This window comes from Vigna umbellata, chromosome 1, assembly GCF_029865625.1.
Source record: "Vigna umbellata cultivar VRB3 chromosome 1, Vumbellata_1.0, whole genome shotgun sequence".
NCBI classification, from domain to species: Eukaryota; Viridiplantae; Streptophyta; class Magnoliopsida; order Fabales; family Fabaceae; genus Vigna; species Vigna umbellata.
In genome coordinates, this window is record NC_142165.1 from 66,894,812 (window position 1) to 66,966,244 (window position 71,433).

Consider the following 71,433-nt stretch of genomic DNA (forward strand, 5'->3'; position numbering starts at 1 on the left):
TTACGGAAGTTCTGTAGTTTAGTGAAGGAGGAGTAGCGTTTTGAAAGGATACGAAATCCAAATCTATCAACCTTTTCCTTTGGTTTTCTATACTCCTTCAAGCTTTTTTGTGTCCTTGAAGGAGATAACAGAAAACACAAAGAAAAAAATACTAACAGATGGAGTTCATAGCAGAAATTTTATAAATGGATGTGTACAGGTTATCTAAGGCTCTGAAACTGTATTTTATAAACTAACAGCTTGTCTTACAAAATAAACAAACAAAAAAACCAACTTATCAATTTAAGTCAAGTTAACTAAAATCAACAAGTCAACTAAAATCAAATCAACACAAGTCAATTTAGGAAAAGTCAGCATAATAAAATGAAAAATAAAAATAAAGAAAAAGAGTTAGAATTCCTTCTAATCATACTTGTAGTAGCTCTCCTTAGAAGATCATATTGTAGTAGCTCTCCTTAGAAGATCATATGTTGTTGTTGCCTTCATGGTGAGTCATGGACTCGCCACTTACATTCAACTTTTCCACCACCTAGCCCATATCATTATTTTGTAAAGAAAATCTTGATAATTGCAAGTGGTTGAGTTACTGTATTTGTTATTGTTCGTCGACATTGTATAAAAAGACCGACTATTTCGTCCTGTGTGAGAATGATGATTATAGTTTACGGATAGAAAAAGATGAGAGAACTGCATCGATAGCAAAATGCAACTATAATCTACTGATCAATATACTACTGCAGAAGGAACACAACATCTGAATTGAGGAAACGCACTTCGTTAAGAGGATATCATTTCAATCATATTCTTTATCTTATCCTCTGCGTAAATGGCTTTTATCTTTTTAACAAACTTGGCATTATCGCGATTGACTTTCATATATACTTTTTTAAGGTGCACTTTCATAAACTTTTTACTAATCACAAAGTATTTTCCACTAAAGAAATGTATTAGCAAGTTATTATTTTTTTCTTCCAACTGAGATAACCAATTGTATGGCCATTGCAGTTCTCGCATATACCATTGATTCAGATTCAAAATCTAAATCTATAATATAACTGCTTTGAGCATCAAAGTGGGAAAACTAATATTTCTCCCACACACCTTTACGATTGTGAGATAATGAGAGATATATAGAAGAAAAAAAAGTAATAAATGAGAATTTATAAACGAAAATCGACATAGAAAGAGACAAATATGTACGAGGGAAGAACAAAGAAAAAGTAGATTAAGGAAACAAAAAATGGAAAAAGGCCCAAGCATATCCAAATGAACATCAGAATGAATCTTCCAGTTGCTTAAAAAATTATTGTTCACCTAACTTGGATCCTCCTTTTAAATTATAGCACATGTTCCGATAATGTAAAATTTGTGTGGGTGTAATCATTTTTAAATATAAATGTTATCTAAATAAAAGATGACACGGACTATTTGTAGGTATGAAATGAATAATACCTTAGTTTTTAAATAATACCTTAATTTTAAATAGATAGTATATATTGTTTTTTCAATAAATATTAATAAAAGTTTCTTTTATATTGAAGTTTATCGTTATTTTTTGTCATCTTTACCATAAACAAGTTAATATTATTGTTAATGTTATTCAAATTTTTTCGATTAGTTTTAATAATATTAGTCTATCACATAATTTTATTGGGTTGATGTGAACTAGATTCATGTTTTATTAATATCAAATAAGATTATTTTTCACTGAATGTCGACTAAAACGTAAACTGAAACTATTTATTGATTAATGCTAATATAAGTTCTCTTTACCAAAAATTGGTAAAGCTATTTTTCAACAATTATTAATCACGATTTTTTTTTATTCGCATCAGTAAGATTATCATTCAACTTATGTAAGCGAAAATGTTTAGTAGTAGATATTGATAGTAGTTATGTTTTAATTAGGGAAAGGGTCTGAAAATAAAGGAGAAAATATGTAATTTATTGGGATGAGAGATACTTGATTGAACTTACAGAGTGCAGTAAAATATTCCTACGACATTTTTAGAGTAAATGCATGGAAACTTTCAGGTGGCTTTATTCTGATAATGCACGCCACCTTTGAAAAATTAATTTAGCATATTAGTCCCTGTTTTGAAGTGATGATGTGGATCTGGGCCTCCAGGACTGGCTCGGTTGGGTCGGTAGTAGAGGCTCCTTGCTGCATTGCTATTTCTGAACCCATTAACACTTTCCATGGCTAGGCTTCTGCCTTCTGATCCTGGATAAAGATAGTGCTTGATAGTGCTAAGGAAATGGGAGTTAGGAGAAAAGTAAGAAGAAAATGGATCATCATTCCTCAAGGGGCGACTCTCCGACATGGACAATGAGACTAACAGGAGTAAAGTGCAGAAACAAATACTCACTCTCGCCATATTCCCTTCAAGATTCTGAAAAATGCTACACAAATTTGCTCTATATTCTTGCTAAGAGGTACCATGTATATATATAGGTATATGTGCATCAGGTGTTTACTTTTTTTTTTATTTTATTTTATAGTGATTCAAGTGGAAGTCCTTATTGCATTTCCTAATTCCTTTTGTATTTATGTGAGCACTTCCTAATTGTCATAAACTTTTATAAATGGTGTGTTTGGACATTTGTACTTAAAGATACATTTTGGAGGCATGCAACTCCCCGATCTGTTGCCAAGTGAGTGTATAGCTGTGTCGTATACGAAAAAGAAAAGGGCTAGTCACATTTTTCACCATGTTGCCTTTCGACCTTTGAAAGATCCCATTGTGAATGGTGACTAATTTCTCAAATTTATTTTGGAGCTAATTAGAAGGCCTGCTTAGCTGTTTCAATTATGTCTTTTTGTGATTTTTTTTTCAATATAATGAAAACTATATATAAGATTAATCTTTGTGTTAAGTTTATACATAAGATCTTCTGTTTATAATAGAAAAAATATGAACTAAACCTAAAATATAACTAAAAAATAATCCTAAAATATAAGTAAAAAGTTATAACAAACACTACAAAAAAGAAGGACATTACCGAAGGCCAGGAGCCATCGGAAATAGCCCAAAACCGTTGGTAAAAGATAATTACATACGGCTTATCGACGGCCAAAGAGCCCTCAGTAAATCCCTTGTCGCTAACATTTACCGAGGGCTTCCGTCCTTCGGTAATTACCGAGGGCCAAAGGCCTTCGGTAATTACCGAAGGACAAAGACCTTCGATAATCCCACTATTTCTATGAAGGGCAGAGGCCCTAGTTTCATTCCATTAATTTAAATTATGAAATTTTTCATGACATAAGTCAAACTAACCACTAATATTTCTACTGGATAAGAACAGTTGAAAAGGAAATATTAAATGATATTGCATAATATGTTTGTAGTCTTTTACATAAGATACATGCTGCCACAACACTACAAATTCTTACACCTCAGTACATAGGAAAAACATCTAAATTCTACTTCTAAATAAGATAACAGCTCAAACAATGGAAGAGAAAATGTAAACAAGAACACTAATACTAAAACTATAAATATAAAGACTATCCAAGTTCAGGCGGCATCATGAAGCAGACTTCGATAAAAGTGGTACACACCAGCCTCCTTCCAAAAACAAGTTGCTGCACCAGACTCCAAAATTTGCCAATTCCTAACACCTAAAGTTGGTCCAACAACTTCTAATCAAGCTGATGAATTCAGGTGAACCTCAATCTAGCTAAAAAATGCATGAATTAATGCTACTGCAGTAGTTGACCAAGAACCAACATCCAAGTATTAAACACCAAGCCTTCCTCCAAATTTCATCATTTGCAAAGAACCTGAAATAGTGATGCTTTTTAAATATTGGCTTTTCAGTATAACAGTAGAATCCATTTTCTATACTATAGTTGAGTATTTTCAATCAAATATAATACAATTAATAAGTAAACTAAATTATAATGCAAATGGAAAGTAAAACTAAATGGAATTGCTTGAAATGACAGAAAACCAAAAATCCTAGTAATTACTAAAACTGGAATTTAACGAAAAATGGAAAACTAAAGTGCAATTGAAACTAGGGATAATATACACGTCATCTAAAAGTAATATGAAAATTAATAGAACTAGAGGATTGGGGAAAAGATTTCAGAAAATGGAAATTGAAATATAAAAGTATGAAATATTGAATTGGAAAACAATGAAGGAAGCAATATCTAAAATTTAGAAACATTCAAGATTCGATGCATTCAATTTGTATTATGTACACCCAGATCATCTTGATCCCCTGACTAAAATAATCTTGGTTTACATATACACAGACAACATTATCTTATTACAGTCAAGACATATTCACACTTGGTAAATGGTGATTAATTAAGGTAATTACTAAAACATGTTAATAAGATATTATGCAAACAAAAAACTCAGGAAGTTGAGAAAGGAAAGATAGTACAGCACAAGACAGTAAGCATTGTTGAGTTTTTCATTGGCATCTTAACATGACAATGGTAAAAGAAAATTTTAACTGAAAATTAGATGCATAATAACAGAGGTTAAATCCCAATTGCTTCCTAGGATTTTTTATATTGAACAATTAAAGTTTGTTATATTTTTGTTCGTGAATATATATGTAAGGATTTTTATTTTGTATTCAAATAGATAGGAAAGCTGATGTATCATATTTGTCATGCAGGGATTCTCAAATAGTAAATTGAGCGTATTTTTCCCAAACTTCTTTCCCCACAGAAAAAGAATAACAATGCCACTGAATATTTCATACAAAAAACAAAACACAACAACTGATATTTGGCCGCCATGAAGGAAGGAAATAAAGGCAATGTTTATGAAAAATAAAATCATTAGAGAGAAGTAATGCTTACAAGAGCCTACCAAGAGCTTCAATTTTGTCCTTTCTTGAGCCATTCCCACCACCACGCCCTCTTGTTTTTTCTCTATCATTTTTCATATCAAAAGCCTTTCCACGACCACTGCTAGAATTGAACATAAATATCAAAAAGCATAAAATAATGTAAAGCAATCTATGACAGAAACTTATTCTTTTCACATGAGCACAACAGACAGTTCATACAGGGTATTGACAATAATAAGAAAAAAAATTGTATTTTTCAATCCATGTGCTAAAGTTTCAATACAAGACCAAAACAGATCAAGACAATTAATCAAAGACAACATGGAAAGGCAAAGAAAATACTTAGCTCCGTGTAGACGCGCCTAACCTAGGCTCTAAGTACCACTTGATAGCTCCAGGTCGAGGTGGATCGACGAGGAACCATGGAAATTGGCACAGATCGAGCTAATCGAAGAAGAAGAATAGCGGATGACGGAAAACGGAGGCAAACCCTAGATTGAATGGTTTGATCGGTGTACATTCTAGGGTTGGGGATTTGGGACATTTTGATCGGTGAAGAGAAAGGATTCAACGATTGAATTGATGGAATGGAACGAACATAGGTTTTAATCGGGCAAAAGTGAAGATAGAACGGTGAGGATAGGTTTAATCGGTGAAAAATGGATTCTTAGGTGGATTAGGCTGAGGTAAGGGAGAAATGTACAGGAGAATGAAGATCTAGAGACTAACCATGGCTGGCGGATTAAGATCTGAGGCGGAGGAGCTCGAAATATGGATCGGAGACAAGCGTAGGTTCGAGAGAAAAAGAAATGTGTGTGGGTGGATCTCTCCAGAGAATGGCTAAATGAAGATGTGGTTCGGATATGAAGAGGCATCGGAGGCATTACCGAAGGGCAAAAGGCCCTCGGTAATAAGCCTTCGGTAATACGCGATTTTATTGTAGTGAAACTAACTAAAGATAAAAGATAAATATAAGATAAAGATAATATATCTAACACTCCCTGTAAAATTAGTGCATACAAATCGAATGTACTAAGCTTGTTAGTAATATAATTCATAAAGACTTAGTGGAAATATCTACTTCTGCACTCGAGTGACAACAAATTGTTAATAATTTGTGAAGACGACATAAAAGACAAAATATCAACTCAGAAGACTCCCTTGAGCAATAAATCTGGGAGGTTGCTTGATACCAACGTTCATGACTAGGTTGGGCCAAAACTAGAAGATGTGCATGGAGGGGTGTTTTCTTGGATGAATGGTGCGAAAATGTGGCGGTAAATGGTCCAAGGATGATGAGCTAAGGTATAGATGGGATAAAAGCTCATGGCTTTTAGGAGATATGGTGGCGGTGGTAATGTAGTGTTCGGTGGCTCCAAGACAGGTTAAGCCAACTCAAGAAGGAATGTGACTAGAGGGGCCTCATGAGTTGTTTTAGTCTTGATCTAAGATGAGTAGTATGGCAAAAAATCGACAGCATAACAGTACCCAACATCAAAGATTAAATACAAAGGTAGAGACACCTTTATTTATAAGTCAAGGGTGTCTCCTTCTAACTCTAAAAGCATGATCTCCCACTTTTGCTTTCATTGGCAAAAAATGAGGCCTTATAAAGAGTGGACAAGTACCCACAAATCATCTCCAATGATGGGATGACATGTGGCCACTCACAAAACACAATTATCTCCATTTCTAGAGTATCATGTGGCCAATACTAAAAACAAATCATCTCCAATGGTGGAGGAACATGTGGTCACTACCAAAAAGAAATCATCTCCACTCCCAAGGTGTCATGTGGCCTATTCTAAAAAGTAAATCTTCTCCAATTGAAGCATGACACATGACACACTTTCCATTTGGTTTGGATATCTAACTTAAGGAAAATCCTATGCTACTTAGGCCTTAATACAAGCCTTAAACAAACATACACTACATGGTCGAATACAATGGCTTAGATATCCTACACTACTATTCAATTCATGCTCCATGATGGCTCTAAAGGTGGTTCAAAGGGTAGAGTTTAGACCATTTTCATGGATGACTTCAACTCTTATTGTAGATGCATGACCATGGCTAGCTAGGGGTATGCCATCATTGATCCATATAAATTTCTTCTTACAAATCGCCATTAAGAAATGCAATGTTGACATCTAGTGGATAAATAGGTGATTGCTGAAAATTCACCACGGCTATAAATAAAGTAACAAAAGCCATCTTTGCCATGGGAGAAAAATCATATATGGACGACTCAAATGCAATGGTGACAAAAAGGAGGTTAGAAGAGACAACAGCGAAAAAAGTGATGGATGAACATGAGAGAAACCTTAAAAATCAAAGATTCTCCAATCAAGGCACCTGAAAGAGGAAAAAAGTAACATCGATGCTCTGAATAGTTGTCTGAGAGGAGACGGGACGTGTGACCACGCACGACGAACCTAAAAGAGAATAAAGAGCGACCTCGACACTCTGAATCATTGCCTAAGGGGAGACGAGACATGTCACCACGCACGACGAAACAAATCCACAACTAGCACGTAGAAGCTCTAATGAAGGCGTCATTGATGACACAGTGGTTGCCTGGCCGAGACGATCAAAATTATGTGATCGTCGGTCAAAACTAAAACTCCAGTAGTTTCAGTAGTAAACGACAATAGACAATTATGTTGACGACAACGATAGATGGCGTCGCCGCTGGCAACAAGAGGTGTAGTGACAAAAACACCAGAATTTTTTTTCCTCAAAATAACCCGACTCTAGATACCATGTTGAATATAATGAAAACTATTCGATATATTATCTTTATGTTATATTTATCTTTTATCTTTAGTTAATTTGTTATTATTTCTTATTTGTATTTTGGGTTTACCCCATATTTCTTCTATTATAAATAGAGGACCCTATGTGTATATTTAACACGAGGGAGATTAATCTCATACATAATTTTCAATATCTTTAACATGGTATTAGAGCCAAGTTAGAGTCTATCCTAGCGCTATTTGTTATTTGTTGGGCATGTTGTTTCACCCGTTATCGGGCCATTATCGGACCACCTATTAAATATCTAGTCTCACGCTTGAGATGATGTCTATACCTCAGCGTGATGGGGTGTGTTGGAAGTTTCACATCGACTAGAGAAAAGACCAATTTATAATATATAAGTGAGTGCAAACCTCACCTTACAAGCTGATTTTGTGGGTTGGGTTAGATTTAAAGTTCATTTCTTAACAAAAAAAACTATGTATGAAATTAATATCTTGTGTTAAATATACATCGACTAGAGAAAAGACCAATTTATAATATATAAGTGAGTGCAAACCTTACCTTACAAGCCGGTTTTGTGGGTTGAGTTAGAACTAAAGTCTATTTCTTAACAAAAAAAACTGTGTATAAAATTAATATCTTGTGTTAAATATACATCTAAAATCCTTTATTTATAATAAAAATATATGATCTAATAAATACAAATAAAAAATAATAACAAACTAATTAAAAATAAAAGATAAGATAATATATACAAATTATTTTTCTAAATCTAACTAATATCATGCCTCATCATTTAATGCTTAGTTAATATATGTAAATTGTATCTTAATCTAATTAATATTATGCTCATCATTTAATGATTAGTTATTGGTTTCCTTGCGGGCATTAGTGAATATTTGTAACCGTTTCTATCTAAAACTAATTCATATCATGCCTCGTCATTTAATGCTTAGTTAATATATGTAACAATTTTATAAAGCTAATTAATATCATGCTCATCATTTAATGCTTAGTTATTCGTTTCCTTCCTGGCATTTAATGTTTAGTGAATATTTATAACTATTTTTATCTAAAGCTAGTTAATATCATGCCTCATCATTTAATGCTTAGTTATTCGTTTCCTTCCGGGCATGAGTGAGTTGATGGAAAGAATTAAATGCCCAAAGAAGTTACTTTTGTGAATTAAATTTATAACTTACAGCTCGATGGTTTAGAAACTGTTTATATTCAATATAAATAATGGCTAACATTCTATTTTTATCTGAAGAATTGAGAGATTCCTTCTCCCTTTTCAGCAAGACAGAGGAGGAAAATAATAGATGATTCTTCATTATCATGTATAGTATAACTTATAATTACTATGATACACACTTTGATTAACGGGAAAACACTTATTGGCAATCGAGTTCTATGAAGATTTGATATCCTCTTCAATTACGGTCTTCATGTCCAACACATCCAATCCAATAGCAATACATGTACGACATTTATCTCGTTATCCTGAAGTGTCAATTTTAGAAAGTCATAAATTTTATCGTGTAAATTTTTATTATAATTAAAGAAGTAAGAACAGATAATCTATTTCTAGATGGACTTTTTCAATATTAATGATCAAACAGGGATGAAATATCCACTTTTTTAACTTTAGATGCATAAATTAGGCTCATTTTTATATTAAACTACAACATATTCATATTATTATATTAAACTAATTTTTTAAAAATAATTTTGAATATATAAATTTTGATGATCAATTTAAATCATTTAAAGTATAGGACTTCTTAGTTGGTGTATAGCTTTATAGTTGGCCTGTTTTTTTTTTTCGTGTTAAGGTTGGGTTTCCATTCTTTTTAATGATATTTTCACGTGATGATAAATAATAGATGTTTTTAAAATGTCAGTCTAATTGAGATGAGAAGGATCATAATGATATCCATGAGTTTTATAAAAAATTAAATAATTTATAATAATGTTTAATATATATATATATATACACACACGTGTGCGCATGTGCGTGTGTACTCGTGTAGTACATTTTCAATATTGTAAATGATTTATCGATGGACGCTTTGCAAATATACTCATCGTTTTGTCCTATAGGTCAAAAGTCTTTGACAAAAGAAATTTCAAAGAAATGCAAAAGGTTTCAGTTGAAAAAGCTAGTTTGTTTTATTTTTAATCTTTTTTCCTTTTCTAGTACGTAGTTAAAAAGATACTCGAGTTAATGAATGCCTTAGGTAAGACGATAATTAAGGGTCAAATGACTTGAGACATGCATCACAATTGACTGCATACAAATTCAAAACCACAGTAGATCAAACAAGTGAAATTTTTTTCATAATTTCTTATTGTAAGGAAAACAAATGTTAGTTAAGTTCAGATAACGCTGAAGGAATACACGTATTCAGTCCTTAAATTCAGATGATTACTGATACCTGACAATTTTTGTTTAGAATAGCCAACACGTAGCAAAGATCTTTCTACATACATACCTCCGAATGCAATAATTTGTAGCCGATCAAGTTTGGATCTCCTTAGACATCAACTGGGAAGCAAATTTCTGAACCTTCCGAATGTTCACAAAATGTAAGGAAATAACGAGCATTAATCTCTAAAATTAAATGACAAGAGGAAATGAACAAAAAAAATAATGGGAGGATATTTCTTCTTCATAAATGGGGTGATTAAGCATCAGCAAGTTATTGTCGTTGACTATGGCTCGAATTAACAAGTCTTTTGCTTCCTCGTGCTTCTTTTTCAGCATGTTACAAATCTGCAAGAAATCACACTCAGAAGGAAATCCACCATTAAAAATGATGTAATATAGGTGAAAACAATTTGCATCTTGAAAGTGTACACAGTTATGACTTAAGCAAGCTAAGATACAATTTGGTTTTCTTGCATAAACGAACACACACACACACATATATGTATATATATATAGTCCTAATACCCACAAATTCTAAAATGTAAGAAATTATATGCTGTTTTACTTCGGGGAAACAAGCCATATTTTATTTTTACACAGACCTATCCGAATTTGGTCCACAAAGATCTGGTATTCAAAATAGGAGCTTATCTAGTGAGTGTATGAGAGAAGTTAATCCCAGTCATTCAACCATGTATAAATGAATAAGAATGTCATAAATTATAATTAGTTTTAATATTAACTGTTTAAATTAATTATACAAGTTCAAATTTGTTGCTCTTATACTGTCATCTCTCATATGATAACTTCCTTCAAAAATAAATGTCTTAACACGGTGCTTAAAATAAAACAAATAGTGTCATAGTAACTAATTTGAGAAATAGGGTTATTTTGGTGGAACTTGCATTGAGAGTATAAGAGACGTTCATTATATATATATATATATATATATATATATATATATATATATATATATATATATATGTGTGTGTGTGTGTGTGTGTTTGGACACATGTCAATATTGTGTAAATTTTTCCCGCCCTTTTCTAACAGAAGTTAAGCTGCTTTTTCATTTGTCCACTAACCGTGAAAGCACAATAAACAGAATAAATACAAAGTAGCATATTAGCGTGTTTGTTCAGCAACCAGGTCAACTTCTTGAATTCTATGAAACCGTTTTCATATGCAGATGGCAGAAGGTAACCATTTCCAGCAGACTATCTTTTTTCAATATCCCCCCTATATTGTTAAAATATACTTAGATATTGATAACCTGGTTAATTGAATAATTTTAACATAACAATAAGATAGATGATAAAATGTTCAGATCACTCACATCTTCAAGTTCTTTCATGTAAGCTTCAGCCTTTTCAACATTGCTGTTATCTTCCATCAGCATAGAATTAGGTATTTCCACTTCCATCACTTTAATCTCTGATGGACTTTTAAGTCCAGGGGTTGAATGATTGTAAAGTAAATTGTTGGGCATACTCTCCACCTGACTTCATAGAAGGATATTTGAGTGATATATAGAGAAATAAAAATTTAGTATCTACAATGATCACACTTAAATATTGTCAATAGGGAGTTTGTGCTTAACGTTCCCTGTTATATGTGGCATAAAGTCTGTCTATTTATATTAGAAATCTAGGTATTGATTATTTATAATTAGATTGCCCGATTTTAGCAATTAAAATAATTGTGCCATTAGTGCTATTTATGGTTGTAGATATCTATGCAATATGTATAGATGAATGATATCACGATCAATGAAAGACATTAAAACGGAGTTCTTGAAAAATATCCTTAACTCGTGTATTTATCAGTACTACGCAGTAATCAGTAAAATATATGACAACACATTAGATATACCAATCCCTAAGCTTTGGTTGTGTACCTCTCCAATAACTTCTTCTGAAGATTCTTTAGAATCTCTGCAGTTAAGAATAGTTAAATGTCCAGAAGTGCCAGCTTAAGAAATTACATAATTTTTCATAAATAGAAGTTAAGGCAACCAACTATTTCTAAGAACCTGCTTTTACTAAGAGACTGAGAGATGCGCTTTAGGGACCTCAACGATGTAAAATCAGCTTCTGAAACCTGTGAAATTGAGCTTTAGGGTAACAAACGTAGCATATCTGTAACAATCAGCTTCTAAGCATTTCTTATGAAGTTCTTTTTACGTTCTACACTTTGTTTTCTTATTTGATGGGAAAAAAAATCATTCCAGCCATGTGAATGGGAGTCAACCAGTGAGTCGGTAATGACGACATTTGTAGATATAATGTGGCTTGTGAGTGTCAAATAATTTATGAGATGAATTTTCCCTTCAATCGTTCAAACGTTAAAATCTTTAAAAATGTCAAACCTCAATAGTTTTTCTCTTCAAGAATGGGGTTGAAGGCTTCTGATTGTTACCGATGTAAATAGGATTGTCATTCTTCGGTGCTGTAATACCCTGTATCTGAATGCTCTGGCCTGAGCTTACTATGGAGTTTGTTCCTTGTTGGTTTAAAGTTGTTAGAATCCTGTTAGCTCCAAAGTTCCCGACATAAAGAAAATTATTTAAACGTTCTCCGCAAGAAATTAAAGAGAACAGAAGAAAGAAGTACAACAACTTAGCTCTCAACCTTGAAGTTTTTAAGCTTGAAAGAGCAGGAGTGACCTTGCAATTTTTCGAAGTAAGTTTATTTCCTTCAACGGAAGTTATCCTTGATTTGTGAGAAGACTCCTTGCCTGAAGTTTCTGGTTGAGAATTTACAGATACTGCCTGGTTAGTAATTATAGCTGTCTTCTCTGTTAAGCAGGACAGATTAACTTGAGAACTGCAAAATTCCATAGAGAATATTATGCTCCAACTTATGATAATCCCAAACAACTTCAAAGCATAAATTATAACTAGAAACACGCTACACCCAAGCATTAATTTCCAGAAATCAACTAAAACGATGTAAAATATTAGAGTCTAAATACATTAAATGAAATGGTTAGCATTATTAACTAAAAAGAAAAAGAATCTATAGTAAGTAATCTCTAAGAAGTTTACCATAAATGAAACATCCAAGCATCAAAGGAAAGGAAACAAGTTTGATGAAGAATTAGGGACTAATTTTAATGAGAAAATTGGGGTCTATGATCACGGTAAGGACCAAAGCTCATATGAATAAAGATCTTTAGATTGTTTTTTTATCAAAGTGAAATAACATGTCTAGAAATAAAAAAGTTAAGAACCACGTAAACAAGCGATTATAGGGAACGAGACACAAATACTTGTAGAAAGATGCATCTACTTCATAGTCTTCCATCAACAAACTCTTGAACGTCATTCATCTCATTCTTCAATTAATTACTTTCACTCAATCAGGACATCTAATATTACTTGTCAACAATCATATTTTACTATTCCATATTTATCATATTACAATTAAAGTGTATAATGTAAATATCCTGAACCATAGGGATTTAATTATGTCCAGAATAATAAGGACTTGATATGTTATTATATTTCTAAAATTAGTTTTCCAATCTTGTATATATATCTGATGTACTTTTAGCAATTAATTTATTCTATTCTACCCTAATATTTAAAATGGTATCAAAACATTCAAATCTTGCGAGCCACATCTGATTGTACATCCAAACATCCTAGATGACAGCCTTCATTGCTGTCAGTAATCCAAAAATCGTAGACGACAACCTTCATTGTTGTCAAACATCTATTTGAAAGCCTCCTTAATTGTTGCCGTAATTTATTTTGTTGTTTATTGCCTTTGTCTTGCTGCAACCATGGCGGATTCAGTTGATACAATAACTGAAATACGGAAAATAAATCCCAAACTCATGGAAAGCCACCCAGAAGAGATTGGGCTCCCCAAAACTGTGACAAAGAGAGGGGAAAAAAGGGAGACAACATAAGAATGGGAGGAAAGACACACATAGCTGCTGAAAGTGAGGAAAACATAGGAGAATTGATTCAACCCAATCAAGATGAAATAGAGATAATAAGATTGTTTTGCAAAAATATTTGATAAACCAACAGGTACTTGTTCTCTAGCATGTTCATATTCAGTTACGTCTGGAAATTTTCCTTTTGCTGTTGGACTCAATGTTTCAGATAGATTCCATAATGAATGTGAGACATTGGATTCAGATGCCACTGATCACATGACTCCCCTACTGAATATTTGTCTTCCTACACCCCTCGTCCTAACAATAAGAAAATATTCACAGCAGATGTCACTTCCATCACAGCAGCAGGACAAGGAGAAGTTATAATAAACCAATCCATAACCCTAAAATTTGTCCTTCATATTCCCAAATTATCCGTCATTTTAATTCCCGTTAAAAAATTTGTGAAAGACCTATCATGTAATGTTATTTATGATGATGTTTATATGTTGCAGGACAAGCATTCAGAGAGAATGATTGGACATACTAGAAAACGGAATGACCTCTATCATTTGGACAACTCAAATATTTTCGCAAAACTAGACAACAATAGTAGTAGTTTTTCCTCTTCCTCAGATTTTAATAAACCCGAACAAAGAGAAGTTCCTTGGTCATCCTTCCTTTAGAGTCATAAAATTGTTATTTCCTTCCCGTTTTAATAGACTGGATGTGGAGAGTCTTCATTGTGAAATATGTGAAGTTCAAGCACAAGCGTGTACCTTTTGCAGTCAGTAATAAAATGAACTTCTCCCTTTTCTTTAATATATTGAAGTATGGAGTCCTCAATTATCTCGAATATATCTAGTACTCGTTGGTTCATTACCTGTTATAGATGATTGTACTATGGTTACATGGCTCTTCCTTCTAAAACAAAAATTTGAAGTCAGCTTTGTTGTTCAACCTTAGCGTTAAAAGGATTAGATCTGATAATGCCAAATATTAATTTAGTCATGAACTTAATTCCTTTCGTAGTAAGGAGAGTATCATTCATGAATTATCTTATAACAAAACACCACAACAAAAAGAGATTGCTGAAAGGAAAAATGGGCACTTGACCAAACTCAGGCTCTTCTTTTTCATCACAAGGTTCCTAAATCTTTTTGCGGGAGGCTGTTCTTACTACATGTTATCTAATTAATAGACTGCCTTTGTGTTCTAGCCTTAAAAGTCCTCTGTAAGTCCTGTCTTCTTTCTATCCTAATGTGACTACGTCAAATAAACTTATTCCAAGAATATTTGGGTGAGTATTGTTTATTCATGTCCATAGTGGTGCTAAAGGAAAACTTGAGCCTAGAGCCTTGAAATTTGGCTTTTGCAGGATACTCTCCCACACAAAAGGGATATAAATGTTATCATCCACCTTCCAATAAATTCTTTATGTTAAGAGATGTCACTTTTTCAGCAACAAAGTTACTTTCACCTTGAGCATTTTCAAGGGCAGACTATAAGAAAGGAAGATGATTTTCTACTACTGCCTCTTGATTTTATATTTGAACCAGAAACACCAGACATAGGAACTGAAAAAAGAAACAATTTCTGAGAAAGAAACAAAAGCTAAAAAAGAAACAAATTTTGAAAAAGAAGTTCAACCCACTGAACATATTAAATCCACTCAAGATGTGGATAATGTAAATTCTGGGAAAAATCTTGTTGATACAAGAAAGACAGGCCATTACAAAATCTGCCCATGTTCTTGAATCCAATCCAACATTGCATGAGGTAACTGTTTTTCCTAATCCTGTAATCTCTAGTGAATCAATCTCTGATTTCTCAACTGCTCAAAAACCTGAATCCAATTTGAAACGAACCTATAAGGACCTAGACATTCCAATTGCCTTAGGAAAGAGACTAGAAAATGTACCACCAAGCCAATAGTACCCTTTAGTCAATTATCTATCCTTTAAACACTTCTCCCCTACTTATAAAGTCTTTCTTACAAGCCTAGACACTACCTCTCTATTTGAGGCGTTGACTAACAGAAAATAGAAACAGGCCATGGACCTGGAAATGGAGGCACTAATAGTACTTAGGAACTGGTTACCCTTCCAAAAGGAAAAAAATCAGTAGGATGAAAATGGTTATATATATTATAAAATACAAGGTTGACAGATCCCACTGAAAAGTACAAGGCAAGGATAGTAGCCAAGCGATTCTCTCAAACTTGTGGACCAAATTACTTGGAAACATTTTCTCCCGTTGCAAAAATGAATACAACTAGGGTGATATCATTTCTAGCGATTAGTTATGGTTGGAACTTGCAACAATTTGATGTAAAAACTGTCTTCCTTCGTGGGAAACTTGAAGAAGAGATTTACAAGGAATTGTCCCCTGGATATGGTGAGAAAATTGTTGCCAACATCTAGCCAAGGAGTTAGAAATGAAGACCTTAGGAATTGAAATAGCCCTTTCTAAAAGGGCTATTTAATATCCCAATAGATAGTATGTAAGCCTGGTAAGATACATTATTGGTGAGATAGCATGTAAGCCTGCAAGTACACCAATTGATCCAAATATGAAGTTAGGAAATGCAAAAGAAGATACCATTTCGACAAGGAAATGTACCAGAGATTAGTTGGAAGACTAATACATTTGTCTTACACTAGACTTGATGTTGCATATGCAATGAGTCTAGTCAGTCAGTTTATGTATCACCCAAACGAGATTCACTTACGGGCTGTGCACTAAGAATTGTCCCAAAATTGGAGGAAAATCATTTTCCTCTTATTCAGTTTCATTTCACACATCTAATACATATATGTATACATACATTGATTGGATAATTTAGGAAACAAACACAGCCTATTCTAGGAATCAGATCCCTGAGATTGTGGGATTTATATGCTAGAAATAAGACCAAGATACAGCCAATATACAAAATTAAAACTAATAAGAATAAAATCTGAAACTTCCTAGAAATGTTGATAGAATAAAATCTAAAACTTCTAAAAATATCTACAAAAATTGTTCAATATTTGAAAGGAACTCCAAGCAAAGGAGTTTTGTTCAAACAAAATGGGAATGTAAATCTTGAAGTACATACAAATGCTGACTATGCTAGATCAGCTGTAGATAGGAAATCAACTACTGGAAATTGTGCATTTTTTGTATCCAAATCCTGGAACTTAGAAGAGCAAAAGCAAAATGTGGAAACAAGACCCAATTCTGAAGCAAAGTTCAAGACAATGGCATAAGGGATTTGTCAACAATGGCTGAAAATCATCTTGCAAGACTTAAGAATAAAGTGGGATGAATTAGTCAGACTTTAGTGTGAATAAATTTGCGATTAGCATAGCTCATAGCCCATAATTTGATGCAACATGATAGAACCAAACACATGGAAAGTGATTGGCATTTTATCAAAGAAAATTAGATAGTGGTAGAACCATGTCTCCTCTCAAAACAACCTTGTAGAACTTCTCACAAATGGGCTAAATAGCAACAACTTTGAAAGGATTGTTTCCAATATGGGAATGGAAAATGTATATTTACCAACTTAAAGGGGAGTGATAGGATATAATGGGTAATAGGTGCAGGAGAGAGAAAATAGTTTAGGAATTAATTGTTGTTGGGTAGTTAGAAGTGGGTTGCCTTTATAAGAAGGCAAGGGGGTCTGGTAGAGGGGGGACAACTTTTGAGTATTTTTTGTGTAAAGACAGGACTTTGGCATGTGGAGGGGGATTAGGCTCCCGTTAGTGCAATATGTGTACATTGTTTGAATAGCAATACAGAAACTGTTAGGTTCCTTTATTCAGGACACCAAACAAAACACACTATTCTCATAATAATAATTGAAACAGCAAAAGATGAAAGTATGTGTATGTATATTATTGAATCTGTAATGTATATCAAGAAGAAAATACAAGTAAATGTTCCCCAAGGAAACCTCCCTTCCTCCACTGGCCTAGAGGTCCAATCTAAACCAAAACAAAATATCTGATACCCTCCTCAGCCAACTCAGCCTTTATTTATACTCTCTCTCTCCCCCTAACAAACTTTCCCGCTATTTAGTTCCCTAACATTAACTCTCTACCGTTCGGTATTATCACTTTATACCGTTCGGCACTTCGCTCCTTCCTCCTTGCAGCCACCATTCGGTATTAATATATATACCGTTCGGCCCTTACTTCCCTCCTCTTTTATTCCTCCTCTCATATACCTTTAGCTTCCTAACATTACCCTCCCCTTCAACATCAACCTTGTTCTCAAGGTTGAAGTCAGGGAACTGTTGTCTGATGTAATACTCCTCTTCCCAAGTGGCGCCCTCCAATCCACCTTGTTGCCATTGTATTTGAACTTGGGGTATCTCCTCCCCGTGTTGCATTTTGTTTCGCCTCTGTAACACTTTCTTTGGAGCATATATGGGTCGGTCATTCTGTAAGTCAACTGGTAAGGCACCTTCAACTGTATGTGCACCAATGGCTAACTTTAGCTGGGAGACGTGGAAAACTGGGTGGATTCGCGTTGTTTCCAGTAGCCGCAACTGGAAAGCTACCGGCCCCACTTGTTTCTCCACTAGGAATGGTCCATAATACCGCGCGGTTAGCTTAGGATGTAGTCGGCCAGGCATAGACGTTTGTCTATGAGGTCTGATTTTAAGGAAAACCCGATCCCCTTCCTTGATCGAGGCTTCTTTTCTTTTCTTATTAACATAATGAGTCATCTTATCTGGGCCCTTGCGAGATGATACCGCAACTGTTTTAGTGCTTCATCGCGGGTTTGCAAATCTTGAGCGAGTGATTCTACTATTGTCTCGCCTGGTATGTAGCCTATTATGGTTGGTGCTGATCTCCCGTAAAATGACTCAAAAGGTGTGCATTTAGAAGCTCCCTGGTAGCTGGTATTATACCAGTATTTTGCCCATGGTAGCACCAAACTCTAGACCTTGGGCTGCTCTAAACTGAAACAACGTAAATATGTCTCCAACACACGGTTTAGAACTTCTATTTGCCTATCCGTTTTTGGATGGTAGGCAATGCTCATGCGGAGCTGTGTTCCTTGCAACCTGAAAATCTCCTTCCAAAAATAAGTTGATGAAAGCGGGGTCCCTGTCACTCACAATAGATAGCAGAATCCCATGAAGTCTGATCACTTCCTTCACAAAAATTTCTACTATGGATTTGGCAGTGTAGGGGTGTTTAATGGGAATAAAATGCCCATATTTACTTAACCTATCCACAACTACCAGTATTGGGTCATATCCTTGGGATTTTGGTAGTTTCACCACAAAATCCATGGTAATTTCCTCCCATATCGCCTGAGGAATGGGTAGTGGTTGAAGAAGCCCTTAAGGTGAAGATGCTATATACTTATGTTGTTGACAAACTAAGCAAGCAGCCACATATTCTGTTACAGTCTTCTTCATGCCCACCCAATGGAGCGACTATGCGATCCTCTTATAAGTTCTATAAACTCCCAAGTGCCCTCCCGTCAACATGTTGTGAAATTCTCCTAGCAGTTTCGGTATCCACTCAGACTGAGCAGAGAGAACTAGCTTCCCTTTATAATGTAATCTCCCGTTCTCCATTGATAAGCCGAACGAGAGTCTGGGTCAGCCTTTAACTCTACCATAATTTTTTTCTTTCAAACTAGCATCCCTTTCTACCTCTTCCATTAATTCTTGAAACTCTGGCCAGATCGGTCTGGATATCAATTTCAGCACCTTTTCTCCCAACTCTAAAGCAAGCACTCTCTCTCCACAGGAACAACCTCCGATCAACACAATGAATATAGTTGAATATAGTGAAAACTTCCTTGTGTTCAATATACACATAGGGTCCTCTATTTATAATAGAACAAATATGAATTATAATAGAACAAATATGAACTAAGTCGAAAATACAAATAAGAAATAATAACAAACTAGTAAATAAAGATAAAAGATAAAGATAATATATCTAACAAATATCAAAAGCTCTCCTGACCCAAGGCCTCTCTGCCTTCTTGTAAAGCCCCCAAACCAACTAACCAACTAACAACTAAATCCTAATTTGTTTCCTTCTCTCCTGCACCCATTATATCCTATCACATTATATCCTATCAGTTTAATTACTTCTGACAAAGATGTTCTAACACTTCCAAGGGACAAACCTCCCTTCACAGGATGTATACTCCTGTCTTACAAAGAATACAACTCCAAAAAATTCCCTCTCAAAGACCCTTCTCCCCTCCTATATACACAACCCTACCCCCAACTACCAAACAGACCCACAACTAAGTCAGACAACTAGTTATCTGTTTTTCTGTTTCTCCTAACATAAACTCTTTAAGGGTATCGAAGGTTGTGATGGGTCTACCCAAACCGAAGGTCGAGACGATCCGGTTGGATTAAAGATCGAGACAATTCAAGATCGAAATTTGGCCAAATTCTGCCACCACTGAAATTAACAATAAATATAAAAAAATTAAACGATACAAACTCAATTGAAAAATATAAAAATTGAGGACTTAATAGATAGAAAAAAATTAATATGAACTCAATTAAAAATACTCAAATTTATAAAGAACTTAAAACTTAATTAGGCTTATTTTATATGCAAGATATTCTTTTAATTTAATTTTTTTAAAAGAAAATCGGTTTGAATTAGTATATCATTTTTATCGTATTCTATATTTTTTTTTACTATAAAATTAGTTATTATTTAAATATTTTGTTCATTTTATCTCATAGGATTCATAAGTTTATTTATCATCATTGTATTCAAAATAAATAAACAATAATTTATGACTCAATAATCATGGTTGTAAATATTTCTCTATTTACTTAGATCAAATCATATCTCTTCCAGAAGTTACCTTACCTCAACATATGAACATCTTTGTTTGGCACGGCCCTTTCTAGACATGTGATCTTGCTGTTATTTACTTCTTCACAAAATGATTGTTTATTTCCTGCCAACGTTCCTGAACATGGTGTAACATCACAAACAATGCCCTCCCTGATCATGATCAGAAGTAACAGTCGCATTCATTACAAGGAAGTAACAAATCTAATTTCTACCAAAATATCATCTATGAAGACAGTGGAAAAGAGTCACTATAAAGTAAGAAACTTATAGCTTTACAGATTTCCAGGAACATACATATTACCTGGTATTGCTACTACTTATAAGATCATCTTTACTACCAAGCAATGCTCCTGCATCCCTCATTAGTTTGCTGGAATCCGTGATGGAATCACCTGTCATTTTGCTTCCAAATCTTGTGTCTTTTGACCTCAAGTTCTCCCTGTTAAGAGATATAAATCAGACATTCTACCATTGTAGACAATAACTATAATAGTTTCACAAGCATAATACCGTTTTTGAGTGATGGATCCAAGGACCATGTCAGCATTTTTTTTGTTGCCAAGGGAAATACCCTTGGTCCCAACTGTTGACGACGGTTGTTTTAAAGATCTGTTGCCCTCTGGTGTGCTAAACACACTTGACTGCATATCATGGAGTTTATTATCTTTAATCAACACCATGTTTTCGGCAACAGATTTACTGCATCAAATGAGTGAAATCATGAAAACAGCATATATCTGAAGAAAAAAAAAGCATGCCTCCTACCTTACAGAACAGAATTGTAAGAAACTCAGCTAATAACAGAAAGAAACTATAATGCTAACATTCATAAAGACAATAGTAAAATGATCGTAACAATTTTACCTCCTTGCAAGAGCCAAATCACACACTGAAGTTGTTTCTTTGTTTTCTTTGTTGTCATTGTCACATGAAATCTTCTTCAAGGCATCAGCTTTAGTAATATTTTCATAACTTGTATACCTATTTTCTGGCTGAGGGTCATTAGTGACTCCTTGGGCATTTCTACCTAGAGCAATTGCTTCTCCAACATTGTTATCTGACTTAGTGATGTGATGTGGGGAGGAATGCTCCAATTGTAAGTCAACGGTATCAGGCTTCATATTTGTTGCCTTATCATTAATCTCTTGCCTGTCATCCGAAACATTAATTTTTCTGGTTCCGGAAGAAAACACTTCTGTACATTGATATGTTGTCCTAAGATTAGTTTCTTGTTTATCTCCAGATACATTACTGACTCTTATTCCAGATGAAATAACCTCTGTATGCTGGTCTGAGATAGTGTGCTGTTCTGAATCACTCTGACCTACCGATTGAGAACATGGCACATTGTTAACCTGCTCAGATATTGATTCTGTTAAATTTGCCTTTTCAGGTAAGTCTATTTCTTGCATGTCAAGATTCCCAGAGGAAGAAATTCTGGAAACAGGACCATCCTGTTTGAATACTAGATTCCCTAGGCTACCAACCATAGTCTCAGCCTTAAAAGTTTCAAGCTCCTCTGATGCATGGGAATTCACAGCCGTGCTATCAACAGATGCATGAGCACCTTCATCATTATTGGTTTTAGGCCTTTTAGCATCCTCTTTATCACTTCCTTCTTTGCTTACTACCTTTTTTCTTGGACTACTGTTTGAAGTAGTATCTACTTGCACGAAGCTTGAATCAAGATTGAAGCTATCCAACCTATGCCATCAAAAGATGCACAATTTTGAGAATAAATATACCTTCAAATCACTCAACCGATGCTTCAGAAACCAAAAATAACAAATATGTACATTAAATGAATATAGCCTCAAATATCTTCTTACTCATTAAAATCAAAGCTGAAATTAAACTCATCTTGCTTTCCTCCTTTTGCACCAGAAATTTCTCCTTTCTTATCCTTGGACTGGGTATTCTTCTTTGGCGGGCATGTAAAATCAAGATCTGACATGTCCAACTTAAATGATGATATCTTGTCAAACTCACCATCCAGATTAAAATTAAGGTCCCTAACCAAGGATTATTTGTAACTCATCGAATTAGAAACTACAAACTCGTAAGCCAAAATTGTACAACATAAGCACATATGTTTATCATGGTAATCTGTTGCTTAAATGGAAATCTCTTTTATATAAAGCATCATAATCACTATAGATATGAAAAATAGATAAAAATTATGAAAACTTAATTCATTATATCAATCTTCTCCAGTTTAAGTGTAAAATATTGAACCTGTCAAACTAAAGCCTCTTGAAACAGAAGGATTCAGAATGAAACCAATGTCAGCACCCTTGTCGTCTGTATTTCACTTTTCAAAACCTAAATTATTAACTTCATGTATGTTAGGAAGACTTACATTTTTTCAAAATCAAATGGCTTCTTCTTTCCTTTAGAAACAGTGTCAAAGCCAAAGTCAATTCCATCATCATCTGCCATTGACATGGACTTCCAGGAGCTAAGAAAATTCTTTCCAATTTCATCACCTATTTGAATTGAAAAATGCAAAAAAATTGTTTAATACTTGCATATATCCTTATTGTTGTTTTTACTCAATCACGAGAGAAGAAAATGTTTGGTTTTTGCAAGGACTAGGTGAGAATGCAATCTCACAATTACAAGAAATTGCAAGCACCTAAGTATGGTGTGAAGCTATTTTAAAAAGTTTTAAGAAAAAAAATTAAATTAGTAGCCTTAAGTATGGTGTGAAGCTATTTTAGAAAGTTTTTTACTCTGCTGAACTTTCTTTTCCCTGTTGTTATTATAATTTTGTTTTCAATTCATACTCCAAGGCAGTTGAAGATAATCCATGGTTGGATTTGCAGTAAGAGTGTTTCATTTGGACAAACCAAAGTCCTGTTTTCCATCCAAAATGACATCAAGTTAAGGGAAGAATAAGGACTTCACCCAGAACACTATAAATGAAGTGCAATAATTGCTATGCTTATCTAACTTTTATGAACCAAAACATACTAGTTCCAAAACAGCGCTGACTAGTAAATTCTATTCAAAAATTGAATGCACTGTCATATGCAATCAAGTCCAAGATCATCCACTCCTTCCTCTCATACTGTTACCTGTTTCCGATAAAGAACAAGAAAGAATCTACTTCTCATACTGTTACCTGTTTCCGATAAAAAAACAATATAGAGAAAAACCTCGTGATGATTTTTTCTCCTTTGAATCTGCAGGTGAGGATTCCTTGTGTTCTTCTGTCATTCCTTAAGGTTGCTAAAGTTTTTGATCTACACCACAGCCATTACAAAATCTCCAAATTCAAATTAAAAAGTAGGGAATAAATATATTAACATACAAGTTCCTTGGCCACTCTTGTGACTAAGAAAGAATGAATCAATCAAGCACTAGTGAAAATAATCCATGAAAATATGAATCACTAAAAAGTAACGATAATAAAAGAATAGAGAAAGTTACAATATTGGATATCCTGGCAAGCATATTTCTAACCAGCATAACGTTGCAGATCACTCTTTCAGCTAATTCTCCTAAATCAGAAATTTGTTCCTCAATAGATCATCAATCGTAAACATTACCAAAAAGATATAACAACTGCAGTTTGATATATTTACGAGTGTTCCAATAATCGCATTAGATGAAAAGAAACAAAGGTATATGCATAGTTGATTACGATTGTTAGACATAGTTGATTTAAACTTAAAAGAAACTCATAAATCAAGTATACCCTAATCTATGACTTTTCAACAACCGAAATCAGTTGAACTTCATTGACATCAAACTTCATAAAATATTACCGTAATTGCAGCTGAGACACGCACGAAATGTGGATATTCGCAAAAAAATGCGCGACTTACCTATCCCTGAAGTGGTTAAGAGAAGGTGGGGATTTTTTATTTCCGCAACTGCATGAATGAGAGTGAGGATAGACTGTGATAATGTTTCTGTTAGGTTCTGATGAGAGAAAAAACAAACGAGAGAACATCCAGAGTTTGGCTAAAAGAAAATGAACATGGAAAATAGGCACTGCTTGATCGAATTAATTTATAAACAATAACGGCTTCTAACTCCAGAGTCCAAATTTAAGAAGCGCGGGAAACGCGAAAGCAAAAAGGAAATGAGGATGATTAAAACATAGATGAAAAAAAAAATGAACTGAGATTACATAATGGAGGAAAAAGTATCGACATTAAAATCAGGGTATTTTAACTTGCTAGTAAAACGAATTTCCGCTAAACGTAAAATTAAATTACACATTTTCTTTTTGTATTTGATTAATTAAATTAATTTTTTAAGTAAGACATTTATCTATTTTAACTACGTACATGTATAATAGGAAAATGATGTAGGTGCCCACATGCTATGATAAGTGATAAGTGTAGTGTATAGCTCGATTTTGGTGATTTAAAGGTGATGAGATGGTGGTATTAGAGTACTCTCAAGGAAAGCTAGGTCAATTTCTAAATAAAGTTGCTAAAAGAAATTTAAATTTTAAGTTTGTGATCTAAGTTGAGTAGTGTAATACAAAATTAACAACATACTTTATTTAAATTCAAAGGTCAATTTAAATGGAGAAGAGACACATCTACTTATAAATTTAAGTAATTATAAAAATGTTTTCAAATTGTAAAAGCAAATCTTTAATACTTTATTTTGGAAACCAGTATAAAATTATTTCCATAAAGAGTATGGCACATAATATATTCTCTATTAAGAGTATTATACATGGTGACTACTAAGAATAAATCTTCTCTATTAAAAGCATGACTCGTAACATATCTCCTAATCATGAGCAAACGTATTCAATAAAAATTGAGTAGCCAAGACATCACCCTATCATAACCACTTGGCCTATTATGAAAAAATTCTTGAATAGATGAACTTTCAACCCTCCTCGTTAGCTCCTCCCTTACTCAAGACCCACTTGAAGACCCTAAGGAAATAAACCATGAAGTCATAATTAAATAAAAATGATTCACTATTCTTAGTTAGGGTCAAATAAACATGATCCCGTAACAAAAGAAAAACTTACTTATAAATTTATATAAAATGACCAATTGTCATCAATCCCTTGCTCCAAGTCATTAAATCTTATAATTTCATAATATCTCTTCTTAATCTTAATAAAATAACCTGTCATCTTAATAAAACAACCTTCATTATTAACTAACTTTCAATGTGAATATTTTGTTTCCCTATATTCCACTGAAGAACTACCATACTAGGACAATCAATAAGCTTAAGATAAAAAAACAAAAACTATAAAAAAAAGTGACATTTTTTCTTTTTAAAACATTGACTCTCAGTCTATAGTCAAACTTGAAAGACTAGTATATCATACAAGACCACGATAATGATATTCATACGAAACAATATCAATGTCTTATAATAAAATAACATCATTATTGGATTAATCACTTACAAAACATTTTTTAAAGTGATAAACAACACTTACTCTTTCTGTTGAATAAATTTTTTCTCAAGCTCTTTTAAATTTTTTTTGAAACTTACCAATTAACAATAAACTGTTTCTGGAATCGTCAAATTTTCAATTTATTAGTTAAATCTCTTTCATTTTTCATTTAACACGTATCATATCTAGTTAAATGACACTTTCCAGTGATATTTAAAGCTAAATTTCATAGTCATGTATAACTATACAAAATATTTTCATTTTAATTAATTTTTGTTATTTCTAATACAAATCTATTAAGTTAAGATCACATTATAGACACAATTGCATAAATATAATAACTTTATTTTGTTTTTCAACATAAATTCAATTTTCTAAAAATATTTTTTTTTAATATAGAAACTTTACATTTTTATATGTTAGTTCTTTTATCAGATCTATTAATTTATAACTAAAAAATAATATTTAAGCGAATATTTTTGCAATAAAAAAAGTTAATAACAATGTGTTATAATCGAACAATAATTATATCTTCTATGTTTTATTTGAGAAAGAAGTGTTTCTTTTACCATTTTAATACCATGACAATACGAAGAAGGAGAAGAAATATAACTTTTTGTTTTATAAAATATATATTTTTCTTTTAAAAATACTATTAAAATTATAATTTAAACACAAATAAAAAGTTTGTTGTAGTTGACACGCTGCTTCGTTCCCTTTGATTCGTGGAACGCCGTCGCCTGAAGCTGCTGCCCCTCGTGAAGTTTTGTTCTGTGCCGTCGTTAGGTTAGTTCATCCATTTCACTTTCGCTTTATCTTTCTTTGATCACAATTATACCGTGAAGGAGTCTGTTCTTGTTAGTGCCAGTCATCGAGAAAATCGTTTACTTGGTTTTAAATTGGTTTCTTCTTCTGCCACTGAGATTTTGGATCTTCTCGAAAAAGATGAGCCTTATGCAATTTCTGTTCGTTTCGACGAATTTCAAAGCCGTTCTTGGCATTTCTGTCTCTGTACTAAGGCGTGGCGATTTATTTATAGTTTAAATTTACTGAGATGGCCTTTTGATTCAATTATTCCTTTTCCGACCGCGTTATGGATGTTGTTAAACACCTGTAACTAATTTTCATCACATCCCATTAGATCGTTGATTTTATCAATTGACATTCCAATATGCTTCTTCCAACAATCTGATGAATACTTCTTCTCCAAAACATTATAAAACAACCTTTTATTTCTACGCATAAATATGCTGATTGTTCTGTATCTCATATTCTTTGTGTTAGTAGGTTGAATTCACTGCATTGATTGAATTCGGTACAAGTTGTGATTGGAATGGATGGGCAACATCAGAAGCAAAAGAACAAGTACAGTATAATTGTTCCTACATATAATGAGCGTCTCAACATTGGTCTCATTGTTTACCTAATCTTCAAGCACCTTCGGTAAATTCTCCATCTCATGATTATATCTGCTCCCTTTTAATTGTTTTTTCTTCTCTATTAGTGTATATATAAATCATATCATTTGTAAACGGAATTCTGAGCAAGTATTTTATGATTTGGGCATTATAAGCATGTCTATACGTAGAATGCAAAAAAAAAAAAATAGTAATTATTCTGTAATATATGGCTTATCCGAAACACAAAATTTTAGCAAGAAAATGCCTTTTTTCTTGGCAAATTTTTTGTTTATGCCATCTGAATATATGATTAATCATCAATGTGAATACCTTTTGTTTCTTAATTTAGGGAGGCTGATTTTGAAATTATCATCGTGGATGATGGGAGTCCTGATGGTACTCAGGATGTCGTAAAACAACTGCAGCAAGTTTATGGAGAAGATCGAATCGTAAGCAGTGACTTTTACAAATTTGATTTTGATATAAACACAGTTAGTCATCCATGATTTATTCTATTTTTGGGATATTATTTAGAGTAACCATGTTTATTCCTGTGGTTCCAGTTGTTAAGAGCACGGCCTAGGAAGCTGGGTTTAGGTATGTTCCTGACACTTGTACCAAATGTTTTATGATAAATTAGCGTTTGATGTAATTAATCTGCAGGAACTGCTTATATTCATGGCATGAAGCATGCATCTGGAAATTTTGTTGTCATCATGGATGCTGATCTGTCACACCATGTAAGTTTTATTAATCAAATGTTGAGGATAGTTTGAATTTATTAATAATAACTGTATACCTGTTTGTTTTACTATACGACTGTGATTCTCGTGCATTGCCCATGTTTCAATGTAAAATTTGTGGTTGAGTTTAATTTGGGTACGTAATATAAATTATGTTCAATGGTTCAAAGTCAAGTATACTTAACATTAAAACAAATGGCACTTAATCAAGCACAAAGCACTTTCCATCCAGAAACAAACAGGCTTTAAGTTTAAAAAATCAAGGTCTGGATGAAATTCTTTATAAGATTTTTAGTTTGGAGAATTTATTAGTTGCGGAATAATTTCTCTCTTATTTATTTTTCCTTTCTGATCTATTCATTTCTTTTGCAGCCAAAATATTTGCCAGCTTTCATTAGGTAAAGAAAGCTTCTAGTAATTTCTTTCTTGTTTCCTTATTACCTGGCACAATTTAATCCTTCTTTTCTGCATTTCAGCAAGCAGTTGGAGACTGGTGCTGATATAGTTACAGGGACTCGTTATGTTAAAGGTGGTGGTGTGCATGGATGGAATCTTATGCGCAAACTAACTAGCAGGGGAGCAAATGTTCTTGCACAAACACTTTTATGGCCTGGTGTCTCAGATTTGACTGGATCTTTTAGGTATAAAGCTTGATAATTGGTATTTGCAATTTCATGAGTTTCATTTGCTCCTCTGTTCCCTGGTTTGAGAGTGATGTATCATTGTTCTTTGTAGACTTTATCGGAAATCAGTGCTTGAAGATATCATTAGTTGCTGTGTTAGTAAAGGATATGTCTTTCAAATGGAAATGATTGTACGAGCATCCAGAAAAGGATACCATATTGAAGAGGTATGGTTTCTCAATTCTTGATTCTTATAATCAATATTAACCTGGTTGTTGTGTTGACTTTATAGATCTTGGGTTAGATATGTAGTTGCATTGTGTTACGATATAGCAAATGCCAGGTCCACAAGACACAATGCAACAAACCCTATTGGATGAAGGATTTTCATCTAAGAACCGGCCCAAATGCAAACAGTATCCCTTTTTCATTTCTTTCAGTTTTAAGCATTTTAACAAGGGCCTCCTGGAGAACCCAACAAACACTATTTAGGTCTACATTTTCATTGAATGACTTGAGAAGCTTTTTACTTACTAGTTTTTCTTTCCTTGTCTCAAGTGCCTTAGTGTAGCCATAACAAAGGCCTAGAGCATTTGGTATTTTCATTGCTGCCTCCATGCCTCCCAAACCACCCACCAAAGACCCGGGTGAAATCCTTCATGCTATTCAGGACTGCCTCTCTGCCATTCAAACCCACATGGAGTCACAAGACAATCGTGAAATTGAAATGGAACCCAAACATGAGAGCTTGCACCCCATCCTTTACCATCCTCATTGACCAGGTTTCATCGTTGTCCCCACCCCTTACTTTACCCTTGAGTTCACATGCTCATATTTCACCGCTCTAATGGATGACTCCCTAGGTCACGGGCCAAACATCAACATCTCTTCCCTATTTCATAACCCACTTGGGCCAGACTTACCAACATGCCACCACAATGTCCATTGAAGCTCACCTATCTCTGACCACCTCCCCCAGTTTCAAATCTGCCACCTAGGCCACCCAAACACCAGGTCATTCTTTCGGAAGGATCTGACCCCTTAGACTGACATTTTCGGGCAGACCAATACGTTGCCTTCTACCAAATCCCTCGTGAACAATGTCTATCCATGGTGGCTTCCCATATGAAGGATGATGCCCTGAGTTGGTTTAAATTGATGCACCAAAGCAACTTCCTTATAGATTGGGTGTCCTTTACAGGCTCCCTCTGTTTTGGTCCATCCTCCTACACCAATCACTAGGCAAAACTATTCAAGTTACACCAAGCCGGGTTAGTTACAGATTATCAAGTATGTTTTGAAAACTTTGCAATTGTACTATTGGCCTCTCCTAGGACATTGTTCTTAATTATTATTTTTTTTGTTTCTTTCTCCAGATACTTGTGAAATAACCATACTCTACCTTATTCTATTTCACAAGCCATCAGCCTTGCTAAATTGGTTAAAGATAAGATTCACAACTCTAAAGACAAACTTTTTCGGCCATTCACACACACTACCTCTACCTAGAATACTTCACCACCCATAACCCGTAGTCACGCACTACCTACTCTCTCTCCCACCCTACCCCTGAAACACCTCACCCTAGCCCAGTTGCTAGAATGTCAAGTTCAAGGACTTTGTTAAATTTTGATGAGAAGTTCACACCTAGTCATAAATGTACCACCTCTAGTTTTTGTACTTCTCTTAGATGACACATATTCAGCCACAACCAAACTACTAAGGAACACCCTTTACCAGATCTACAAGACACTATCCATGCTTGTATGTTGTGGCAATCAGCATGCCTTTTCCATGTAAACATGCTAGCTCTGCATATTGAATCTATTACACATGTAACTAATCACGAAAGATTTGTTTGATATTCACATTGAAAATGTGAGTGATAAGCATACACATAAACTGCTTGAAAATTGAAATGGAAAACTGATCAAATAGTTTAGGAAACCATATACCTTCGACCATTTTGCTGCCTTTATATCTCTGGAACTTTTGTTGATTACAGTGAAATTTATATGCGTTTGATTGGATAAAATTTTTATGGTGTTCTAAACTTTAGTAGTTGAATCTATTTATTCATCTAATTCTTATGGGAAATTTGAATGCTAGTTGATTAGGCTGTGTTTTAATACTGTGCTTCAGCAATTTAGCATTCAACCCATCCCCTCCTTATTGTTGTTGCTACACCTCTCACCTTTCCAAATACTTATCTTGTTCAATGTGTATCACCCTGTTGCATAGCTGACATAAAATTCAATTGTGTATAGGTTCCAATCACATTTGTTGATAGAGTATATGGAAGTTCAAAGCTTGGTGGATCAGAGATTGTTGAATACCTGAAAGGCCTAGCATATCTTTTGGTGACAACATAAAAAGAAAAATCATAACTCGTGTTGGGGGAGGTGGGGAGGGGGCACTAGGGTATAAATTTTATTCGATTAACTTTTTGAGGACATTAGCTTGGCTGCTAGAATCTGCATAGTTTCTGTACAATACAATCTTTGTCTTTTGAATCTATCAAAGGACATTCTCTGTTTTTATAACTATTAACGTGGATCATCAAAGGATATTCTCTGTGACTCTTAGATGGACATCGATATTGGATCTACCTCTGAATGTGTGTTTAGTTGAGAATTTTTCAGCCAAAACACGTGATGCTAAGAGAGGAAAAGTGTAGGTATAACAGATGATATGGTATGGTAGGAAGGAAGGAAGAAAGAAATAGTGTTAATTGAATGTCTGATATATAGGAGTTATATAATTCCTTTTCAGTGAATAATATTGCGTGACCTTACCTTATGCATTGAGCTGTTTTAAATTTGTACGCCTCATCGATATTACAGGTTAAAATATTATTTATTTATTAATATTAGTTATTCAACATATATTGTTATAAACTTGATATACTTAATGGTGGCCTAATATAGTTGAAGTGAGTAAACTTCGGTAATAGATGGTGATTTTACTTGGATCTTGAGTGTGGACTTGTGGATAGGTGGTAAGATCATAATAATAGTTTGATAGCTTCTTTTGTTTGGAAAGAGCTTCCTTGTTGTTAAGAGGGGAAGATCTACTTGTAAAATATTCTCTTACGTTCGTTTAAGTCAGTTAGAGAGTTAAAATCTTTGTATGATTGAGTGTATCAGTGTTTATGATAGAGTGTTTAGAGTGAGTATTCTTTAGGGAATCCTAGTTGTATTTATAAGATCAATATGGACTTCAAGTCTATGTTCCCATTAAAATAATACTTATTTAGAAAGTATAATAATAGTATAATAAATAGTAAAAGAATGATAAATAATAATATACATACTAAATTACCAAGATTTAGTTATAATATGTAAATATGGCGAAAAATAGATGTATGTTTGAGGTCTTCCATAATGAATGGAAGAGGTTTTAAAGGTTTTATTGAGTCGTACTCTTTACTATGTTTATTGAATTAGATAAGAACATATGATTTTTTAACTATAAAGTAAAAGCTTACTAGATGATCTTGATCCATAAAAATTTGATTTAACATGCATTAATTCTAGAATAGCAACCATGAACCATTCCATTGAAGCCATGCATAGATTGACGTCCACCGTAAGACCACGAACCACTCACGTCAGTCGCGTTCACCTAACACCTTTATCGATGAAGAAGAATTGCTCAATTATAGCTCCCTAAACCTTCAACGTAAATGAAACATCTTACACCAAAATCACACCACCATAAAACAAAAATAGTCACAATCACAAGCCCCAAACTCCTTTGTGCAAGCCGTCATCGTGCTTCCATCACCAACCTATATTTGCATCTTCACCCACGCACAATCCAAAATGCCTCTGCAACCACCTGAAGTAGCATTCAAATTGTAATTTTAAGAAAGAGAGAGTTGTCACATGGTACTCCCTAATTGGACAGTCAACATGTTAAACAATCAAAGTTCAGTAAAAATATTTTAAGTGGATCAAACAAAATGGACTAAAATGAAAAATATCTTTAGAGTTTTTTTGCAATTTTGGATTTATATGAATGAAAGACTAAATTAGAAATTAGGAAAAATTCAATTGTTGATAATTTAATAGATATTTTATAAAATAATTAAGTTAATTATATCTTAAATTATCAATAGAAAATACCTATGAAATAGTTCTAAAAATTGATCCAATTTGTTATTTATTTGGAAAATATTACAATACTAGATAAGAGATTCTGTCAATAGAAAAGTTAGAATCTAAACACAACAAAGTTCTATATAAAAAGACCTAAGACAAGTAGAAGAGAAACAATTAGAAACTCTAGTTTTGTTCAGTTGTCATTGTTCTTTTGATTATTGTTGAGTTATTTTTTATCTATGTCTTTTGTTTTTGAATTATACAAAAGATAATGATTTTATGTCATAGTTAATTAGAGAGATGTTTTAATCTATTATTATTAGTAGATTTCGTACTTGGACTAGGCTTAAAATACGTTCATTTATGATCGGATACCAGTTTATGTGTATTTCAGCTAAACTGTATTAACGTTCGGTTTCCTTAAAAGTATTAGGTTTGATGAATAGTTTGTAAGAGTAATTATAAGTGTTCAGTATAAGCTTTAAGCGTTCGGTTTTTTCAGATAGTGAAATAGCGTTCGTTCTTGTTTTGAGAATAGTAGAATATCGTTCGTTATTACTTTGAGGATAGTGAAATACCATTCGTTCTAGTATTGAGGATAGTTAAATATGGTTCGGTCTTATATTAAGTATTTGGTTTAATTAGAGTGTTCTATTCTTAAGTTGTGTTCGGTTCATGTCAAAGTCCTATCTATTAAATAAACGTTCGGTTATATTCGTATGTTGTTTAGATCCTTTCCGTTCGTTTGTAATTAAGGGTGGTGTTATTTGAGCGTTCGATCTTCTTATATGAAATGTGGTTTGATCTTTCAATGTTGATGTTATGGATTGGTGCTGGTTGCTTATTATAGCAATGATCTATTATGTATGGGAAGTATTATTGGTATTCAAGCAAAAGTTTATGTTTCAAGTAATGTGGAAGAGAATTCCGAGGAGGAATGTCTCAGTGTAAGGATAATGTTGTGGTAAAGTATGAATACGGACAGTGAAATTCACGGAGTTCATCCTGATATTCTGATAATTACCAGTTCTCAAGCAGAAATGGGTAAGTCATTGTGCGAGAATGGTAGGAGGTCCTAGCCCATAGGTTCTTGGGTGAGTTATAACGGACTAACCTCGGGTGGCAGCGGATGGTTTTCCAGTTAGTACACCACCCGAGTGCACAAACGGCCTCAAGCTACGCATTCATACAATCCGGATGGTCAAGTCAAGTGTCAGTCGTATGTGAATTATGATATTCAAGTTATGTGTGATATCTACGTTGGCTCTTGTATGCTGTAGCGTTCAGTCTGTAATGATTTGTAGTTTTATTTCATGTATGAATGCATGCTCAATTGAATTATAGTAGCTTACCCTTATTTTCTGTTTTTATCCATGTTGTCGTTCGGTTTTCTATTGCAATGATCATCCTTGTTGGATGTGAGCAAAAGGGGAAGATCTTACTTTGGAACAGGAGCTGGAAGGTGAGACTCCTGCTGAATAAGAAATGATTGTTCGGTCATATAGTATAGATAGTTTTGGTGAACCGACCGTTCACTATTTTGTTTTGTAAACATAACCGTTCGGTTATATAATGAACGTTCGATAATATTATAGAAAGCTCTTGTAAAGTTCGAAAAAAATTTTATAGTTATTTTTGTAATAACTGTAAGTTTGACTTTATTATTTTAGTAAGTGTTCTATCATATTATTAAATGTTGACAGCTGTATATAGTTGTGTGCCATATTACACTAATAACATTAACTTCTATGTATCAAATTTTGTGAATTTTTAATTTTAAGAAAAATATTACGTATCAAAATTAAAATCTTATGTCACATATCTTTATCACATGATAATATCCTTATTTGACATATGGCAAAACTATTTAAAAGAAAATAAAAAAAATACATATAAATTAATTTCATCATTACTAAAAAATTAAATTGCATCGCATTTTAAAATTAAAAATAAAGTTCAATTATGATTAATTAAAATCTGAAAATCTAATTAAAATTTTCAAATAAAATACGAGAACCAATATAATATTTAAACCATAATCCTTTAGTGAGAGTAAAACTTTTCCCATGGCGAAAGCAACGTTAATAAACATTTTCACTTGAGTTAGTTAGTGAATGCGGGTTGTGGTATAAAATATATAGTTAATAATTTATATTTAATTTTATTGAAAAATATTATTATGAATTATTTTTAATGAGGGAATGGTGCATTGACCTGATATTTTGTGAATAGGACAAAAGCTAGATATGAAAAGTGACCAACAGAGTATGGAGTGGCATAACGAAAGCAGGAGAAACGAGAAAGAGAAACGACCAAAACAGTGAATGAAATCTTCCATGTTAAGCCAAACCGCTAAGCAACGTGAATAACACAACACAAAGGAAGAAGAAGGCGCATACAAACAAAACAATGGCTTCCACCTTTTGCAGTTCTTCAATTGCCCTTCCTCATTCTTCAATCCACTCTCTCCAATCCCTTCCCACTAATTCGCTCTCCCAAACCACTGGTACATATCCCAACCTTTGTTTTTGCGTCTGATTGTGATGTGATTTTTAACGCTTCTCTTCTTTCTTTTGTGGCTTTGCAGTGCAGATATATGGGCCCAAGTCTTACGGAGGATTTGGGTTTCTCGCCGTCAAGGGAAGGTCTCCGTTCCCAGTGGCGAGTGCTGTTGCCGCTCAAGTTAACGCTTCAGAACAGGTATGTTACGGATGTTCCGATTCTACAGCCACAATTTTTAACAGGGTATTCCCCTTCCAAGGAAACTAAATTTTGTGTTGTTCGAGTGATTGTTAGCATAGCATACATTGGGGACATAGTTTTTGGACCATTGTATCTATGTTTCTATTGAATTTTCACATAAAAGGTGTGGTTGGACAAGGGAAGAAATCTCAAATGAAGGAAAGGTTAGGGCAATGGGGTTTATACTCTATGTAGCCTTCAATATCTTCAAACACTGTTAGGTTTTACTCAGTCGTTTTGCTCCTCATCATTAACTTTTTAAATGAGCTTAATTAAAAAAGCATAATTTTTATTTTTTTTTGTCTTCGTTCCATCATGAAATGCCGTGTAAGGTAACTTATGTTGATTTTTTTTTTAATAATTACTTTGTGTATATATTTATAAAGTTCGTAAGGTGTAATAAATATACAATTGCAATTTTGTAAATCCAAATTAAGAACATTCTTCTCGGACAATGACATTACTCAAACAGAATAAGATCTGTAAATCCTTAACATCATAAATCATTTCTAGAAATATGTATATTACCAATTTCATTTCTTTCTTGAAGTTATCCATAAAATGGACAATTTCTATTTTTTGTTCAAGGGACAGTGATTTGATGTTTCTTTGCTATACATTCTTGTATGCTTATAAATACTACTAGATTTTCATAACTTCTGTAAAGGGTTGGACATTTCATCAGTATTTATCTCTGAAGCAAGTGAAAGTATCTGTGCTTTAAAGTTGGTTGCTGATGTAAAATCTTTACGGTTATGTGTATAAAATTTGGCCCTTTAACCTCTGTGGTTCCTTTTTTTGGTTTTCCGTTTTGATGACGTCTCAAGTCTGTAAACTTAATCCAGGCTCAGAAGATTTCTTTTAATGAAAGCCAGAGGCCAGTGTATCCATTTTCTGCTATAGTGGGGCAGGACGAAATGAAGCTTTGTCTTCTCCTAAATGTGATTGATCCCAAGATTGGAGGTGTAATGATCATGGGGGATAGGGGAACAGGGAAGTCAACAACTGTTAGATCATTGGTTGATTTGCTTCCTGAAATCAAGGTTGTTGCTGGTGACCCATATAATTCAGACCCCGAAGATCCTGAATTCATGGGTGTTGAAGTGAGAGAGCGTGTGTTGAAAGGAGAGCAGCTTCAGGTTGTCTTCTCCAAAATCAACATGGTGGATTTGCCATTGGGAGCTACAGAAGATAGAGTGTGTGGGACAATAGACATTGAGAAGGCTCTCACTGAGGGTGTAAAGTCCTTTGAACCAGGCCTTCTGGCCAAAGCTAATAGGGGAATTCTGTATGTTGATGAAGTTAACCTTTTGGATGATCACTTAGTTGATGTATTATTGGATTCTGCTGCATCAGGTTGGAACACGGTTGAGAGAGAGGGCATATCAGTCTCTCATCCCGCTAGGTTTATCCTAATTGGTTCAGGCAACCCTGAAGAAGGAGAACTTAGGCCACAGCTGCTGGATAGGTTTGGAATGCATGCTCAAGTAGGGACTGTGAGGGATGCTGAGCTAAGGGTGAAGATTGTAGAGGAGAGAGCTTGTTTTGACAAAAACCCAAAAGGATTTCGACACTCTTACAAGGCTCAGCAAGAAAAGCTCCAGCAACAAATTGCCTCAGCAAGGAGTTTTCTTCCTTCTGTTGAAATTGACCGTGATCTCAAGGTAAAAATCTCCAAGGTTTGTGCAGAGTTGAATGTGGATGGATTAAGAGGAGACATTGTGATAAACAGATCTGCAAAAGCTCTTGCTGCCCTCAAGGGGAGTGTCAAAGTAAGTGTAGAGGATATTGCCACTGTCATTCCCAACTGCTTGAGGCACCGTCTTCGAAAGGATCCCTTGGAATCGATAGATTCAGGTTTACTTGTCCTGGAGAAATTTTATGCGGTTTTCCGCTGAACGTGGTACAACACGGTCTGTCTTTTCTAGGGTTTTTTCAATATTTTGCCACTTAGTTTTTTACATTTTAGCCTTTTCTGTGGGGATGAACACGAACGAGATGTTGTATAAAAGCTTACATAATCACGAACAATATTTTCTAAGGCGTGTATTGTGCAAGTCTTTCAGAATACAAAAGAATTTTTCAAAATAATTTTAGAAGAGGAAAAAAAGAAAGGAAAATAGAGAAAATTGCTTTTTTGGTGTGTTTTAGAACAGGGGAAGAGCTCTCTATTTATAGAGTTAAAAAAGAATAAAATTAATAAAAGACAATAAAAGCAATAAAAGACAATAGATAATTTAAGCGGCACTTAAAAAATTTGACTGTTGTTAATTAATAAAAAAATATTAACGTTGTAAATTAATGAAAGAATATGAATGTTGTAAAACCAACGTAACTTTTGCAATATTACAACACTGAGATTCAGAAATCTTGTGTATAAATGAAACTCGAGTATAAATGAAACTCGAGGTCTTTTGCGTTGTACGGTGTGAGGATCTATAGTTTCTTCCGAACGTGGAATCTACCGAGTGAGAATGGTACTTCCCATCAGTTTCTGAACCGAACATTCATAAATAAATTGCAGTTCCTTTTTTTTAGTTTTGAATAAAGTAGTATTTTGCTAAATTTTTAGTCACTAAGTGCATCTAGGACTATTAGACGCTACTTTAAGTGATTCAATCTCCAAAAGTCTCTAAACTTTATGATGTATTAACAAGCGATGCGATGGACCTTCTTCCTTTCTTAGTAAACACTTGCTATGGTTTTCAGAACTTTGCTGTGATTTTTTCTTTTGCATTATTAAGAACAGATGTAAAGTACAAAGATACAGAAAAAAAATGAATTCAAGGTAATGTAGTATCGTTTGATACATTCTGTGGAACCTTGAATTTAGGATTCTGCTCTACGAAAGCTGGTGGCCGTTGGTACACAACTGATGCAGCTCTAATCAAGATCCCAGCAGTTAAACCCCATATAAGGTATTTTTTATGCCCGACACCATAGTCAAAGAAATGCAACAAAAACTTCTCTCCCATCCACTCCCTCTCCTCCTGCCTCCGATTTTCATCCTGGTTAAAGTGATGACATCAGATACGTGATATAAAGAATGAAGATGACACGATATCAAAATGAAAAGAACAAGCATAGACCTTGAGAAACATTTCCAAAGGTGCATCAAATACTGCTTCTACTTCAGCTGGATTTAGAACAGGTTTGAAGGCTTTCTTGTCATTAAGTATGCCAATGACGGGAACTACCCGTAAAAGATGCTACAAATAAAACAGTGTCAAGTAAAAGTACTGGAGGGAAATTTCCCATTCAACCCATAATATGAAGCGCATGTGAAATGAAATAGACTATCCAATGGGAGTTTAAACATTAACATAAATGTGATGATAAACATGGTTAGAGTTTATTTTTAATGTTGCAGTGTCAGTCTAATAGGAAATATATACACTTCTGTTCATGTTTATAAGTATACAATCCTTTTACACATCAAACTATCAAAGAATAACAATAAGTTAAGAACTAATAAGATAATGAAGGGCCGTCAGCCACTTTTTTTTAGCATTTACGTAGAAGCTGTGTATTCATTGACAATCTTTACTCACTTCAATGATACATGCAGTCTGTAACAAGTAAGGACACTCTATATGTCTGCGAATTTCTTCAATGTTGAAGAAACAAAAAGCCAAAACAAGTCATTCAATGTAACATTCCTTACTAGATAGTTGAAAAAGAAAGCTCATCAGTTTGTCTTTTTCAGATACAAATTCCTAATATAACAATGGACACAACTCTGGGTAATAACACTCGAAATATTAACTGACGGTATTTATCTTAGTGTAAATCCATTACTCAGTACATTATGTGTACGATCAACAAAGACAAAACTCACAATTCGTTAACAAATACTCTATACTTCAACTGAACTTCATTTTTCTGGATAGAGAATTTGAGTTTATTCAAAATTTAGTAGAAAAAACCCTGGTGTGATATTAGAAGTCACTGAGTTTCAGAGTTTTTTTTAGATCAAACGATCGTTCATGAATCATTAAGCCTCAATTTATCGTCCTTTCACATAACTATTTCATGAAACAAAGATAACGTAAATTACAAATTTAACATACAAATTCCTAATCATAAATAAACGCTGAACACACAACTTTGCTTTCACCCAGAAGCAAGTGAGAACAGAGATCCATCTAAAGTTACACTAATAATTCAAGCTAGTGAAAAGTATCAAATAGAACACACAATACCTTAGACAAGAATGGTTGAAGAACAGTAACAACATTGACAAGTTCCGGGTCCAACCCAATTTCCTCCTTTGCCTCTCTTTTTGCAGTGTCCCCATCATCCTTATCCCCCTCCTCCGCTTTCCCACCGGGCAACGCCACCTCACCTGTAAAAACAACACATGAAACAAACAATTCACCCTCAATCCCCATAACCCAAATTACATTTATTTTAAAACAAAATTCAACACCATGAAAAGAAAAACGATAGAAACTTCGTTTAGACTGACCCGAGTGAGTAGAGAGCTTGGAAGAACGCTTAGTGAGAATGACTCTTAGATCCCCATCATCCCCTTCAAAGAGGCAAATCAAAACAGCAGCTTTTTTGGGTCTGAATTTTTCTGGGTTTTGACCAACTGGGGTTGCCGCTTCTGGAAAACCCACCTGCGTAACAACCTTTCCACCACTTTCTTCAATCCGCTGCTCCACAATATCTTCAGGGAAAGAAGGGGCCTTGTACTGTCGAAGGTGCTGTGCCAGCGTAAAAAGCCTCTGAGATCCTCCCGTGCCCACGTTGGAAGAAGAATCCATGATTTTAGAGATAGATGATGCTCTGGGTAATAAAGATCTTATTGTTGCTGATGTTCTCACAAAGGAAACCATGTGCATCACAGTTAAAACAGAACCTCCAACTACTCAATCTGCTTTATACACACTTTCTCTTAAACTAGGTACAATGCATTTTTTTAAGAAATCAGTTAAAGTTGAAATACGTGTCCAGCATGAACACAATATACATATATATAAATATATATATATATATATATATATATATATATATATATATATATATATATATATATATATATTATCGAAAATAACTGTTTTTCCTAAAAGGTTCTGCCAATGTTTATTTAACACAAAAATGTAATGATTAATGAGGGGGATATAAGGTGGAATTTAATTTATGAAAAGGGATATAAAAGTACTACCAATGTTTCTTTGAGTGATAAATATAATTTTTGTCGAGTGGCATGCATTATGAATAATAAATAATAACCATTTTCATATTGTCGATATGGACACAATCTCATGGTGTGTTTATTTTGACTTTTGATAAACGCTTAATGAGAATGACTCTTAGATCCCCTTCATTGGTTGCATGCTGTAAAATTTGATCGTGAAATCTAAAGAATATAATGTTTTTTTTTCTACAAGGATTAGTTTTGTTTAGAAAGGCTCCTAATAAGAAAAAAAAATCAGCATCTTTTTGGGTTAAAATTTTTTTATATATTAGAAAAATTATCTAAAAAATTGAATATTATTCTCTTTAAATACTAGCTTCTTAAATTTTAGTTTAGAAAATATTAAGTTGATATTTTCTTCTTCTATTTATTAACTTCTCCATAAACTAAAATTAATTTATATATAAACTATATTAAATATCCTTTCTAGATTTCTTTAACTTGTCTTTAAAATAATTCTAACTTATAAAAATTTATTTATTTATCTTTGTTACTATGGACTTATAGTCAATCCATAAAGGATTGAACGGTCAACGTGTGGGAAGAAGAAACCTCTCAGTTGCTTGGTTCAAGCAACAATTATGTGCAATCATTACGGTAACGACTACTGATGATTGGTTAAGACAGGTATTAAATGATCATTAAGAGGTAAATTAATTGGTAATTCTAACTAACTTGAGCATCGTAATGTATTATGCAGGTCACTCCCACATACCGATCGATGCATCACTCAAGAGGTTATCCTCGTCCCAATTCACCCGAAATAATCTTTTTTTTCTCACCTAAAATCTTTAGGAAGAATTTTGTTTAAGCAATTCTTTATTTTGTTGTTATCTCCTTGGAATACTAAAGTCAGACCATCATGTTTTACTTTAATTAAAGTCAATCACCTATTGCATTGAGGATATTGGTTCAAATGAATTAATTATATAAATGATTTTTTTTAAAAAAAATAAGTTGTACATGCATTGGGGATATTAATTATATAAATGATTTTTTTTATTAAAGTCCATCCCCTTTTGCATTGAGGATATTACTTACTTATATGTCTGCATATTTTTTTTCACTTTTTTATGAACTTAACATATCTCTTCCCAACAAATTCCTTCTACATTCATTTAATGGACTAACCCATTTCATTTTTATTTTCATAAACAATTATGAAAAATAGTGGTGCGGCCACGAACATGTAAAAATCAGAAAAAGTTTATTAACTTACAAAACTAGTAATACAGTTGAAAAATGACATGTTATGTTATGTTATATATGCGATGATGATAAAATTAAGCATCAAGAAATTAGCAAGAGAATCACAGCTTCAAAATCTTTATACAACAAACGAAGTGGGGAAAAAGAACTGTTAATCTTTCTATAATTCGTCTCAACAATGCACTAAATATACAATATTGAAGATAACAAAAACCAATCAACAAATCACACAAATGCTGGTTTGGTGGTCCATTTTCTATCCCTAAGATTGAATTTCACTCGCATTCATATGCACAAATTGGAAGCAATCCAATAAATAAAGGAAAACAGATTGCCTTTTTATCTTTATACACACTGTAACTGTAACCACTTAAAAACCAATTTCACTGCTAATGGTAAACGATATATCCTTGATAAAGTATGCATGATTATGTTGTTTGCATCAGCTAGAGTACACTCATTGCTTTCCTTCCTGCACTGTTTTTTTCTCTGTAGCAGGGTAAGACAATCTTCTTCTAGCTTTAGCAGTTCCTTTGGGAATACCTAAGGGTTTAGTCCCTTTATCATTAGCTGAAGGAGTTTTAACTGAAACTGGATGTTTTGATGTTGATGGTTTCTTATCCTTTTTAACTTTGCTTGACAGCTTATTTTGATATTTCCTGGGGCTAATGGTAACACTAGGGGCACGGCTTTCCCAAGGGCGTACAGCAATCCAACGGTCCTTCCAGCTCCAACTCCAACTAGCTTTGCCAAGTTCATAATTGCCTAGGCCTTGGGTAGAGTTGGCCCTCCACTGTGTTGTTCATAAGATATGCACATGATTTTCTGAAGAACCAAGGGAAACAAGGTGTTGTGACTATTACTCGTTAATAAGATTTAACCTACCTGATGAGAGAAGGCATATGCCATACTTCTTTCCCGTTTAACTGATGCTTCTTCTCGTAGGTGTAACCTTGCAAGGCTTTTCTCCATGGTTTCAGAACCACCACTCCATTCCACCTGTTATTTGTTTAAACTGTTGGTCAAGAAAAGGGTGACTGAAGAGGGTTCTATCCATTTCTTGTATCTGATGAAATTATTGCATTGCACACCACTATTAAAAAAAATCAACAAGAGATTTCACGCATTTCATCTTTAATTGAATAGGAAATACTAATATCTGGAATCTGATTTCAATTAGGTACACATGTTTTAGGATATCTCGTTAAGAATTTCAACTTGGTAGTATAGAAAACAGAAGAGGGAGTTTCTACAAAGATAGAAATGCATTCTATGATATCTAATATAACAAGATAGGATCCTCTGTATAAACAAAACTGTATTTCTTAACTAAAATTCGACCATTGCCTTTCCATGAAATAAACAACTTCATATTGAAGATTCAATAAGAGGAAATGAGGAAAATGTGATCACAGTGGTAAGTAAGGGCATGTTTGTTATGCCCAAAGATTTATATGCATGTGAGAGATTTTGAACAAACTGACTCATGTGGAGACTCTCCACTCACGACACCGTTTCAATCACTTAATGCATTGGCCATTTACTAATCACATAGAAAACCGTAAAGAGATCTGTAAAATAATACCACATTATATACATATTTCAAACAGAGAAGCCAATGAAACCATACATATACATTTGGCTATTGATATATAATCATAGTAGTGGAGAGACTGATCAACAAACTGGAACCAGTTCGAGAAGAAAGCAAATCCATTATATGATGACTGAAAATTTATTAGCTGTACAAGCCAGCATACCATGAAGTAGGGAAGGTTACCTCAAGGTCATGAATCTTGGCCTCTAGTTTTAGTTGAGAATGTAGTTTCTTCCGTCTGAGCCTGTCTTCTGTCACCATACATATTCGACGAGCTCTAATCTCAGCCTGTATCTTGGTCCATGAATGAAGATGAGTTATAGTTGTACTAGCTTGGTTTTGAACAGAGAAACCTTGAGTCAGGGTTCTCAGTTTTGTGAATCCTCTCAAGCGACGTAAATGTTTTCTAGCCTGGTAATTTCAAAAGTCAGCATCTCAAAACAGAATCCGAAGACATTAACAGAAGCTTTGCACATAGTAATGTATACATGATTCACACATCTGTCAGCGATAAGTGATGTCATAATAAATGGTATGCATGACAGACAGACACACACATAATGTGCCGGTTATGGATGTGCTTAAATCAACCTAGATAGCTTTGACTTGGTTTGCCTCTTTGAGTTTTTCACTTTGGCATACCTTATAAGCTCGGAATGCTGTTTGAATCCTTGTTGCAGCAATAGTTTCAATTGGAACTCCAGCTGACTCTAGATTTTTGCTTTTAATGCCATTTGCTAAACCGCTGGACTTTTTCCCTTTATAAATCTTAGTCTGAAACATAATTAATTCCCATGAATCTCTATATCAAAATGTGAGAATATATGTGCGGATATTAGGCCACAACAACCCTAAAAAAAACAAGTACTAATATATTCTAACAAATAACGTTGCTTCAGCCTAAAGAAAAAATAAATAAACAGGACAATTAAGAGGTCGTTATAAACAATAACATATGCTGCTTCTCATATACATGTTGCCAGACTCAAGATAAAACTTCAATTTCTAGAAGTACTGTTTGAAAAAAACTAATCATATTGAGCCGAGTGGAATCAACTGATTCAAGTTAGCTGACTCACCCCAGAAAGTGAGATAAGGGTTGGTTCTTGCTGTTGTAATAGTTTACAGGCATGTTCCGGTCCAAAACTCTGAATTACTTAACGTAGAACAAATCTAAACTTTGCCTTTCAATTTATAACAACAAAGTATTTTGCATTGACAAAATTTCGGTTATTTCAATTCTAGGACGATGACTATCTAGGGTCTAAAGATAACTTACTCACAGTTCAATCTCTCATACTGCATGTTCAAGATAAATTACCTTCAAAGCATTCAAAGAGATTTATTTTTTCCTAGAAAATAATGAAAATAAAGTGGTTTACGATGAATTTTTAAAACTCATTTATCCATTACAAATTCAAACGAAGAAACTAAGACAGATAATGTATTGTACCTTTACTTTCTTTGACCTTCCTTCTTTTGATTTTCTTGAGTTAATTATCGTCTTAAACCAATCACCTGAACCCATTCTTGATGTCAAATAGCTTCTTTCAAACTAACATAACCCTGAGAATATTAAAAAATTAGCACAACACTACACATAAAGATTTGTTCATAAACAGAAGAGCAAAGACTGTTAGAGTTGCAGTGATCTGTCCCCATTGGTTGTCTTTCTATTTATCCAAATAACTAACTGAAAACATTAGACCTATTTCTTCAAACACTTGTCCGTTCAAGATTATATCCTCGTGGAAGTAATTTATAGTAAAGCTCAATATATATTATTAGTGTAGAATTCTTCATCCATGAAACATTATATGATATCATTTATCATATTGATTCAGAAAGACAGAAATAATGGGATATTGTAATATAGGAAATAAATAGAGTCCAGTTTCTCTACTGGGGTTTTTTTTATGTTGTCCTTTACTGAATATTAAAAATACACTATGGTACTTTAAAAATCTTTTTAGTATATTTTAAAACATCAAAATAAGTGTCCATCATCAATATATTTTGAAGGTACAACAGAGAAACAGCACGTAAAAAACCAGCAGAGAATCTATATTCAAATAAATACTTGGATTTTAAGGTGCATGGTGCAAGTAAAATGTAGGGAATTTAGTATTTTAGGGTTGAAGGGTATTTTTTTACTAATATTAAAGCATGCTGGGTTTTCCAATTCAAGCATACGACAGCTTAATAAGTTTTGGAATTAGATTTGAATTGATGCTTGAAGTTATTTTAAAATTCTGTTTCTTTTTCCCCAATCTAATTTCAACAATGATTTATTGCTCCCACTTCCTGTCTCCCTTTCCCTCGATCTCTTTTTCCCTTCCCTGATCACGGAACTACATCACCATATAACCACTACTATTATGCTTATGCCAAGAAGAACTTTGGTTGCACAACCAGAATATAGACAAATTTACTACCACTGGTCTAGATAGTCACTGTACAACTGAATTTTATCAGCAATAACAAGAAGATCAGAGACCAAACATCTATCAGACTGCCTCATAGTTTGCAGCCAGCGAAACAAAATTATTTGCTCATTTTGAACAAAACTTCGGTTACTATTATCATTCCGTTCGTAGAAATAAACAAATCTCAACAACAATCTCCCAGACAACTGGAATTCATAATAAAACTACCTAATGGTATGTACTCCTTCCATATATGCAGCACCAGAAACACGGATCACCAACTAAAGTACTAAACTACTTAATAAATTAAAAAAAGATATATGCATAGTTAACTCGAAAGCTAATAAAAATACCACAAAATGTCAAAATCCATCTGGGTCTCACAACACGCCCAACTGGACACCCAAAATCACGTTTATGAATCTAGAAAATGGACCAAACACTGCAAGAACAAACAAAAAGCACCTGAGGAGGGATGGCATACCAGAGAACAAGGGAAGAAGTGTCGAAGGCAACCCCTTTTTCCTCACTTGCGCAACAAGTTTTCTGGATGGAAAAAAGAAGTGGGGAACACTAATATCAGGATAGAAGTAAAGAGGAAGGAAATATCAAAGGGAACAAAAGGTAGGTGTTGAATATGGATAATGGAATGCCATGGCCCAATACCACCTTTGATTTCACAAAGAGAAAGAAAACAAACAAAAAAATATTAAAGAGAAAAATCTCTCTTTTCTCTGTCTCACTCAATCAAAGGCTCAACAAACGCATATAAACACCACAAGGCCCACACATCTGAAAAAGAAATGAAAATATGAACATTGGCGTGCAGTTTAGTCTGACAGATAGAATAACGTAATATTACATGACACGGTAGCATTTTGGAGAAATTCAACAACGGAGGCTACAGCTACAGTTATAACGACAGCAGAACAAACCGTGAAAACAGAATCTTGACGTTGACTGTGTTGCTTTTTTGGCACTTTTTTCTATTGATGAACATGAATTTGCAAAACTAATTCTTTTCATCTTTTGGGATAACACATATTGATTGTGACGTTTGACTTGGTATAAAAAATATGAACCATAGATTTATGGTTGGTGCAACTTTCAAAAAATTGAAAGTTAAAGACTTGGTCCCGGCGAGGTTCGAACTCGCGACCTTCGGCTCATAAGACCAACGCTCTAACCAACTGAGCTACGGGACCACATTAATTATTCAGAATTTTACTTTATTTCTCCCAATATAAATCTATTCATGGAAGGATTCAATTATTAATTTTGGATATTCAAATGTCAATTCTATTTAGGTTTAATAGCCAATTTAGTCCTCACTTTGGTTGAAAAATCTCAATTTAGTTCCTCGTTATAAAAGTGTTTTGAATTAGTCCTAACTTTTAAAATAGTGGGTCAGATTGGTCCTTTCTGTTAAATATAAGTTAACAAAATTAATGGATGATGATGTGACACAACTTAAAGCTAACGAGAGACCAATCTAACACATCAGCTTTAAGCTGTGTCACATCATCATCCATTAATTTCGTTAACTTATATTTAACGAAAGGGACCAATCTGACCCACTATTTTAAAAGTTAGGACTAATGTAAAACACTTTTATAACGAGGGACTAAATTGAGATTTTTCAACCAAAGTGGGGACTAAATTGGCTATTAAACCTTCTATTTATTTGCCTAAAATAGTTTCGATAGGACAGCTGTATTTTGAAATAACTCATGAAAAAATACATTTTGTGGACCTTGATGTATAGCTATACGTCTGATTCCCTACTTGTTGCTTTCATGAGATGACAACGCTTACATGGTTTAATTAATCTATTCTTTTTATTCAATGTAAAATTTCTTCTCACACTTGTAAACAAAGTTATCTTTTGTTGATGTGGTTTAAATGAACATTTCATTTATTAAAGTTTCAATGCTTGATTTGTCAACATGATTCTTGTTTAGCAAAACATAAATTATCAATATAAAAAATTTGGATTCTTAACGTAATGTTAGATGACATTTTTGTGGTCTATGTATCGTGGTGAACACTTTGCAAAGAAAATATTACCTGACACAGTTTAAATTATGTTAAAAAAATAAAATTAAAATGACGAGAGTCAGGGTATTCTTTAAAGTTCAAGATATTGAAGTAATGATTTTGTAATTTAAAAAATAAACACATCATCACGCACATTCGTTTTAATATAAATGCAAATACTGGGACATTATAGTAAAGAAATTAACAGTAGGACTTTTCTTTATTTAAATATACTTCCTAAAATTTTCACTGCCGTGTCATATAACTTTTCAACTACTTTTTATTCATTTATTGATTTCTAAATTAGTGTCCAAAGGCCAGCAACACCAAAATCGGTTTTTTTTAAGTTAGTTGGTCAAATTACCGGATATTTAATGGCCTATTCACTAGCTATTTTATTTTATTTTTTCAGATGTTTTTCCCTCAAAAAAGGAATCCATATAAATACTTTTAGACAGAAAAAATAAATAGAACTTTGCTTCTTAAACATAAATAGTTTTATACATGTTAAATTTATTTTCTATTAGTTTTTCAAAAATACATTTTTTAACTCAAAATAAATTTAAACTCATTTTTTTACCAGTTAGAAATACTTAAAAAAAAATCTATATGTCAAAATCTATAATTATTTTTCGCCTTCTTATTCAATTCTCTTGAGCTGTCAAAATCTATAATTATTTTTCTGATTTTCTCTTTTTCATCAAGATCTCAAGATCTCCTCCTAGTTCGTTAATCATTAAGGCATTTTGTAGAGGATCAGTCGAAGAAAATGTGCTTCTTGAATCCATGTAGATTCTATCCAAAAGATCTATTCTATAAAAAACCTTGCTTTTAGTTGGATATTTTAGAGCTTCAAATACGTTAAATTTCAGTTTTTTATCCTACACTTACACCTTTAGTTTCTCATTATTCATATTAATTATGACTTTGGCAGTTTTACTGAACAATTGCCAAGAATCAATGGCACTTCGGAGTTTTCATCAATTGTCATCAGTTATCATCTTAAAATAGCTTTTTTCTTTTTCTATTCATTATTCTTCCTTTTCTTCTCACCTTCTCTCTGTTTATCACTCTATTTTTCTACTTCTCGACTAGATACACTCTTTTCATGCTCTTCTACACTTTGTTTTTCTTCTCTCAATTTTTTAGACTCATGTTCACTCTCAATCTCTTTTTCTTCTCTCAGTATTTTTATCTCAAGCTCATACTCATTTTGTTTTTATCTCAATTTTTTGTTTCCTTTTCCTCAACCCTATATTCTTTTCTTAAATCACACTAATTCCCTTCCCTATTAATTCCTTTCCCTATTGTAGTTCCTTCACTAGTTTCTTGCATTGCTCTTTTGGATTAATTCTTGTGTTGACCGAGAGTTTAGATTCTTGTTGATCTACTAACTATTATGCAATCTGTCCAATCTGCACTTATAGGTTCCCAAGTGATGCTTTTGTGTTCTTTTGACTAGATGTAGATACTTGAGTGAATTGTGTTAATGCATCATCAATTTTGGACACCTTGTCTTGTGGTTGAGGTTGTTGTCCATGGTAATTTGATTGTGCAACTTGTCTAGTGGTTGAACCTCCATCTTGCTTCAAACTTTGCAATTGCCTTTAATTCTTATTTGATCTCCATTTGTTGGAGTAGATATCTGATGTTTTATATTCAGGCTCAAGGTCATTGAATTTTACATGGATGACTTCTTCTACTTTAGACGATCTAGAGTTGTAAACTCTGAACGTCTTAGATGTTTCAGAATACCCAAGCATAATTCCTTCATCACTTTTGGAGTAAAAAGATTCCAAAATTTTCTTTTGTATTTAGTGTGGAACATTGACATCCGAAGGGATGGAAATAAGAAATGTTGGGATTTTTGTTTCCACAACTCATATGAGGTTTTGCACAACATAAGTATGATGTAAACTCTACTTTGAAGATAACAGGTTGTATTGATTGCTTTAGTGCAAAAGTGTTTAGGAGAGTTAAAATCCTTTAACATGGATCTGGCCATTTATTGCAATGCTATGTTCTTTCTCTCAATGACTCCACTTTAATGTGGTGTCCTTAGAGTTGAAAAGTTATGTTTAATGTCATATTTTCCACAAAATTTTTAAATAATTCATTTTTGAATTCACCGTTCAAAAATGATTTTACAATCTTTTTATTTTCAATTCGTTTACAGAGTTTATAAAAGGCCTTAAATGCTTCATCCTTATGAACTAAAAGTAGAACCCATGTCCACTTAGAGAAGTCATGTACTATTACTAGTGTATAATGTTTACCACTCATAGAAGTTGTCCTTATAGGTTCAAATACATCTATATGCAACCACTTAAGAGGTCTTTCTGTTGAAACAATATTTTTACTTCTAAAAGACTCTTTGACATGTATATCTCTCATGCAAGCGTTACAAAAGATGGTATCTTTGCATGACACTTTGGGTAATTCTCTTATGAGGTCACGACGTTACAATTAGAGATTAATCTCATACTTGCATGTCCACATTTTGCATTGTCTTTTATTGACATCAAGCATAAGACGCTTTGAGAATGTAGTTCATCTAGATCTATCTTGTACAAGTTACCTTGTCTATTTGCAGTAAATACTAGTACACACTAATTATTTAGGACTTTAGATTGACCTTTTTCAAAACTAACATTGTACCCATTGCCACACAATTGACTTATGCTTAACAGATTATGTTTTAGGCCATCTACCAATAAGACATTATTAATAGAAGGGAAAATGTTTATACTTATCTTTTTAATGCCTATTATTTTGGCATGCTGATTTACATTGAATGTGACTATTCCTCCGTTCTTGCTCTTGAGGTCTTGAAACATAGACTTTTGACTCGTCATGTGTCGCGAGCATTCACTATCCAGGTACCATGACTGGATTTTTTTGTGATCATCAAGAAAATCTGCAAGAGAGATGATTATAGTTTTAGGTACCGATATTGCTTTGGGTTCTACTTTGTTAGTTTGATTCATTTTTCTTCTTCCAGAAGCTAGATGATGGAAGCAACTCCACACTTCATGTTAGAGCAGCAACGCATAACATAATCAAGCAGCGAAATGGAGAAATAGTGATGTTTATGGTGCACGCCAAGTGTTTGATGAAAGGTTCAGTGGAGGTTTGGTAAGTGTGTTAGGTTTCTTGTTAAGACTTTGACAAGTGTACTGAATCGTATCAAGTAATATAAAATGATAAGATCAAGAATCGTATCCCAAAGGACTCACGACCTAAACAGTTATGTGATTTCTTGATTAAATAAGACTTGAAAACAAACTCTTTTAGGTTTAGAATGCAAATACTGAAAAATAGATATGCATGCAATTTCATCAATTGAACAAAAGTGCAAAGATGAACGGGTTTGATATTATGGAATGAATATGTTGTTGGGGTTAGATTTCACCTAGTTTACTCTCATGCATATATGAATTCTACTTCTTCATTAATGTTAATGTCACTATCTAAAATACGTAAAACCTGATTCCTCGGTGAAGAAAGTTTATCCTTAACTATTAGTTCATACGATTCATAGTATTCCTAATAATTAATTCTAAAGAACAAAAACTTAAGACAACCAGAACTCATACCCCCATTCCTGAGCAATATTGCTTCTAGGAATAATTCTCCGGATCATGAATTGTAAGATACCTTCCAGTACTCATGCAAATCATACATCATGCTAAAGAATGAGTTAAATGAAGAAAGCATTACGCAAAGAAAAATTACCCTAACAATTAATGAAGTAAAGCATATATAATCAAGAATCAATTCAATACATGAGAGTTTAAGAGGTTACATCTTTCCCAACAACAAATGAGGTTTAGTTCTGTTGAGAGGGTCGCACCTCACACAAAAATTGATTGCAAAATTAATGCAGTATAAACTAGGAAGTGACTCCTAGGTCGTCTCTCAAGGACCAAATGTGGTTCGAGTCTCAGATCAAACACGTAGTGAGGGGGGGTTGGTGAAAGTGTTTTTGGTGATTGGAAATGAACTAAATTAAAACTGAAAATTAAATGCAACCGAACTTAATTGAAAACATTGAAATAAATGAACAAAGCATGAAGATCGAACGGTCCTACATTGAAACCAAACATTCTCTAAAGCAATTGAGGAAATTGGAAATGCAGGAAAATATAAAAGCCAAACAGAATAAACATCATAATGAACGGAAACAATAAACCGAACATAATAGACAACATAGTGAACTGAAAAAGTAAACTGAACAATGCAAAAGATAAATATCCAAACACAATTAAAGCTGTTAAAATACAACACTTAAATTAAAAAGATTAATGCTCATTGTAGTTATCTATCCCACACATTCATCACGGAAACAACACTAAAAAGAAATGCTTAAACAGGAATAATATAGATTAGTAAGCTACTTAACCTGAATGTATACCAATATCAATAATAACCAAACACACAAAAAAAAATACTTTTAGATACAAGCTTAAAGCTAGTAAAATGAAACCCTTTGGAGCGTTCCTTTTCTCCCTGGACATAACCGTGTGTGCCTCATGCTCTTCATCAAAGAAAAGAAAAACAAATACTAACACCGTACACCTACTTCTACCTAGGCCATCACTTCAAAAGAAAATGGAATAAAAGATGCTTCAAGAATTCCTTCTTAGCCGTGACCTGCACACCAACTCACATCCCATCACCTCTTCATTCTCAAGGAGATAAAGCAAATAATTTTAACCCATCCAGCTGCCAAATCCCTTGGCACGTCCCATCCTCCTAGACTCCCACCTAATATACTTCTCATTTCATAAAAACAAAAGAACCAAAAACTACAATCATTCCAACAACCGTAACATCCCTGTTATTCATTCCAGTAAAGAAAAGAAATCCATCACCATATCACCACTTCCTTCTCAATCTCCGTGCAGCACCTAATGGAATCAGCACCTACTCTTCTTTTCTAAAAGCTTCAATCACCATTTCTTTTCTTCAACCATAGCCCTCCATGCTTCAATGTCCGCGTACTTTTTCTAAGTGAAAGATGATGTCCATCCTAGGTTGCGGCTGGAGCTTAAAAATGAAAGATGAGTGTCCCGTGGAGACTTGGCGTTACACAGCAGCGTGTGCTGCTTCTGCTTTGGACACCCCCTGTTACGTGGGCTCTTCCGTAAATCCTCAATTACCTTCATTGCTGGACGTGCCCATTTGCTATTGGACCAAGCTTGCATGAACGCGTGTTGTTGCTGCCTAAAGAACCAACCCCCACTTTTCTCCCTTGCTCTGCTATTCGTCACCCCCTGCTGGACCGCTTCTCTCCCGGACGTGCGAAGCCCTCCAAGTTGCTGTTGTGCCACGTGAATCAATTGGCTGTCCGTCACACCCTTTCTGCTTGTTGGACCGTGGAGGCTATGTGTGTGTGAAGTGTTGCCGTGTTGTGCTTCCAAGTGGGCCGAATCTCTCCAAGCACCTGGTCGCGTGTGTGGCTGCTTCTTTCTTCAAAGCCAGCAGGAAGCTCCCGTGTGCACCCCTTGGACGCGAGGTTTTCTAGATCGTGGAAGAAGGTGTGGGCCGTGTTGCTTTGTTGGACGTGCAGCCTGCTGGATACGCTGCCCTCTCCTGGACCGTGCTTCTCTCGGTGTGGGCCGAATACGTGTGCTGATGATGGGTGCGTGAAGATAGCTGGATGTCACTCCTTTCCTCAAGATGCTAGACCGCGTGGTGAAGCTGGTGGAAAATAAAGCTCCGCGTGAAGCCCTTCTCCAATTCTCTTGGACGCGTGGACCAACTTTTGTGCGAAAGCAGGCGCTGCTTCTTTGCTTGCTGCTTCCCCTGGGCCGTGGAGCTTGCTGGATGCGTGAATGAAGCCCCATGTTGCTAGACATGCCACCTCTGGTCCGTCTCAATCCAAAAGGGAAAATTGAGCCTCCCGCGTGGACATGTCCACCTCCTGGACTGCTTCCTCTTTTCCGCCCAAAAAGAAACCCATTTCCACCATGTGCTGCTGCTGTGTTGGACGTGAATGAAGTCCCCTGGACGCGTGTGCTGCTTGTTGTCCATTCAAGAGCGAATCCTCTTTCACGTGCACCCCTCAACTGCTGTGTGCACCGCTTGTTGCTGGACACCTTGCTGCCATTGTGTGCTTCCAAAATGAGCTTAGTTTTCTCCTAAGCTGGACGTGGCAGCCCAATGTGCAAAGTTGATTCCCAACCTGCTCAAAATTAAATTGTCATGGACCGTGTGGTCTTTTTTTTCTTCCACCCAGCGTGCACTTCTTTCTCTAGTTGGACAACACATTTTTTCTAAACAGACCACTTAGAAATCCACTTCTCCAAGCCCAAAACAAAATCAGCTACTCTCTTTCTTCAAGTACATAAATTACCGCATGCACCTCCAAAAACTAAATCCACACCTCTCTTTTTTTTAGCTTAAAATAAAATTGATGTCACATTTCTCTTGAAGTCCCAAAAGGTTATTCAAAATTTCCCTACAATTAATAATGTAAATAATTAGTCTAAGATAATTCAAATTAATTAAAATAAGAATTTCTGGTGAAATTAAGCACAATTAGCAAAAATGGGAAAATACTGGACAATTAAGCACACTTCCCGAATTAAATCCGGTACAATAAGCTAAGTGAAATCAAAAAAATATTGACTCATCAAAATAGACCACACTTAGTCTTTTGCACTCCTGGGCAAAATCAAGACGCAAATCAAGGAATAGTTCAAAGGACATCAGGGAAGTGACACAAACTCAGCACACAAGAAACAAAGACAAGCAAGGAAACAAACAAAATTACACAGTCCTCAAGGAATCTGGACAAAGAAAAGAAGTAGATAATTCCAACACAGAATGAATTAGAAAAAGCAGATACTCATGAAATCATCCAAGCAATTCAAGACATGGCAAAATGATCAATCAGCTCAAGAGGTGAATCAAAAGTAACAAAAACTCACAGATGCACTATTAGTGTTTCTCTCAAGTGTCTAGGGTAAACAATAATATCAGCTCGATGCACTCAAGAAAGCAAACAACAACAGACTTGGCAAGCCTCTAATATCAACACTTAAAACATATGCATGTTCAAATCAAAAGGTCTTTTCATGGTTGTAATGGGGCCAAGGACATGGGAGGATAAATATGGATAAGTAGCTACGACCCAAAAGAAATAGAGGAGCAATTGGGGAACAAGTGTAAACACAGTCAAATCTCACCCAGACCTCTAATTCAATCCTCTTCTCGACTCCATTATTCACAAAATTGTTTTTCATTTTTTCTCATCATTTTTTTTCCATCCTGTCTCTTTTTTTTTTCTTTATCACTCGACAGGATCATATTTCCAAAAACAACACAAGATGAGGAACCAACTAGCCAATTAATCAAAGTCCCCAAGGAGACCACACTTGTTCCCAAAACACTTCTAAAGCTCCAAAATTCCCTAAGGTTAAGGTAATCAAGGTTTTTCACCGAGGGCTAGTGTATGAGCTTCAAAACAAAGAAATGAGGAAAGTATAGGCTCAAAAAGGGTTTTCAAAGAATGAGAACAAGGTAAGCTTATTTGGCTAGAGAGGCTCAAAAACAAAACTGCCTTTATCACTTCCAAACATGCATATCAATCAAGAATTATCAACAAGAGTCAAGCTAAGGAATATGCGCAAGCAATCAAGAGACATATCACACACAAGAAAGAACATCAATTGGCTCAAATTCTCACACAGGATATTTGTCACAATCAAATCAACCTCTCAAACATCATAATCATCTTCCCAAGCAAAGAAAAGCAAGGGATTTCAAACCAATAAGTATCAATCAAGTGAAGTGAAAGACAAGTCTACAACTTAAACAAAATCCAGAAATTATGAGAAACATGCAAAACTGTACACAAGACACAACAAAATAACCTGGAAAAGAAAAAATTTAACCAAGAAAACAAAAACTAACGAAGAAAAAACAGAATCTCCCCCAATAGACCATACTTAAACTACACAGTGTCCTCAATGTGTCATAAGTATAAGATCATAAATCAGAACAGTGAACAGATCATGGACAAGTGCAATAAAAGTAAGGAAAGGGGGAGAAGGGAAAAAGAAACCTCCCCTGGTCATGGTGGCAGTTGCCAATTTTGGACTTGCAGGGAGATATCTTCCACCATTGGATCCAGCCAGGAAGTTTTTAGGAAGAATTGCTTCATCCTCCATATTTGATCAAGCAGGGAAATGTCTTCCATAGTTGGATCTAAGAAGAAGTGATTGTTGATGAGTGGGTTCAGCAGATGCCAATTGATCTTCGAACTGTTCTTCAGGCTCGCACCTTTGTCTTCAATTATGGGTGTTTGTTGATCAAATTTATGTGTACCTCCTGCAACATGGTTAGTGCAATGTGGCTCTACAGAAATTACATGCAGGGGTATGACACTCAATCCCAGTGCAACAGGCTGAACCTCAGATACATCCTCAGAACATGAATCAATTTCAAAATTACAAGCAATATCGATAACAAACTCAGATTCATGTTCAGTGCGTGGAGAATAAACATTGGGATGTGATATCAAAAAGTGATTCTCATCATGCACAGAGGGAGAATTAAAAACATGCTCAGCAACAATATGATTATCAGTAACATACCTATCAACAACATAATCATTAAAAGCATAATCAAATTGTGGAATGTTTACCTCCACTTCCTTGAAGATTGGTACAGTGGTGGTAGATGAAAATGGTCTACCTGGCTCATCGTTACTGCTTATTTCTGCCCGGTCCTCAAAATCTTTATCAGGATCTATCTCCTCAATCGCCAGAGTAGGGACATCTGAAGGTGGGAGAGTAGGTGGCACAATGAGTGCAAGACTCTGGTTCCCATCTCCTATATCAATGACACTAACATCATCTGGAATCTGAACAGTCTGAAATGGTCTCTATGAACCTTGAGACTGTTCCTCAGTGAGTTGAGTGGCCATCTGCCCTATCTGATCAGTCAAACTCTGAATGACAGCTTGTGTTTCCTGCTGAAACTCCATGTTCTCTTGCTTGAACTGAAGGTTTTGCATGGTCATCTGCTCCAATAACTCCTTCAATGTAGGCTCGGAAGTAGAAGGCTGAGGAGCTATTTGGGCAGGAGCATCATATTGCTGACTCTCGTATTGCTGGACTGGTGGAGACATAAAAGTACTTTGGAATGGTGGTTCTGGATAATGATGTTATTGTGGCGCATTATACCATCCCAAGCTAGAGTCATTCCATCCAGGATTGTTGTTGTAACCATACTGCACAGGGGAGAATTTGCTCAGAAACTAATGCTCAAGATATCCCCAATCGGTAACGGATCCTAGAGGAAGAGAGTCTTTCCAATCCTTAGCTGCTCCTTGTAATGAATGCGGAAATGCCCCCAAGAAAATGTGATCAAGAGGGACATGTGGAGGCTTCATTGAAGAGCACATGATGTGGAACTCCTCCAAATGTCTATGTGGGCATTCTCCTGCAAAACCATGAAACTTAGGGAGCAAATATATCAGTCCAGTGCTTAGAACGCAATGAATATCATCCTTTGTAGGTGGAACAGGCTCACGAGGAGCGCTCTCAGGAAATTGAGGATGACCCATATAGTTCTCAACATAAAAATCAGCAGAATATGCATGAGAAGCAATATCAGAGTTAGATGTAGAAGGAGAATCACAATTAGAGGTACTCGCATAATAAGCACTATTCACTGAATCAAAATAGGTAGACATGGAAAAATAGAATGTAGAAAGTAAATACTAAAAACTATGAAACAAACAAAACACAACACATTTAAACATGCAACACGCACACACAATAACGAACACACAAAACAGAACATCACACTCACAACACAAGACAAAACACAACACACACTAACACCACAAAAGACCTAAGACCGAACCGTTGGTCTCCGGCAACGGCGCCATTTTTGTTGAGAGAGTCGCACCTCACACAAAAATTGATTGCAAAATTAATGTAGTATAAACTAGGAAGTGACTCCTAGGTCGTCTCTCAAGGACCAAATGTGGTTCGAGTCTCAGATCAAACACGTAGTGGGGAGGGGTTTGGTGAAAGTGTTTTTGGTGATTGGAAATGAACTAAATTAAAACTGAAAATTAAATGCAACCGAACTTAATTGAAAACATTGAAATAAATTAACAAAGCATGAAGACCGAACGGTCCTACATTGAAACCAAACAGTCTCTAAAGCAATTGAGGAAATTGGAAATGCAGGAAAATAGAAAAGCCAAACAGAATAAACATCATAATGAACGGAAACAATAAACCGAACATAATAGACAACATAGTGAACTGAAAAAGTAAACTGAACAATGCAAAAGATAAATATCCAAACACAATTAAAGCTGTTAAAATACAACACTTAAATTAAAAAGATTAATGCTCATTGTAGTTATCCATCCCACACATTCATCACGGAAACAACACTAAAAAGAAATGCTTAAACAGGAATAATATATATTAGTAAGCTACTTAACCTGAATGTATACCAATATCAATAATAACCGAACAAAAAAAAAATACTTTTAGATACAAGCTTAAAGCTAGTAAAATGAAACCCTTTGGAGCTTTCTTTTTCTCCCTGGACATAACCGTGTGTGCCTCATGCTCTTCATCAAAGAAAAGAAAACCAAATACTAACACCGTACACCTACTTCTACCTAGGCCATCACTTCAACAGAAAATGGAATAAAAGATGCTTCAAGAATTCCTTCTTAGCCGTGACCTTCACACCAACTCACATCCCATCACCTCTTCATTCTCAAGGTGATAGAGCAAATAATTTTTACCCATCCAGCTGCCAAATCCCTTGGCACGTCCCATCCTCCTAGACTCCACCTAATATACTTCTCATTTCATAAAAACAAAAGAACCAAAAACTACAATCATTCCAACAACCGTAACATCCCTGTTATTCATTCCAGTAAAGAAAAGAAATCCATCACCATATCACCACTTCCTTCTCAATCTCCGCACAGCACCTAATGGAATCAGCGCCTACTCTTCTTTTCTAAAAGCTTTAATCACCATTTCTTTTCTTCAATCATAGCCCTCCATGCTTCAATGTCCGCGTACTTTTTCTAAGTGAAAGATGATGTCCATCCTAGGTTGCGGCTGGAGCTTAAAAATGAAAGATGAGTGTCCCGTGGAGACTTGGCGTTACACAGCAGCGTGTGCTGCTTCTACTTTGGACACCCCCTGTTACGTGGGCTCTTCCGTAAATCCTCAATTCCCTTCGGTTCTAGACGTGCCCATTTGCTATTGGACCAAGCTTGCATGAACGTGTGTTGCTGCTGCCTAAAGAACCAGCCCCCACTTTTCTCCCTTGCTCTGCTGTTCGTCACCCCCTGCTGGACTGCTTCTCTCCTAGACGTGCGAAGCCCTCCAAGTTGCTGCTGTGCCACATGAATCAGTTGGGTTGTCCGTCACACCCTTTCTGCTTGCTGGACCGTGGAGGCTATGTGTGTGTGAAGTGTTGCCGTGTTGTGCTTCCAAGTGGGCCGAATCTCTCCAAGCACACACCTCCTAGACGCTGTTGCACTTCCTGGGCGCGTGTGTGACTGCTTCTTTCTTCAAAGCCAGCAGGAAGCTCTTGTGTGCACCCGTTGGACGCGAGGTTTGTTGGATCGTGGAAGAAGGTGTGAGCTGTGTTGCTTTGTTGGACGTGCAGCCTGCTGGATACGCTGCCCTCTCTTGGACCGTGCTTCTCTCGGTGTGGGCCGAATACGTGTGCAGATGGTGGGTGCGTGAAGATAGCTGGATGTCACTCCTTTCCTCAAGCTGCTGGACCGCGTGGTGAAGCTGGTGGAAAATGAAGGTCCGCGTGAAGCCCTTCTCCAATTCTCTTGGACGTGTGGACCAACTTCCGTGAAGCTCCGTGTTGGACGTGAATGAAGCCCCCTGGACGCGTGTACTGCTTGCTGTCCATTCAAGAGCGAATCCTCTTTCACGTGCACCCCTCAGCTACTGTGTGCACCGCTTGTTGCTGGACACCTTGCTGGACCCAATGTGCAAAGTTGATTCCGAACCTGCTCAAAATTAAATTGTCATGGACCGTGTGGTCTTTTTTTTCTTCCACCCAGCGTCCACTTCTTTCTCTAGTTGGACAACACATTTTTTCTAAACACACCACTTAGAAATCCACTTCTCCAAGCCCAAAACAAAATCAGCTACTCTCTTTCTTCAAGTACATAAATTACCGCATGCACCTCCAAAAACTAAATCCACACCTCTCTTTTTTTTAGCTTAAAATAAAATTGATGTCACATTTCTCTTGAAGTTCCAAAAGGTTATCCAAAATTTCCCGACACTTAATAATGTAAATAATTAGTCTCAAATAATTCAAATTAATTAAAATAAGAATTTCTGGTGAAATTAAGCACAATTAGCAAAAATGGGAAAATACTGGACAATTAAGCACATTTCCCGAATTAAATCCGGCACAATAAGCTAAGTGAAATCAAGAAAATATTGACTCATCAAGTTCCCCATTATCATGGAGAAACTAGATGAACAATGAAAGAATGAGGGAATGAAAGAGATAGAAAAACCCTAGAAAGAGAAGAGGAGACTCCCGCGAGTGAAAAGTGTGTTTCTGTACTCAAGCCATCAAAAGATACAATCCCTAGGATGTGCAAGTCCTCAAATAGAACATAAAAATACCAGAAAATAAGTCCAAGCCTACGTCGTCGGCGCTCAGCGGCACTTTTGGCGCTCAGCGGTAGTTGCGGCACTCAAATGACGCATGACTGTTCGCTAGTGTGGACACATTAAGAATGCCAAATTTTTATTTTTTTGCATGAAACAACCTTTATGACTAGAAACTAGCTTGGAATCATGCTTTTGCTTATGTTTTTGGAAATAAGAGAGTTGGGCAGGTTTTATGCTTAATTTCCTTGTTTTTGCAGGTTTTTGAGATGAATTTGATGAAACAAGTGAAGTGGGACAGGGATGGAATCAAAAAAGAAGACAAAAAGGCAAAAAGAAGAGAATCCGCAAGTACCGCTCAACGCCAATTACCGCTGAGCGGCACTTTCAAGGACCCGTTGGCATCGTTAAGGGGTAAAAATGCAACTGAGGGGCAGAATAGAAGACGCACTATTGTAGCTGAGGGCCACTTTTATGGGCTTGGGCCTACTTTTCTGTAATTTTTAGAATAATATATAAGGTTTTAGTTAACCTAGGTCAGTCATCTTTGGCTAGGACGAAGTAGAAACACACTCTTTCACCCCTTGGAGGAGGATTTTGGATACTACAGCTCCTTTTTCACCTTTCTAGGGTTCTACCTTTTCACTCTTTTATTGTATTTCATCTAGTTTTACCATGAATATGGTGAACTAAACTTTTATTGTTGTTGGGGAATCAATGTATTCCTTTCGAAACTCTCACGTATGGAATTTGTTCTTCAAAATCTTCTTTAAGATACATGCTTTCTTTCATTAATTGTTAGGGTTTTTCCTCTTTGCTCAAACCATGCATTGTTTAACTCATTCGATGTCATGATCATTGATTTTTTCGATATGGACACATACTGGGAAATCTAGATCTGGGGAATCTCTCCCAATAGTAGTATAAACCTAGACATAAGAGTATGATGGTTGGTTGCCGTTAAGCTTCTGTTCACTATAATGCATGATTAATTGCTAGGGAGACAAGACATTGTAAACTAGTGATTATGATTAGGCTTTCTTCGCCGAGACATCGGGTTTAAGGTAATTTAGAAAGTGGCATTAACAATTAATGAAGAAAGAGGAATTCCTGAATACATGAAAATGGATAAGGATGAAATTGATAAACCCCTACAACATAATCATCCCCATATTTCAATTCACGTGTTTTGTTTCTTCTTGCCATTGATCAATCCATGCATACATATTTATTTTGAGTATTTGCATTTAAATCTTAATCAATCAGTTTTACAGGTCTTAGCTAATCAATAAACCACACATTGTCTAGGCCGTGAGTCCTTTGGGAGAATGATACTTGGTCTTACCAGGTTTATTACTTGATACGATTCGGTTACACTTGCCGAGGGTCTAACGAGTTCTTGACTCCGTTTTTGGGGATTAAAGATTTGTTCATCAATAACTCAACACTAGCCCTCCCGCCATCCACTCCTAAAAGCTCCACAATTGCTCGTCTATTTTCTTTAAAATCTACTTCCTCTAGATAACATAGTTGGCCTAAAAGTGGGAGTTGCAACAAGGATGACACATTATCTAAAGTAAGGGACATCTCACCCACGGGAGATGGAAACTGCTGGTCTCGAAATGAAATCTCTCTAAAAATGCCAACAGTAGACCCTATCAATGTAGTCATATGAGATGCCCACCAGAGACATCAGACCAGAACCATTAACGATGTCTCTAATGCCCTCATGGCAAGATCCTAATCTATTTAATTTCTTCCCACGGGAGATCAACTTCATCTCCTCCCGCTCCTAAACAATAATATTTAATATAAAAATTATTTCAAGAAACAATAATTATTAAAATTAAAGTTTTGCACTTAACCGACCTTACCATATTGCATAAGCAACATGATGAATGTAATGTGTCAATACTGAAGCGTCTATTGGACCTCTAGGAAATCCACCTCCAGCAACATCCTCACGCTCCTCCTCCTACTGAATATTGTGCTCCTCAAATGCATGATCCTCAACTACATCCTCCTGAAACCTCACATCTCCATGGTCCTCAACATGAACATATGACTCATCTGCTCCACATCTTCTGCGAGCAGAAGCAATAGGTCTCCTCCTCTCACGCTGTGAGGAACTCTCTCCGCGATGTGAAGATGAACCTCCTCCAATACGAGCCATATCTATTTTTATTAACAAGATTACCAAAAAAATAACCAATTCAATTAATTATATAATTAAAAAAAATAATTACAATATTTATATAAATAACACTCTTTGTTATGCAACATCGTCGCTCCTATATTGGTGTTGTATTTTGATTTCTAACACCATGGCTCCCTCACTTAACTCTTTGTTTTGATTTCTAACACCACCCAATGCCAAGTTGCATAATCTTCCTTATCTTTCTTTGTTTTCTTCTCCCATAATCAAACTTACGTACACCACTTCCCAAAATACATGTTAACCCTCCACAACATCAAATGACTTTAACCAATACATGCCTCAGATCATCTTCCTAGGTTTGAAAATGCTCCACCACCCTCACTCTTCTTTATATCAATGACCCATGCATAAATTCCACTTCTCTTCTCATTTCATGAAACCACTCCCTTCCTTTTAGGTACATTCCAAATACTCTTTTCTTCCTCCTAACTTCCTTCTCTTTTCCTTACCGTAAAACCAACTACTTATACCCTTTTTCATATATGTATTCTACTTTAATGCCTTCAGTCATCAAAAACCAACCCTCAATCACTTTTCTTAAATCACAAGCCCTCACTCGTCCACCATAAGTTCTAAAAAACCATTCTAAATCACACGCATTCACCAAAAAAAACTCCTCCCTTTTATGTACTTAACTCAACCACATAACACTCACTTTTTCCTCTCATGCATCACCAACATTAGAGTTAGAGTGTTATTTATATAAATAAGATGTTATTATGCTACTAAACAACTGAACAACAGATTCAAATATACCACAACATACTAATATGGAGTATAGGTCATGTACAATTTAGGTTGGAAAGAGACAGAGGAAAACATACGGGAAAGGTCGAAGAAGAAAATAGATAGCATACATAGAGGACAAACAGAGGAGGTCAAAGACAAATCTGCGTTTGGTCGGATATGCAAATCTGATTCAGCCTAAATCAAAAAAGGAAGACCGATGTAGTCTGAATTGGATATGCAAATTCGATTCAGCCCCCTCCGCCTTTGCATATCCCACCAAACGCAGATCATACCACTGTAACAACTTCTAATCATCTACACTACTATATCTACAACACAGTATCAAAATAAATATGGCACAATCCACCAACCTTTGGCCACCAGCGAGAAGAAGCGAGAAGTTGTGTTGTATGCGTGCCCTGGAGGCAATGGAAGAACACGAACTTGTGGAAGTAGTGGTGGCGTGGTATGTGTGTGTGCCGCCTGGAGTGTGTGTCCAACAAGTGAAAGAAGACGAAGAAGAGGAATTATGTTGTGTGTGTGCTCGACTGAAATGAGATGCGAAAATTGTGCTTGGAAAATGCGAAAATTGTGCTTGAAAAATGAAATGCGAGGATTTTTTCGAAAATGAGAAAGAGTGAAAGTGAGATAGTGAGCTTTGAAAGAACCATGAAGAATAAAAATTGACTAGTGTAGAGAATCTTTGACCATTTAAATAATTTAAATATTAATAACGTTTTCAGTAGGGATAAAGCTGACATTCTGAAAATATTTGGAGGTGCAGTATGAAATGTTTAAAGGTGCAGGGTGAAACCTTCAACAATATTTTTAAAAAAAAATAAAACATTAGGGAGGGCCTAGCCCATTCAAGTAACAAAATATTCTAAACAAGAAAACTTTAGCAAGGCTTAGCCCACTATGCTACTGATATTCTTTTAAAAATAAAATGTTAATGTGTTCACACTAGCTAATGTAGGGTGAGTTTGATAGTTGTTTCGTGCAATTCAATAAAAATTTGGCATTCTTGGTGAAAGTTGTCATATTGGGCCTGTAAAACGAAGCTCGGCCCACTTCCTTTAGTTTTATTATTTTCTCTGTTTTACTTTCTCTATTTTACTTTCTCTACACATTTTATTCATTCTTTTTACTTCTTTTATGTAATTCTCGAGACTCAAAAAGAGGTTTTCCCTACATCAATACACTGTTCAGTTTTGCTTTTTCTGCGAGTAAGTTTTTTACCCTCTCCTCCTTTCTTCTTCTTCATCAATGATTTGCATCTTCTTCATCATGAATCTCTTTGCTTTTACCTTCATTATGAATCACTTTAACAATTGCATATATCATTCTTTTTTATCCTATTCCGGACATCACCAAGGTCTTCTCCTTTGTGGCTCAGCAAGAAAGACATTTATCTTCTGGAAATCTGGTTGTTGTGACCAAGATTCAAGATAACAATAATTCTAATAATGCCACCGCTTGCACCGCTTCAGCATCTTCCACCGCTTGCAGTTATTGTGGCAGATATGTGCATAGTGAATCTATTTGTTATCGAAAAAATGGTTTCCCTAATCAAGACAAAATTTCCAGAAACATTGAGACTAGCAGAAGACATTGCATTCATTGCAACAAAAGTGGTCATACCGTGGAAGTTTGCTATAAAAAGCATGGGTACCCTCCAGGACATAAACTCTACAACAAGAGCACTAAAATTCATCATACCTTTGTTCAAGAAGACAATGGAAATACCAAAGATAGCAATTCTGACAATATTGAACTCATTCGTCTTACACCACAACAGTTTCAAGTTCCGGCTAATCTCTTAAAAAGCGACAATCTTTATGACTCCTCTACCTCGGCCCAAGTTTAATACATCGGTTCACTTTCAGCAAACCAATCCTTTTTAGGTAATATCAGTCCTACTCTTACCTCTAAGTCTTTTCAAAATAAATGGATTCTCGATTCTAGAGCTACAGACCATATAAGTGTTTCTTTACAAAAATTTTCTTCTTATAAAAGAATTAAACCTGTTTCGGTAGGAATTTTGTGGGACTGAGAAACTAACCTGTTCCGACGCGTCTTCTTTCCAAAAGTTGGGATCGCCTGAGCTGCTTGCCTTTCTTATGTTTGAGTCGTTCTGTTGACTTCCGTCTTGGCCGATCGGTTCCCTTCGTGCTCCAGGGGGGAGGTACCTGCAAAAGATACTTCGACGCTCAAGTTAGGCATGAATTTGAAGAACCTTGGTTCTTAGTTGAGTATTTAGTGAAGGGTTATCACTATTGAATGTTTAGGTGTCATGAAGTGTGAGTTGAACGTACCTGGCATGTGGCCCTGACTATCTATTTATAAGTTGTCTTATGGACCTTAAGCTGACATAAGCCCAATAAAATATAAATAGAATAAGATATAAACAGATTACCTAAAAATCTAGTTGGTTGTTCATAATCTGCTTATCAATATCTTTAATTAGATATTCATGATTATTTTATCATCTGCTAGACTATTGGCCCAATAACTTAAACGATGGCCCAATTGCGGCTCAATCTATGACCTGGTTTACTGTAGCGGATGAACTAAACGGTCCTGAGTGGATGGATCGAACGGTCCCAAATGTTAATCGTTCGGTCTCCACTAGGTACGATACATTATGCCCCCCAACTCTTAGTTAAGCGTTCGACTTTAGCCGTGGTTAACTATAGGACTTATGAGTTTGAGGGAGACTGTTTTTAGTCGTTGCTCGTTGCTGCCAAAATGGTGGACTTTATAACTTCTCTTTTGAACTTTTCAATAGGCCAAGCGGCTCATGATGAGAGTTTTTTTAGAACTTGTTTTTCTTTTCTGAAGAAAAATAACGATCGAATTTGAAGTGTCAAAAGAATGTAAATAATTAGACTAACCCATTTTATAAGGTTGAATGGCCAAGCGTGCGAGAGTGATTTATTGAAGACGCTCAGTTGAGAATGATTGTTCCTCAACTCTTGGTGTTCGACCCAGGAGTTCCTGGAGAACTTCCTAATGAAAGGACTTTACCTCTCGGCTTTGTGACTTTGACCTAGGAGTTCTTCTTAGGGAACGAGCTTTACCGTTTAGCTTTGCACTAGGAGTTCCTAGAGAACTTCCTAGGGAGAGGGCTTTACCTCTCGGCCGAGAGGGATTTATAGCTCGGTCTTTGACTTCAACTTTCTGGCGAGAGGGATTTACCTCTTGCTCTTCGGCATCAACTTTTTAGTTCACGGAGAACGTTCTTCACCACTCGGTTTTTCAGTGTAGGAGTTCGTTTTGGAACTTCCTAGTGGACGAGAGTGTCAATCCTTGGGAAAGTTCAACACCGCTTGGTTTAGGACGAGAGTGAGAGTTCACGGAGAACACTCCTCACCGCTCGATTTTTCAGCGTAGGAGTTTGTTTTGGAACTTCCTAGTGGACGAGAGTGTCAGTCCTTGGGGACGTCCATCACCGCTCGGTTTAGGACGAGAGTGAGCGTTCATGGAGAGCGTTCCTCAACGCTCGGTTTAGGACCAGAGGTTCTCGGAGAGCGTTTCGTGGGTTTTGTTGACGCCAGTGATGGCTTACTTCTGACAGGGATTTACCTCTTCGGTCTTATGGTTGACGAAAGGGATTTACCTCTCGGCCGAGAGGGATTTGTCTCTCGGTCTTTTCTTCAACGAGAGGGATTTACCTCTCGACTGAGAGGGATTTACCTCTCGGTCTTCGACCTAGGAATTCCTGGAGAATTTCCTAATGGCCATGAGGGATTTACCCCTCGGTTCTTGCACTCCTCTTTGCCGAGTGGTCTGCATGGTCCTATCACCTACACTGTGAAGCCGAACGGCTGAGTACCAGTGAGGCTAAATGGCCGAACTGTTGCACGATTGAACACTTGATGCCAAATTTGGCTAAGTGGTGAGTGCATTATTGGATCCTTAATAAATCTTGAACAATATTAAAATATTGAATTAAGATATTTAAATTAAATTAAATAATAAAATGAATCTATATCAAAACAATTATCTGTAAAGTTGTAGAAGCTTGCTGACGTTGATGGTGAGACAGCATCCTTGTGAGGCTCCTTGTGGTTGTAAGGGATGCCCCTCGGCCCCAGGTGGGCGCCAAAATGTTTCAGTAGGAATTTTGAAAAAATTGTTATTTTTAGACTTAATTTTGATCTTAAAGACAACCTTTATGACTTAGAAACTAGCTTGTAATCATGCTTTTGCTTATGTTTTGAAAATAGAAGACTTTGATGGGTTTTATGCTTGGTTTTCCTTGTTTTTGCAGGTTTTAAGATGAATTGAATGGAAGAAGTGAAGTAGCCATAAGTTGGAGTCAGAAAAGGAAGAAAAAAAGCATAAAAGAAGAGCCGTAAGTACCGCTCAGCGAAAATTACCGCTGAGTAGCACTTTGAAGTCCCGGAGTCACCGTTGAGGGGCAAAACTGCAGTTGAGCGTCAAATGGAAGAATCGCATTTACCGCTGAGCGGCAATTACCACTGAGTGCCATTTTAATGGGCCTTGGGCCACTTTTTTGTAATCTTTAGGAGTCTATATAAGGTTTTAGTCGACCTAGGGTTGGTATCTTTTGGCAGAACAAAGCAAAATCACACTTTCTTCACCCCTTGGAGAAGGATATTGGATGCTCAAGCTCCGCTCTTCAAATTCTAGGGTTCAATCTTTCATTCTTTCATTATTGTTCATCTAGTTTCACCATGATTATGGTGAACTAAACCTTCATTATTGTTGGGGAATCAATGTAATCCTTTGAAACTCTCATGTATTGAATTGGTTCTTTAATTCATATGCTTTCTTTCATTAATTGTTAGGGTTTTTCTTGTATACTCTATGCATGCTTTGTTTAACTCATTCAATTGCATGATCATTGATTTTATTTGTATGGACACATATAGATAAATCTAGATATGAAGAAATTCTGCCAATAGTAATATTGCCTAGACATAGGGATAGGAGGATTGGTTGCCTTTAAGCTTCTGTGCGAATGTAATGCATGAATATTTGCTAGGGAGACAAGACATTGTAAACTAGTGATTAGGAGTAGGCTTTTCTTCACCAAGACATTGAGTTTAAGGTAAATTAGAAAGTGACATTAACATTAATGAAGAAGATGAATTCTTGAATACATGAGAGTGGATAGGATGAATTGAAAACCCCCAACAACATCATCATTCCATATATTTCAATCACGCTTTGCTTCTTTTGTTCAATTGATCAATACATGCATTCATATTTACTTTCTAGTATTTGCATTTAAATCTATGAGAATTCATTCACAAGTCTAATTTAATCAACAAATCACATAACTGTTTAGGTCGTGAGTCCTTTGGGAAACGATACTTGGTCTTACCATTTATTATTAGTTGATACGATTCGGTTACACTTGTCGAGGGTTAACACCCCCAGCCCCACGGTGGGCGCCAAAATGTTTCGGTAGGAATTTTGTGGGACCGAGAAACTAACCTGTTATGACGCGTTTTCCTTCCTTCCAAAAGCTGGGATCGCCTGAGCTGCTTGCCTTTCTTCTGTCTGAGTCGTTCGATTAACTTCCGTCTTGGCCAATCGGTTGCCTTCGTGCTCCAGGGGGGAGGTACCTGCAAAAGATACTCTGACGCTCAAGTTAAGCGTGAATTTGAATCACTATTGAATGTTTGGGTATCATGAAGTGTGAGTTGAACGTACCTGGCTTGTGGCCCTGGCTCTCTATTTATAAGTTGTCTTATGGACCTTAAGCTGACATAAGCCCAATAAAATATAAACAGAATAAGATATAAACAGATTACCTAAAAATCTGGTTGGTTGTTTATAACCTGCTTATCAATATCTTTAATTAGATATTCTTGATTATTTTATCATCTGTTGGACTATTGGCCCAATAACTTAAACCTTGGCCCAATTGCGGCCCAATCTTTGACCTGGTTGACTGTAACGGATGAACCGAACGGTCCTGAGTGGATGGACCGAACGGTGCCAAATATTAACCGTTTGGTCTCCACTAGGTACGATACAAAACCTATTCAAATTGCTTTACCCAATGGTACTATTGTCTATTATGAGTATTCTGGAACTATTAACCTTAACTATAACATCCAACTATTTGATGTTCTTTATGTCCCACAATTCTCTTTTAACCTTATCTCAATATCAAAATTGACCTATCCTAATAATTGTGAACTAATGTTTTCTTTACTTGGCTATATTATATAGGACATTTAGACTAAAAAGATGATTTCTATAGTTAAACTCACTAGTGGTCTATATGTTTCAGATTTTTCTTCAAATATGCCTAGTGTCAGTTTTGCTAACAATATTGTAAATTATATTGGCCTATGGCATCTAAGATTAGGACATCCTTCTGATATCAGATTGCATAGTCTCAAACTTAAATATCCTTTCATTGTTCATCATCCTACATACATATATGACACTTGTCATCGTGCTAAAAAAAATTACCTTTTCATGATACCAACTCAAACACTGAACATTTTTTATCTAATTCATGTTGATATATGGGGCCCTTGTAATGTTCTTTCCATGTGTGGTTTTAAGTATATTTTGACTATTGTGGATGATTTCTCCCTATACACTTGGTTGATACCCATGCCTAATAAATTTGTTGTTGGAAAAACCATCACTGATTTTATTACAAATATAGAAAACCAGTTTTCAACCACCATAAAAACCATTCGTACTGATAATGGAATTGAATTTTCCATGCATAGTTTCTTTTCTCTTAAAGGTATTAACCATCAAACCACTTGTAATGAAACCCCTCAACAAAATGGTATTATTGAGTGAAAACACCAGCATTTGTTAAATGTCACTCATTCACTCCTATTTCAACCTAATTTACCTACTATTTTCTGGTGCTTTGCTGCTGAATATGCTACCTTACTGATAAACTGCATGCCTACTCCTTTACTTAACAATGCTACTCCTTATGAAAAATTAAATGGCAAACTTTATGATATATCTACTTTATGTGTATTTGGTTATCTTTGTTATGTCTCCACCTTAACTACTAAAAGGAAGAAACTTGATGCAAGGGTTTTCCCTGGGGTATTTCTTGGCTTCAAACAACATACAAAAGGTTATCAGTTTCTTAATTTACAAAATCATAAGATAGATATTTCTTGTAATGTGTTGTTTCATGAAGATTGCTTTCCATATACTTCCTCTCACAATAATATTCATAACTCTAACTCTCTTTCTCTACCTATTCCTCACAATTATAATCATGATTATGATAATGTTAACTTTCCTAATAATCGTATTCTTGTGCCAATTCCCAATGATCTTGTCACCAACACTAATGAGGACAACATGGACGTCCAACATACTGTTGATCCTGATCTGCCTACTGTCTCTAGTGATGATGTCACCAATGCTCATGAACATAATGATATTATCAGACGTTCAACCCGATCCAAACGTCCTCTTGCATACCTCATGGATTTCCAAACTCACAACATCACTAAATATCCTATTACTAATTTTATTTCTTAGAACAAGCTTTCTTCTTATTTCAGGCACACCATTCTATCTATTTCCTCTACAACTTAACCTTGCACTTACAAGGAAGCGTCTAAAATACCTCGGTGGACCCAAGTCATGCATGATGAACTCAAAGC

General features: G+C 35.2%; 5 protein-coding genes, 1 long non-coding RNA gene and 1 other non-coding gene across 11 annotated transcripts; 3 read left to right on the plus strand and 4 right to left on the minus strand.

The window, feature by feature from the left end:
* Positions 1–9,889: 9,889 nt before the first annotated feature.
* Positions 9,890–23,981, minus strand: LOC124830578 (uncharacterized protein At4g18490). 3 transcript variants are annotated; one of them, XM_088104099.1, is made up of 13 exons: positions 23,099–23,981; positions 22,569–22,751; positions 21,604–22,443; positions 21,250–21,438; positions 21,041–21,178; positions 20,752–20,889; positions 12,637–12,831; positions 12,375–12,534; positions 12,039–12,106; positions 11,904–11,940; positions 11,343–11,504; positions 10,239–10,351; positions 9,890–10,151 (listed from the first exon to the last, which is right to left on the minus strand). In XM_088104099.1, the coding sequence occupies exons 1-13, from the start codon at positions 23,182–23,184 to the stop codon at positions 10,097–10,099; spliced, it is 2,364 nt and encodes a 787-aa protein (XP_087960225.1). In that variant the 5' UTR covers positions 23,185–23,981; the 3' UTR covers positions 9,890–10,096. The 3 variants fall into 3 exon arrangements, 2 of the variants coding, with proteins under 2 accessions (XP_087960225.1, XP_087960226.1); XR_015783463.1 differs by lacking the exons at positions 9,890–10,151; positions 10,239–10,351 and having other exon boundaries at positions 11,405–11,504; positions 12,425–12,534; XM_088104100.1 differs by lacking the exons at positions 9,890–10,151; positions 10,239–10,351 and having other exon boundaries at positions 11,362–12,106; positions 12,425–12,534.
* LOC148206120 (uncharacterized) lies at positions 12,829–15,482 on the plus strand. Its single transcript, XR_015783464.1, has 2 exons — positions 12,829–14,045; positions 14,410–15,482. It is a non-coding gene; the product is annotated as an uncharacterized LOC148206120 (long non-coding RNA).
* A 2,789-nt stretch (positions 23,982–26,770) lies between the features above and the next one.
* Positions 26,771–31,470, plus strand: DPMS1 (Nucleotide-diphospho-sugar transferases superfamily protein). 2 transcript variants are annotated; one of them, XM_047304328.2, is made up of 9 exons: positions 26,771–26,911; positions 27,413–27,568; positions 27,875–27,974; positions 28,089–28,122; positions 28,189–28,265; positions 28,641–28,666; positions 28,745–28,909; positions 29,004–29,118; positions 31,159–31,470. In XM_047304328.2, exons 2-9 carry the CDS (start codon positions 27,459–27,461, stop codon positions 31,261–31,263), a joined length of 732 nt encoding a protein of 243 aa, XP_047160284.1. In that variant the 5' UTR covers positions 26,771–26,911; positions 27,413–27,458; the 3' UTR covers positions 31,264–31,470. The 2 variants fall into 2 exon arrangements, with proteins under 2 accessions (XP_047160284.1, XP_047160283.1); XM_047304327.2 differs by having other exon boundaries at positions 26,807–26,911; positions 27,410–27,568.
* Positions 31,471–35,257: 3,787 nt separating this feature from the next.
* On the plus strand, positions 35,258–37,777 carry LOC124830572 (magnesium-chelatase subunit ChlI, chloroplastic-like). Its single transcript, XM_047304329.2, has 3 exons — positions 35,258–35,500; positions 35,582–35,694; positions 36,582–37,777. The coding sequence occupies exons 1-3, from the start codon at positions 35,404–35,406 to the stop codon at positions 37,632–37,634; spliced, it is 1,263 nt and encodes a 420-aa protein (XP_047160285.1). The 5' UTR covers positions 35,258–35,403; the 3' UTR covers positions 37,635–37,777.
* A 658-nt stretch (positions 37,778–38,435) lies between these two features.
* LOC124830573 (nudix hydrolase 15, mitochondrial-like) lies at positions 38,436–40,656 on the minus strand. The gene is made up of 4 exons (XM_047304331.2): positions 40,205–40,656; positions 39,939–40,081; positions 38,826–38,945; positions 38,436–38,744 (listed from the first exon to the last, which is right to left on the minus strand). Exons 1-4 carry the CDS (start codon positions 40,581–40,583, stop codon positions 38,520–38,522), a joined length of 867 nt encoding a protein of 288 aa, XP_047160287.1. The 5' UTR covers positions 40,584–40,656; the 3' UTR covers positions 38,436–38,519.
* Positions 40,657–42,283: 1,627 nt separating this feature from the next.
* Positions 42,284–46,833, minus strand: LOC124830574 (protein IQ-DOMAIN 9-like). 2 transcript variants are annotated; one of them, XM_047304333.2, is made up of 6 exons: positions 46,656–46,833; positions 45,199–45,311; positions 44,388–44,519; positions 43,929–44,156; positions 43,034–43,147; positions 42,284–42,941 (listed from the first exon to the last, which is right to left on the minus strand). In XM_047304333.2, the coding sequence occupies exons 2-6, from the start codon at positions 45,271–45,273 to the stop codon at positions 42,606–42,608; spliced, it is 885 nt and encodes a 294-aa protein (XP_047160289.1). In that variant the 5' UTR covers positions 45,274–45,311; positions 46,656–46,833; the 3' UTR covers positions 42,284–42,605. The 2 variants fall into 2 exon arrangements, with proteins under 2 accessions (XP_047160289.1, XP_047160290.1); XM_047304334.2 differs by having other exon boundaries at positions 46,637–46,833.
* A 469-nt stretch (positions 46,834–47,302) lies between these two features.
* TRNAI-UAU (transfer RNA isoleucine (anticodon UAU)) lies at positions 47,303–47,376 on the minus strand. The gene has a single exon. It is a non-coding gene; the product is annotated as a tRNA-Ile (tRNA).
* Between the last annotated feature and the right edge of the window lie 24,057 nt (positions 47,377–71,433).

Bases quoted from the DNA above. Each gene is read 5' to 3' on its own strand.
- LOC124830578 (XM_088104099.1), bottom strand. From the start codon at position 23,184: ATGTCAATGGCAGATGATGATGGAATTGACTTTGGCTTTGACACTGTT. The intron at 22,752-23,098 runs GTAAGTCTTCCT...ATCCTTGGTTAG, and splicing joins CCATTTGATTTTGAAAAAAT to GGACCTTAATTTTAATCTGG. The intron at 12,535-12,636 runs GTTGAGAGCTAA...TGGAGCTAACAG, and splicing joins TCAAGCTTAAAAACTTCAAG to GATTCTAACAACTTTAAACC.
- DPMS1 (XM_047304328.2), top strand. From the start codon at position 27,459: ATGGATGGGCAACATCAGAAGCAAAAGAACAAGTACAGTATAATTGTT. The intron at 28,123-28,188 runs GTATGTTCCTGA...ATTAATCTGCAG, and splicing joins GCCTAGGAAGCTGGGTTTAG to GAACTGCTTATATTCATGGC. The intron at 29,119-31,158 runs GTATGGTTTCTC...AATTGTGTATAG, and splicing joins AAGGATACCATATTGAAGAG to GTTCCAATCACATTTGTTGA.
- LOC124830572 (XM_047304329.2), top strand. From the start codon at position 35,404: ATGGCTTCCACCTTTTGCAGTTCTTCAATTGCCCTTCCTCATTCTTCA. The intron at 35,501-35,581 runs GTACATATCCCA...GTGGCTTTGCAG, and splicing joins TTCGCTCTCCCAAACCACTG to TGCAGATATATGGGCCCAAG. The intron at 35,695-36,581 runs GTATGTTACGGA...AACTTAATCCAG, and splicing joins AAGTTAACGCTTCAGAACAG to GCTCAGAAGATTTCTTTTAA.
- LOC124830573 (XM_047304331.2), bottom strand. From the start codon at position 40,583: ATGCACATGGTTTCCTTTGTGAGAACATCAGCAACAATAAGATCTTTA. The intron at 38,946-39,938 runs GTATTGTGTGTT...TTTTATTTGTAG, and splicing joins TTCAACCATTCTTGTCTAAG to CATCTTTTACGGGTAGTTCC. The intron at 38,745-38,825 runs GTCTATGCTTGT...CACTTTAACCAG, and splicing joins CTTTGGAAATGTTTCTCAAG to GATGAAAATCGGAGGCAGGA.
- LOC124830574 (XM_047304333.2), bottom strand. From the start codon at position 45,273: ATGGGTTCAGGTGATTGGTTTAAGACGATAATTAACTCAAGAAAATCA. The intron at 44,520-45,198 runs GTACAATACATT...ATTATGTTTCAG, and splicing joins GAAGGTCAAAGAAAGTAAAG to ACTAAGATTTATAAAGGGAA. The intron at 44,157-44,387 runs GTATGCCAAAGT...TGAAATTACCAG, and splicing joins CAGCATTCCGAGCTTATAAG to GCTAGAAAACATTTACGTCG.